At 36.0% G+C, this 56357-nt stretch overlaps 1 protein-coding gene across 1 annotated transcript; it reads left to right on the forward strand.

The window, feature by feature from the left end:
* The first annotated feature begins 20850 nt into the window (after positions 1-20850).
* LOC128655306 (C-C motif chemokine 20-like) lies at positions 20851-30158 on the forward strand. The gene is made up of 4 exons (XM_053708956.1): positions 20851-20926; positions 21848-21962; positions 25354-25452; positions 29794-30158. Exons 1-4 carry the CDS (start codon positions 20851-20853, stop codon positions 29909-29911), a joined length of 408 nt encoding a protein of 135 aa, XP_053564931.1. The 3' UTR covers positions 29912-30158.
* The last annotated feature ends 26199 nt before the right edge of the window (positions 30159-56357 follow it).

Consider the following 56357-nt stretch of genomic DNA (forward strand, 5'->3'; position numbering starts at 1 on the left):
CTTATATATGCCAGTGAAATGTAAGGATGTGTTATTTGAATGAACTCTGTACCGTACATAGATTCTGTCCTCTGGTGCTGCTAGTGCTGCAGGCTGCGTGGCTACAGGAAGTCCTGAGTCTGAGTTTGAGATCACTGTGTCACTCTGCAGAGTGACGTAACACACTCCAACGTGTTAGAGATGCAGTACTGTGTGAGAAAAAAACTTGCAGTTGGTGGTGAGAGAAAATCAAAAATAACACGTTACCAAATAGTGCTGGCAGAATGGTGAACCGCTGAGGGGATTAGAGGATCCCAGGAACAATTAATGAGGATTCAGAGTTCAGTCTGTGCTGATCCAAAGTGAGGCTAGAGTGAAGATTCTCAGTAGTATCAAATTACCTAGCAATGATTGATGGACACAGGTAAGCTTAAATAGGATGTGCTGATCACATGATGTAGAAAGTTAAAGTGACAGTATGTCAATTAGGTGGTTCCTGACAAAGGTCCATTCAAACATCCCAATCTAGTTTCTCTGCAGCTGACTGCTTGGAAATTGAACGCTTGATTTTATCCAAGCGTGGGTTTTCAAATTCTGTGATTGATACTCTGGTCCAAGCCAGAAAACCTGTGACTAGAAGGATTTACCATAAAATATGGAAAAAATATATCTGTTGGTATGAATCCAAAGGATTCTCCTGGAGTAAGATTAAAATTCCAAAGATTCTCTCCTTTCTCCAAGAAGGTTTGGATAAAGGATTGTCAGCTAGTTCTCTAAAAGGACAGATTTCTGCATTATCCGTCTTGTTGCACAAACGACTGGCAGCTTTGCCAGATGTACAAGCTTTTGTTCAGGCTTTGGTTAGAATCAAGCCTGTTTACAGACCCATGACTCCTCCTTGGAGTCTAAATTTAGTTCTTTCAGTTCTTCAAGGGGTTCCGTTTGAACCTTTACATTCCGTAGATATTAAGTTACTATCTTGGAAAGTTCTGTTTTTGGTTGCTATTTCTTCTGCTGGAAGAGTTTCTGAATTATCTGCTTTGCAGTGTGATCCACCCTATCTGGTGTTCCATTCAGATAAGGTTGTTTTGCGTACTAAGCCTGGTTTTCTTCCAAAAGTTGTTTCCAACGAGAACATCAACCAGGAAATAGTTGTTCCTTCTTTGTGTCCGAATCCAGTTTCAAAGAAGGAACGTTTATTACACAATTTAGATGTTGTTCGTGCTTTAAAGTTCTATTTAGAAGCGACAAAAGATTTTAGACAAACCTCATCCTTGTTTGTCGTTTACTCTGGTAAGAGGAGAGGTCAAAAAGCTACTGCTACCTCTCTCTCTTTCTGGCTGAAAAGCATTATCCGCTTGGCTTATGAGACTGCCGGACGGCAGCCTCCTGACCGTATCACAGCTCACTCTACTAGGGCTGTGGCTTCCACATGGGCCTATAAGAACGAGGCTTCTGTTGACCAGATATGTAGGGCAGCGACTTGGTCTTCTCTGCACACTTTTGCCAAATTCTACAAATTTGATATTTTTGCTTCTTCGGAGGCTGTTTTTGGGAGAAAGGTTTTGCAAGCCGTGGTGCCTTCTGTTTAGGTAACCTGATTTGCTCCCTCCCTTCATCCGTGTCCTAAAGCTTTGGTATTGATTCCCACAAGTAATGGATGACGCTGTGGACCGGACACACCAATGTTGGAGAAAACAGAATTTATGCTTACCTGATAAATTTCTTTCTCCAACGGTGTGTCCGGTCCACGGCCCGCCCTGGTTTTTTTTAATCAGGTTGAAAAATTTTTTCTTTATACACTACAGTCACCACGGCACCCTATAGTTTCTCCTTTTTCTCCTAACCGTCGGTCGAATGACTGGGGGGCGGAGCCAGAGGGGGAGCTATATGGACAGCTCTTGCTGTGTTCTCTCCTTGCCTTTCCCTGTGGGGGAGAACATTTCCCACAAGTAATGGATGACGCCGTGGACCGGACACACCGTTGGAGAAAGTAATTTATCAGGTAAGCATAAATTCTGTTTTTATTACAAAATTTAAAAAAAAACGAATTAGAATTAAAAACACAAAAAGAATATGGACATACAGCTGTAATTCACTTGGTATTTGGACAATCAACATTTATATTACTCCAGGGTTGTGTTTTAGTAAGGCTATATAGTTAGATAAACCCACTGTTAGTGTACTAAATGAATTTATTTCAAATTCACCTATTATATTTTTTACAGTCTATGCTAGGCTATTAAACATTGGTCATGAAGTGGATTCCATTTAAGTTCATATATAATTCACTGGGTTGCAATTTTATAAACAAATACAAGTACCCTTAGTTACTTTGCTGGTTTATAAGCAGTTAATATTCGTACATTCAGGAGTTGCAATGTGTTATGAAATAGAATATTTCACCCTGTTAGAGTTACACATCTAATACAGGACGCACTGTCCCTTTAATTGGGTAGATATTGCAAAGAACTAAATACTATGCTAATTCAATTAAGTTCTGAATAAACCTAGCTGTCTCTTTTTAAAGTAATCAAGGTTGCAAGTATTATAAATATGTATATTGCACTATTAATAATGTCATTTTACTTTCTTGGTTTATTTTAAAAAAAGGGAATTATTTTTTTGTATTTGATGAGAGCTCAACAGTTTCTCTAGAGTTTTATAAGTGATCGTTTCATTACAAAAATGGCACTAAGATTTGTGTATATAATTATCAATCTCAGTATAATATATTTTCTTGTATTGGAACCCGTATGTTACTTTAAGTGTTGGTGATTACACATGTTTGTTTAGAGTCCTGGTGATCTTAGGGTGCTCAATGGCATAAGCTTGTAACTGAAGTTTCAGTTGAGCAAATTGTTATAAATACTCTATTTAGTCTATTGAATTGTTTGGAGGTTATAGGTAATAATAGTTTACTTTAAGTCAGCATGTAAAATCATCATATGCGATTTTTGTAACAATTTAAACAACACTGAAATTATTGATAAAGTAGTACTGATATCTGAAATGCCCCGGAATTAAATAGGGCTTCAGTTAGTAACATCCATTTCAAAATAAGCTAAAAGTATTAGTAAATTTCAAAATCATCCTGATATTGCTAGAGATTTTATAATAATTGGTCAGGGAATTTGTTAAAACAATCCTATGCGTCTATTGCTGCTTATTCCTGAATTTGTTAGTTTTTTTATGTTATTAGTTATTGGCGGAGTTTAGGATTTGAGTAATCGCGCCTTGTAAAAAATCGCATATGATGATTTTACATGCTGATTTAAAGTAAACTATTATTACCTATAACCTCCAAACAATTCAATAGACTATATGGAGTATTTATAACAATTTGCTCAACTGAATCTTCAGTTACAAGCTTAAAAAAAATACAAGCATTTGCTATATTACGATCATCTGAAACTTCTGTAAACTTCTGTAAAATGCCATACGGGTTCCAATACTAATACAATAATATTCAGTCAGGGAATTTATAAGATACAAGAAAATATATTATACTGAGATTGATAATTATATACACAAATCTTAGTGCCATTTTTGTAATGAAACGATCACTTATAAAACTCTAGAGAAACTGTTGAGCTCTCATCAAATACAAAAAAATAATGCCCTTTTTAAAAAACAAACCAAGACAGTAAAAGGACATTATTAATAGTGCAATATACATATTTATAATACTTGCAACCTTGATTACTTTAAAAAAGAGACAGCTAGGTTTATTCAGAACTTAACTTCTTCAATGTATAGTAGCATAGTATTTAGTTCTTTGCAATATCTACCCAATTAAAGGGACAGTACGTCCTGTATTAGATGTGTAACTCTAACAGGGTGAAATATAATCTTTTTCATAACACTGCAACTCCTGAATGTACGAATATTAACTGCTTATAAACCAGCAAAGTAACTAAGGGTACTTGTATTTGGTTATAAAATTGCAAACCAGTGAATTATATATGAACTTAAATGGAATCCACTTCATGACCAATGTTTAATAGCCTAGTATAGACTGTAAAAAATATAATAGGTGAATTTGAAATAAATTAATTTAGTACACTAACAGTGGGTTTATCTAACTATAGACCCTTACTAAAACACAACCCTGGAGTAATATAAATGTTGATTGCCCAAATACCAAGTGGCTGTATGTCCATAATCTGTTTGTGTTTTTAATTCTAATTAATTTTTTTTTAATTTTGTAATAAGTTACATTTTAACATTATCTCCTAATTCTCATCCCATGAGAACTTGATGCTCTAAAAATTACTTGGGGAGAGGAAAGTGCTATTTAAATGCATTCTGTCTGTGGTCAAAACCCTTTTGACTCAAATGTTCTAAAAGTTCACTTATGTATGAGCACTCCAGCCAATAAAAAGGTTTATGAATAGAAGTAACCAGATAAGGCATCCTCCGACCTATTTGTGTAGTGCTGTTGCACCTTTTTGTTTTGAACATATTTGTAAATGAATTAACTGTTAAATCTTCTGATAGTAGTTGTCGTATATATCTCAACCCTTTGTTTTTCCATCAATTGAATACTAAATGTGTATGACCAGGTTGAAATTCCGGGTTGCCACTGATCCCAACCCCAAGTAGTTCTGTACAAAAGGGGCTGACATCCACTCTGAGACACAGCAACTGCCAAACCTTTATTATATCTTTAAATATTATCATATTCAAAATTTTCTTTGGGAGTCTGTTTATCGGGCAGTGTAGAAGCGTTACTAAGTTAAATGGGGCAATTAATCTAATTTCAATATCATGAAATGTTACAGGTTCTTGGATTGTTATCCAGTCTAATGCGTATTTTGCTAAAGTCGCTAAATTGTAGGCTTCTATTTCTCGAAAAGCTAATCCAGCGGTTTTTTTATCATGCTGTAATTTATTCAGAGCAATTCTTGCTCTTCTACCAGTCCATATAAATTTGGAACAGAATTTCTTAAAACATATAATGTCAATTTTATGTAATAAGAGCGGTATATTTTGAAGTAAATATAATATTTTGGGGAAAAGAATAGATTTGAGCAGCATTATTTGCACCGTCAAAGAGATGGGTAGATTAAACCAGTTTAATAATTTCCTTTACATTCAGCAAATATTTTAGGGTAATTTAATTTGTAACTTTCATTCAAATCTTTAGACAATGTAATTCCTAAATATTTAATTATATCTGTTTCTTTAAAATTGAGCTGGCCATTAAATTTCGAAGGTTTCTTTAGCCAGAGCAGTTCTGATTTCCCATAATTGATGGTATAGCCTGATATAGCACCAAATAACTGTATTTCATCTAATAATAATGGTAATGTTTTATCTATATCACTTATGTATATCAATACATCATCAGCGTATAATGAAAGCACCATTTTTTGCCCCCCAATACGGATTCCAGGCAAACAATCTTGTAAAAGAATTGCAAAAGGTTCTATTGATAAATTGAAAAGTATTGGAGATAAGGGACATCTCTGCCGCAGCAAATTAATTAATCAGTCATTTATTTCACAAGTTTTAGTGTAAATGATGTTGCTTAATAAATAATAAAATAATAATTGGCTTTCAAACTTTTTTTTATCACAGATTCATTACCAGTAAATTTAGAATTTGTGGGAATCCAGAAGATCCATGGGTTATTAAAGATGTTAAGGACTTAAGGTAGAAAATATAATAATTTTTTTATGGCAGACACAGAGCATAGTAATAAGCATACTAAAATATTATTCACAATATTAATATATTTTATTAGGCAATAAAATATTATATATATATAGGGGAGGAGACCGGGATCGACTGCTGCAGAAGAGGGAGATGTATTGGATTTTTAAACTTCAGACCCGAGTACCCTCGGGTGTGAGCTCCGAATTTGATTTAATCAACTTCTGGAAATAAATTTGAATTTGTGCATCCCCCTTTTTTGCAGCAGTGATCAGGTATTAGGTATTAGATATCAGATATTAGATATAAGATATCTTGGTGTATATTTTTTGTATTTGCACACACCATGTTTATACTCCTTCTATCATTACATTTAATGTGTAATATAATTTAATACATCTTTCAGCTTAGTCAGTATCACTAACTTTGTTTTCAGCACTGTCATTTGAAATTAGAAAAACAGTAACAATGTTTTAATTCCTTGCCCTCCTTATTTTGAATATCACACATATGATTTTTGTGTCAATTTGTAAAGGTCTAAAAAGACTTATATATAACTGTTATTAAACTTAACAAGTTTAGTGTACCTAATATATGAGGAATAGGAATTGTTATTAGTATTATTTTTTGCTTAATCAGGGGCCACAATTTTCTTTATGTTCACTGAAGACTAAGAATTAAATGCATTTCTATATGTGGCGTAAATATCGCCTATTTTTGTATATATGTACTTCAATTATTAACTTTTAAAGGGATTGAAGTGTTTTTGCATATAATTCAATTCAAAAATGTTGTAGATAATAAGTCCCTTAGTACAATAAACAGGGCTTGAATCCTTAAAGGTTTAAATGTTTTCGGTGAACATAGGGTTAAATATTTCTAGCCAGCATGCCTTGTTAATCAAGTTTTAACCAATTGGGTTTTCCCAGCTGCCTTAAATAGGTATGCTGGGATTTTATCTGTAGCTATGATTACGCAGTGAGTGGCGAAACATGTCAGCAGCAGTTTTCCTACAAGCCTATGCTGGATTTGTGTGATTAATCCTTGATCATGTACTACATGGATGATTTTATCTTGCAATAAATCAAGTATTGGAATTTGGAACAAAGATGTCTGCATCCCATTTTTTCTATTTGCTATATATATATATATATATATATATATATATATATATATATATAGCAATGAAGAATCCCCGGGGGGAAAAGAAAGGAGGCTGATCCGAAACCAAAAAGCCTGGTTCAAAAGGATAGTTTATTCAACAGAGTATCAAGTGCACAGGTGAGTAGGCAAACTTAACACCTAACGCGTTTCGCGCTTCATCAGAGGTGATGAGTTCTAGGTGACTTGTTATTTTTATAGGCGACTAGTAGTTCATTTTTTGACATTAATTTATTTTTTATTATTTTTTATCCATACGCTGTCTGTAAAGATGAATATTGTTCTATTTTACTTTAAGAATCTTTGTGTTTCTTTTTTAGTCATTTAACTCTTCTGTATATTATATATGTTCTGTATATTACAATTTGTTGTATGCATTAAATATGAATTAGGTATCTAGTCCAGTGTGTGATATAGCAGCCCCTAATCATACCCCTTTTAAGGCGTATTCCCTGATAAGTCAATCTGGGTTACTTATTGGCTGCTTTACCACATATAGGCCTATACTCACCTAGAACTCATCACCTCTGATGAAGCGCATGTGCGCATGCGCGAAACGCGTCAGGTGTTAAGTTTGCCTACTCACCTGTGCACTTGCAACTTTGTTGAATAAACTATCTTTTTGAGCCAGGCTTTTTGGTTTCGGATCAGCCTTCTTTCTTTTCCCCCCAGTGATTCTTCATTGCTACATAGAGCGGAAGGGATACCGATATTGGCTGTCTGAAGTTCCGAGCCCTGCCTCTGCAACTAGGAGCTGTATACTTTCACTTCACTTTGGGATCCTGTGGACCTTCTGTGCGACGGTGCACAGACCTCTGAGGTCAGAGTGAACTCTCTACTGAGGACGGCGTGTGGGGTCGACACGGCCATTCCCTGCTGACGGGACTGGCGGGCTATCTACCTGCCCAGGATCATCAGCGGAAGTTGTCCGTAACTGAAACAGACACAAAGCGGTCCAGCTTGTAGCCCAAAGTTGCTTTTGCTTTTACGTACGTTCAACACTTGGCTGTTTTAGGCTCCTTCTCCATGCAGCGGGGACTAGATAAGTATTGGCTACACTTATTGTTTTTCCAGTGACTTATCCTGGACTTCCCTTTCTAATACAGGTTTATATGCTGCATCATTATACATTGCTCAGCATAATTGCGGGACTCTTTGCAGCTACTCAGCTTGAATCACCATCCTGCAAATGAACATTCATTAGTATTTTGGAACTGTCCACTAAGTGACTATAGCTGATCCTGCTTGTCTTGTTCATTTGCTAACAGTTCTATTTCTTATGTTTGTTATAAATATATATATATATATATATATATATATATATATATATATGTTACAGTTAAAGTGCAGAAATCAGTTAATGTGCACATTACTTAGATAATCTGCAGATTAACTAGGGTGATCAGTTAAAGTGCAGAAAAATTGTTTCATTTCTCACATTACCTAGGTAATCTGCACATTACCTAGGTAATCTGCACATTACCTACTAGGCACTAGTTAAAGTGCAAAAAAAAAGCATTTTAGCTTTTTAGAAAAGTTTTTTTCTCTCATGTAAACTATTTATTGAAAAAGAAGCAGATGAATGTAATAAATAAGAGAATGTTCCGATTTCGGCCGAGAGCAGATACGCTCCAGACACAATTTGTGACTGCAAATTCATTTCCTAGCTCTAATATTTTAAACCGTTTGATTGTTTGTATTATATTTTTTTAATTGTTATAGTTGTTTAACGAAATAAATAAAGAACATGATGTTAAATAATAACATTATGTTAATTTAATTAATTGTTATAGTTGAGTTTAACAAAATAAATAAAGAGCATGATGTTAAATAATATTTGAGTTTAACGAAATAAATTAAGAACAAAATGTTCCGATTTCGGCCGAGGGCAGATACGCTCCAGAGTGCTCTGTTCTAATCAGAGCCTCGGGCGCCGCAACTGCCTCTGGGAACCTTACCATGGGTCGCAGCCCGCACGTCTTGAAATTCTCTGTCTGGGAAATTATCTATCTATCGAATCTAGAATAAATAGATTCTAAAGATGGATAATTTCCCAGACAGAGAATTTCAAGACGTGCGGGCTGTGACCCATGTTAAGGTTCCCAGAGGCAGTTGCGGCGCCCAAGGCTCTGATTAGAACAGAGCACTCTGGAGCATATCTGCCCTCGGCCGAAATCGGAACATTCTGTTCTTTATTTATTTTGTTAAACTCAACTATAACAATTAATGAAATTAACATAATATTATTTAACATCATGTTCTTTATTTATTTCGTTAAACTCAACTATAACAATTAAAAAAATATAATACAAACAATCAAACGGTTTAAAATATTAGATCTAGGAAATTAATTTGCAGTCACAAATTATTTTATTGCAGTTTTTAGATTTGATATAGGAAATTAATTTGCAATTGCTTACTTATTTGTGCAGTCTAAAAATTGGTGACACTTTGAATTACATAGATAGATTCGATAGATAATTTCCCAGACAGAGAATTTCAAAACGTGCGGGCTGAGACCCATGGTAAGGATCCCAGAGGCAGTTGTGGCGCCCGAGGCTCTGATTAGAACAGAGCACTCTGGAGCGTATCTGCCCTCGGCCGAAATTGGAACATTCTTCTGCTTCTTTTTCAATAAACAGTTTACATGAGAGAAACAAACTTTTCTCACTTTAACTACACGGAAGCAGTTAATGTGCACATTACCTAGGTAAAGTGCAGATTCTGCACTTTAACTGAGCAAATCAGTTAATCTGCAGATTAACTAGGTAATGTGCACATTAACTGATTCTGCACTTTAACTGTAACATATATATGTGTATATATATATATATATATATATATATATATATATATATATAAATAAAATTCAAGCTAATATATTTATTAACTATTTCTCATTGTTTTTATTTATTCCAGTTTAAGAAGAAGAACCTATGTTGAAAAATATCTAACAGATTAAAACAACATCACAAAAAACTAAGCTTTGTAAATTTACTTTTTAGAAGCAATATATGTCTGGTTTGTGCAGAAATAAATATATGGTTTTTTGATCATACAGGGAGTGCAGAATTATTAGGCAAATGAGTATTTTGACCACATCATCCTCTTTATGCATGTTGTCTTACTCCAAGCTGTATAGGCTCGAAAGCCTACTACCAATTAAGCATATTAGGTGATGTGCATCTCTGTAATGAGAAGGGGTGTGGTCTAATGACATCAACACCCTATATCAGGTGTGCATAATTATTAGGCAACTTCCTTTCCTTTGGCAAAATGGGTCAAAAGAAGGACTTGACAGGCTCAGAAAAGTAAAAAATAGTGAGATATCTTAAAGAGGGATGCAGCACTCTTAAAATTGCAAAGCTTCTGAAGCGTGATCATCGAACAATCAAGCGTTTCATTCAAAATAGTCAACAGGGTCGCAAGAAGCGTGTGGAAAAACCAAGGCGCAAAATAACTGCCCATGAACTGAGAAAAGTCAAGCGTGCAGCTGCCAAGATGCCACTTGCCACCAGTTTGGCCATATTTCAGAGCTGCAACATCACTGGAGTGCCCAAAAGCACAAGGTGTGCAATACTCAGAGACATGGCCAAGGTAAGAAAGGCTGAAAGACGACCACCACTGAACAAGACACACAAGCTGAAACGTCAAGACTGGGCCAAGAAATATCTCAAGACTGATTTTTCTAAGGTTTTATGGACTGATGAAATGAGAGTGAGTCTTGATGGGCCAGATGGATGGGCCCGTGGCTGGATTGGTAAAGGGCAGAGAGCTCCAGTCCGACTCAGACGCCAGCAAGGTGGAGGTGGAGTACTGGTTTGGGCTGGTATCATCAAAGATGAGCTTGTGGGGCCTTTTCGGGTTGAGGATGGAGTCAAGCTCAACTCCCAGTCCTACTGCCAGTTTCTGGAAGACACCTTCTTCAAGCAGTGGTACAGGAAGAAGTCTGCATCCTTCAAGAAAAACATGATTTTCATGCAGGACAATGCTCCATCACACGCGTCCATGTACTCCACAGCGTGGCTGGCAAGAAAGGGTATAAAAGAAGAAAATCTAATGACATGGCCTCCTTGTTCACCTGATCTGAACCCCATTGAGAACCTGTGGTCTATCATCAAATGTGAGACTTACAAGGAGGGAAAACAGTACACCTCTCTGAACAGTGTCTGGGAGGCTGAGGCTGTGGTTGCTGCTGCACGCAATGTTGATGGTGAACAGATCAAAACACTGACAGAATCCATGGATGGCAGGCTTTTGAGTGTCCTTGCAAAGAAAGGTGGCTATATTGGTCACTGATTTGTTTTTGTTTTGTTTTTGAATGTCAGAAATGTATATTTGTGAATGTTGAGATGTTATATTGGTTTCACTGGTAAAAATAAATAATTGAAATGGGTATATATTTGTTTTTTGTTAAGTTGCCTAATAATTATGCACAGTAATAGTCACCTGCACACACAGATATCCCCCTAAAATAGCTATAACTAAAAACAAACTAAAAACTACTTCCAAAACTATTCAGCTTTGATATTAATGAGTTTTTTGGGTTCATTGAGAACAGTGTTGTTGTTCAATAATAAAATTAATCCTCGAAAATACAACTTGCCTAATAATTCTGCACTCCCTGTATTGTGTCACTTCTACATTTGCTTGATAGAGCAGGCATATTTTCTACATTTTGTCTTTTGTATTATATATTTTGCTCTATAATATATTTGCATACGAATTTCTGTTTCTCCTCATTTTATATTAATAAATTGATATCCGAAATAAAATACTCTGTAAATAATCAAACATGCATCTGTATTACTAAATAATCAGAACTAAGATATTCTTGTAATTTCCTTTATCTCTTTGATTTTATTTTTAAGAAATAAGCTTTGTTAGTTTTAAGTTTATTAAAACTGTTTTTAAATTGTAGTAGCAATATCACTGGTATATGGTGACAGTACAATTTTACAATTTGTTTTTATATAAATATATTTTAGTTTTAACCAAACACTAGCATATGGTGCATCACCATATGAATGATATATATCTCAGTAATATTAACTTGGAAAAAATATTGTTGATATTTATTAATGACAAGGGTCCCCTTACGGAGGCTTATGTAATACTTTCCTTCCCATGCCCAAAAAAATTGCCTTGTGTACAGAGAGTCAGGTGATCACTGTTCCTAATTTGCATTCTGGGTGGGGCAAGATACTTCACGTTGCAACCTGTCCCTTTACAGCTCCTGTTTATCCAAACCCCAGCTAAGCATCACCTGATGCCCATCACATGGATCATAGAAGGTTTTGCTACCCATCATTTGAAAGATCAGGCTCTCCTCTTCCAAATAAGCATCTGAGTGGGGTGGAAGTCAAGATTAATTGAATAAAATGTTTCTCCAGAGCACAACCAATGAGAAAGTGCTTCCTAGACACTACCCCATTGTATACAGGGTCATCATATGCATTATGACAACCAGAGATGCATAAAAATGACAATGGTCCTCGGAGTGTAAAAGATAACTGAGCAATATCCTCATTGAGGAAATAAAGTAGTGTAGGTGATGCCTATTTGATCTTCTTTGTATGGAAGCAGCAATTGGATGAGTGTACAGTATATGTTTCATTGGAGTATGTTATTTTCACCCATTGATTCAGGAGATAAAGGACCTTATAAGGCTTATCATGGCCTAATAATGCTGCAGAGTTTTGAGGTTCCCAAGTCCCTATACAGTGAAGGGATTGCTGGTGACAATTAGTGTTTGCTCCTGTTCATACTTGTGCCGCCTGTGAAGCTATACATTAGGGTTGGCATGATAACTTGCTGGACTGGTATGGGATAGTTATTCATGACTCTGATACTAATGTAGGGGATCATCATGGGACTGCTAGTTTAGGATTTGTCAGCATGCATATTAGATTTCAGTAATTTGTATTTACTACTCTGGCTAATTGTTTATTTAACCATGTGCCTTTCGTTCTTGGTTTTATTTTATATTGCTTGAGCGGTGTCTGTATGGTGTCTGTATTTTTGAAGATGTAAACTCTGATTTTTAAACAGGTTCCCATGTCCTCTCAAGCCTCCTAAAGTAGCTATTCCTAAGAAGATTACTGCCATTATATGCCTGCAAAGTAGTATCTGTGGCTAAGTTAAAGTGGTCTATAATAAAGCCATTTAAAGGGACATGAAACACCTCAAAGTATTAATATAAATTGTTTAATGACATTTTTAAAACTTCTTTGCAATATACTTTCATTAATTATTTGGTTCTCCTTTCCTGTAGTTTGATTCTGAATATGATGGGCTTTCCAGTTCATGTTAAACACGAAAGTGCAGACACAGCTATATTCCACACAGTGATTGGTTGCACACTCTAGTAAGCCATTTATAACCATTCCTTATTGGCCTCAGTGTAACCTAAGTTACAATATGGCGGCACCCACTGCTTTATGAACATTAACTGTACCCTTATTTTTCAATACTTAAACAACTAATATAATTTTTAAAAATAAAATACTAGTACAAATTATTCTCAGACTAATCTTTGCTCTTAATACATCATTCAATCAGTGATTTATTTAGTGTTTAATGTCCCTTTAAGTGCAGAGTTTTATCAATACTCTCCGATAAAGATTAGGTGTTGGCAGAGGACTTCTCTGAAAGAAGGAATTCTCTCTATTTGATGTAATTTTGAAGTCCATAGCTTTAATGTTTATTTATGACATTATATAGTAATGGTTTAGCCCTAACTTGGTTATAGTATATTTTACTGTGGTGTTTACTGCAATTAACATTTATTGCCCCTAGCACTAGAATGATGCTTTTATTTTATTGTGCAGCCCTACCATTATAGCAGTTTCTTTTACATCTATGTGGACGTAGAGTTAATTGTGTTTATTTTATCAACTCTAATTAATTAGCAAAAAAAAACAAAGCAGACATTGCCAGTGGCTGGTTATTGTTACCGCAAGCTTTTGTTAGCAAATAGCGCTCAGACCTCTGGTTAATTTAAAAATGTCCCACAATTGCCCCCAAAATACTGTACAGTGTAGTGTGTCTTTTTGAAAATAAAACATACGAGTATCTTTTTAAAAAAAAAAAAAAAAAAAAACCTGCACAAAGCAGTTTTTAGGGGTTAAAGTGAGCAGGTTTGGGGTGTTATAAAAAAAAAACGCTCTGAAAAGTGCCTTTACATTGCGGTCTATGGGTGTTCTCTATAAATATATTTGTATCTGCTTATTTACATATATATTTATGTGTTAATATGTGTATATATACATATAAACACATAAATATATATATATAAAACAAACAAAGACCAGCGAGCCTCCAAGCGCTTAAATGTAAGATTTATTAAGGAGACTAAAAGCATAAAAACATCCATCCGTGTCACAGCATAAGAAGTCTTACGCGTCTCTGCAGTCCTTTTCTTAAAGGGACACTGAACCCAAATGTATTCTTTTGTGATTCAGATAGAGCATGCGATTTTAAGCAACTTTCTAATTTACTCCTATTATCACATTTTCTTCTTTCTCTTGGTATCTTTATTTGAAAAGCAAGAATGTAAGTTTAGATGCCGGCCCGTTTTTGGTGAACAACCTGGGTTGTTCTTGCTGAATTGGTGGATAAATTTACCCACCAATAAACAAGTGCTATTCAGGGTTCTAAACCAAAGACAGTCTGTCTCCTTAGATGCCTACCTTTTCAAATAAAGATAGCAAGAGAATGAATAAAATTTGATAAAAGGAGTAAATTAGAAAGTTGCTTAAAATTGCATGCATCTGAATCGCGAAAGAAAAAAATTTGCCTTCAGTGTCCCTTTAATCATAGACATACTGACATAGCGGATAGCTATGTTTAAATAACAAAGAAATCAAACAATAATTACAACAAGCTGTGTCACTTAAAGATACATGCAAATCACTAAACCACTCTTGCTGAGAGAGCTACAAGCATGCTTTTAGATCAGATAAACATTTTTATTCATATACATATATATTTAACCTTTGCTGTCCATCGCTGCACAACCTACCCTCTTCACTGCACGGATCCGATTGGAGCAAATGGGAGCACGCTCTCGTGAGTGCAAAGCTTTCCAGCACTGCCAACGTGAGGTCTTGTGTGCATTGCACTCAACTCATAATACTAGCGCACATTTCCATGTGCTGGTATTACTGAGTGGAGCGCATTGCACTCAACTCGTGCATTGCACTCAACTCGTAATACTAGCGCATGGAAATGTGCGCTAGTATTACAAGTTGAGTGCAATGGATGAGTTGAGTGCAATGCGCTCCACTCAGTAATACCAGCACATGGAAATGTGCGCTAGTAGTACGAGTTGAGTGCAATGCACACAAGACCTCACGTTGGCAGTGCTGGAAAGCTTTGCGCTCACGAGAGCTTGCTTCCATTGGCTCCAATAGGAGCCGTGCAGTGAAGAGGGTAGGTTGTGCAGCGATCTGGCCCACAATTGGAAGATATACTATGATTGTTTATTACCCTTAGTGATTTTGTCTATGTACAAATGAAAACATCCAATTGTAATATTCCTGTAATTATTTATGTATTTACATCAATAAAAAAAAAATAAAAAAAAAGTTTATAAAACATACAGAGCTTTTGACTTTAAGTTCTTACTCAAAGTACAAAACATAAGAAAGTCCTAGGGTTGAAGTGATCACCTAATGTATATTCTGTAACAATACACAGTGCTCCCATGGATACAATGAATAAACTAACATTACACATCTTTAGACAGAAGCTTTTTACCTAGCAACAATTTGAAAACCAGGATTCAGAATGTTATAGTAGGCAGGTACAGATCTTGATTTCAGAATTCCCCTTCAGTGATCACTTTAACTTAGCTTTTTGCCTTTTGCACCCTTGAGTGAGAATTTATGGGTTTGCCATGTTTTCCCATTAACTATAGATATAGACATTATACTGACTGCATAAAAACAATGATCCTTCAGCACAAACTCCACAATTTATAAACATAGTGCCAGATTACAAGTGAAGCGCTAATTTATTGTGCGCGATAAATAACCAGCCATTGCAAGTGTGGTAGCAAAAAGCGCTCAGAAAATTAACCAGAGATCAGATCTCTGGTTATTTTTCTAAAAGTGCCACAAATTCCCCCAAAATAAAGGTTCTTTTAGTTTTTTTATGAAAATAAATGTAGCATTTTTTTATAATAAAAAACTACTGCACTTCTAGGCAGTTTTTAGGGGTTAAAAGTGTCAGGTGTGGGGTGTTAGAAAAAAAAGCGGCACTTAAAGTGCCTTTACATTATGGTCAATGGGAACTGTGTGTTGCCTGTAAATATAAATGTATATGCTTATATACATATATATTTATGTGTTAATATGTGTATATACACATATTAACACATAAATATACACTCACCAGCCACTTTATAAGGTACACCTTTTTAGTACCGGGTTGGACCTCTTTTTGCCTTCAGAACTGCCTTAATTCTTAGTGGCATAGATTCAACAAGGTGTTGGAAACATTTCTCAGAGATTTTGGTCCATATTGACATAATAGCATCATGCAGATTTGTCGGCTGCACATCCATGATGCAAATCTCACGTTCCACCACATCCCAAAGGCGCTCTATTGGATTGAGATCTGGTGACTGTGGAGGCAATTGGAGTACAGTGAACTCATTGTCATGTTCAAGAAACCAGTTTGAGCTTTGTGACATGGAGCATTATCCTGCTGGAAGTAGCCATTAGAAGATAGGTACACTGTAGTCATAAAGGGATGGACATGGTCAGCAACAATACTCAGGTAGGCCGTGGTGTTTAAACAATGTTCAATTGGTACTAAGGGGCCCAAAGTGTGCCAAGAAAATATCCCCCACACCATTACACCACCACCACCAGCCTTAACTGTTGATACAAGGCAGGATGGATCCATGCTTTCATGTAGTTTTTACGCCAAATTCTGACCGTACCATCTGAATATTGCAGCTGAAATCTAGACTCATCAGACCAGGCAACGTTTTTCCAATCTTCTATTGTCCAATTTTGATGATCGAAATAAATTTGGGAATGAATCCCCAAAATGACTAGTTGTGCCAATATAGGAGGTAATGTTATCAGCATAGTTTTTATTATATATATATCCTGTAAGCCTTCCGTTATCCTCTACTTACACTTTGGGGTATATCTGGAATCCCCTATCTTGCCGTGCTCTGCAAACCTGAGCAATACGATAGTGGTGTTGTTTGCTGTATTTCGTCAGCGGTGCTGTACTGTCCTTTTCAGAGGTGCCGAGAACAGTGGAGGGGTTGAGTCAGTCAGAGAGTGGTTAGCCGGACTGTGAGTTAGCTGAACAACTCTGAGAGTTCAGCCTGCCCCATTTGCACTACTGAGTGCAAGGTGTTTGTAAGTATTTTGTCTATACTCTAGTAATTTGTGGAAGATTACTGAGATATACTTCACCATTGGAGCGCCCTCTTTTATCTCTTTATAGATTTCTACAATTTTGATGAGCCTGTGTGAATTCTTGCCTCAGTTTCCTGTTCTTAGCTGACAGGAGTGGCACCCGATGGGGTCTTCTGCTGCTGTAGGCCATCTGCTTCAAGGTTCGATGTGTTGTGCATTAAGAAATGGTATACTGCAAACCTTGGTTGTAACGAGTGGTTATTTGAGTTACTATTTCCTTTCTATCATCTCAAACCAGTCTTCCCATTTTCCTCTGACCTCTCACATCAACAAGGCATTTCGTCCACACAACTGCCGCTCACTGGATATTTTCTCTTTTTCGGACCATTCTCTGTAAAGCCTAGAAATGGTTGTGTATGAAAATCCCAGTAGATTAGCAGTTTTTTAAATACTCAGACCATTTTTTTTGGCACCAGCAACCATACCACATTCAAAGTCACTTAAATCTCCTTTCTTCCCCATTCTGATGCTCGGTTTGAACTTCAGCAAGTCATCTTCACCACGTCTATATGCCTAAATGCATTGAGTTGCTGCCATGTTATTGGATGATTAGCAATTTGTGTTACCAAGCAATTTAACAGGTGTGCCTAATAAAGTGGCTGGTGAGTGTATATGTATACTAGCTGTTGGCCGTGGTTCGCTCATGTGGATTTTGTGATTTGTAAAAATGCCACCACTCGCAATGACCTGTGCCCTTTTTACCCCCCTTAAGTGTATTTTCGAGAAATGGTAAACGTGTTTGTTTATTTTTCAAGGAGAATGTAAATACCAATTTTCACTTCTGTAACATCTTCGGTTTTTGAGATATAGGTATCTTCATAAATCCCCTCCCTTTTCACCCCCCTTAAGTGTAGTTTTGGGAAATGGCAAAACATGTTTTTATTTTTAAAGGAGAATGTACATACCAATTTTCACTTCTGTAACATCTTCGGGTTTTGAGATATAGGTATCCTCAAAATCCCCCCCCCCCCTTTTCACCCCCTTTAAGTGGATTTCGGGAAATGGTAAAACAGGTGTTTCTTTATTTTTAAAGGAGAATCTAAATACCAATTTTCACTTCTGTAATATCTTCGGTTTTTGAGATATAAAAGATTTGTCTCCCTGGATAGCTGAATAAATTATTTATGAAAATAAGACAAAGGGCCAATTTCAATAAACCCTGTCTGACAAATGAGCTATTTATTTTAGGCAGGTCCTTGAGGTCAGAAAACAAATCTCATTGAAAAAACATGTACTTACTTGAGGTTATTCACTTTTTTGCAGGAGTTTAAGGTGAGTATAATCCTTTGAAAATATGCAAACCTTATTGTTTACAAAAAAATGAGTGTCCAGAAGTAGAGAAATGTAGTAATAAGAATAGCAGTGGGATACACAATACAAAAACCTGGTCACATTGATAAGTTGTGAGTTAGTTGATGGAAATGTAAAGTCCTAAGCAACAAGAGTGCAGACTCAGGTAAGGAGCAATCTGAAAAATTGTAACACCACAAAGCAAAAATTGTAATTCATAAGGCAGAAGTAAAGTCAGTGCAAGGCAAGTAGAGGAAGCAGAGCTCAGCTGCTACTATTGGTTGCCAGGAACGCTGACTAATGGGCAAGGAGACCAGGCTGCTTTCTAGATGACTACGACAACAGGAACTCAGCTACAAGGTCAGTGTACAATCCATATACAAGGTCAGTGTACAATCCATATACAAGGTCAGTGTACAATCCATATACAAGGCCAGTGTACAATCCATAATCTTCAGGACAACGGAAGATACAGCAGCTTGAAGACTATACTAACATAGGGCAAAATTGGCCATTGCGTGCGGAATTGAAGGTCTCCCGTATTAGAACTCGGGGCAGTACAGCTATACCGCAAAGTGTTTTAGCCTGTAATGCAACTCTCCATTCCGCACTCAAAAAATGGCTTTTGGGTGTGGAATTTTGAGGTCTCCCGTATTACAGGTTGTGCTGTCCGGCTATTATGCTAGCATTATAGCTTATACCGCCCTGATCTATTCCGCGATCAAAGAACAATAGTTCACAAAACTCTTAACAAAAATGTTACAAAGTACACCAACAGCCCTAAACTACCCTATTAACCCTTAAACCGCCGACCCCCACATCGCTAACACCTAAATAAACCTATTAACCCCAAACCGCTGACCCCCCACATCACTAACACCTGAATAAACCTATTAACCCCTAAACTGCCTACTCCCACATCGCTACTACTATAATAAACCTATTAACTCCTAAACCGCCGGGCCCCCACATCGCTACTACTATAATAAAACTATTAACCCCTAAACCGCCAAACACCCACATCGCGACACACTAAATTAAACTATTTACCCCTAAACCTAGCACACCCTAAATTTATATTAAATTTACAATATAATTACCTAAATCATTTAAAACTTACCTGTGAAATAAAACAAACTAAGCTTAAACCAACATTACTATATGCAAAAAATAAAATAAAAAACCTAAATTACAAAATAAAAAAATCCTAATACTACAAAAATTTAAAAAAAAAACACTAAAATAACGAAAATTAAAAATAATCTAACATTACAAAAAAAACACTAACATTACTATGAAAAACAAAAAAGATCAACGAAATTATCAAAAATAATAAAAATTAAACCTAATCTTATAGCCCTATAAAAACAAAAAAGCCACCCCAAAATAAAAACACCCCCTAATCTATCAATAAAGTACTAATAGCCCTTAAAAAGGCATTTTGTAGGGCATTGCCCTAAGTTAAACAGCTCTTTTACCTACAAAAATTACAAAGTACCCCCTAACAGTAAAACCCCCCACTCAACCAAACCCCAAAATAAAAAAAAACAAAAGTCTAAAAAAACTTAAGGTACCCATTGCAATCAGCTCTTTTGCACCTATTAAAAAAATAAAAAATCACTAATCAAAAAAAAAATACAAAAAAAACTAACACTAACCCCAGAAAATGTTCTCACCGTTCCGGAAGTCCGTACATCCATCTTCATTCTTCAATGAGTGCTGACACTCATTAAGCTCCAGAACTCAAGAAAGCAGCAACACAGAGCTCAAGGTTCAATATAACAGTCAAGCACCAATTTGGTTCTCTTAGCTGATCCTTTTATAGTGCCAAAGCCAGGGACCTAAGGGTGCAACTAGAACCGTAGCTGCTCAGTGCCTGAAATTATAAATTTAAGTTATTATATATCTGAACTTTGTCTGTTTTTTATTAATATACTGAGCAATGTTATATCAGTGTAATATAAAGCCCTGCATATTATCACCTGGCTTTGTGTATAATTCTATTTCAGTATAGTATTATATAATAGTCCTTTATATTATATCATTGCTTTACCAAGTGTTTTATGGATTTACAAATGTTTAAAAAATGTTATGCTTCTCCAAAATATATTTTATCTTTACAAATCCTACTCTGCAGTAGCAACGCAGGGAATGAGTTAATCTTTTTGTCAAGCCTTGGAAAACCCGTCTGTATGTGACCTTAAAAATATTTATGACCAATCCTAGAAAGGGAATTTCCATGTTGTGGGAGGATCAGATCACCTGTATGCTATAATAGGAAGGAATAGCATTAACAGAAACACAAGGCTCCGGCAGTAATATGAATCTCAGCAGTGACCTAGCTGCAATATTAGTCCTGCTCACAGGGCTTAGCTGGATTATTACAGAGGTGCAAGGTAAATGAATGATTTTATATATATATGGTTGTACTTTGTGTTTGTTGTCATTAACATAATCACAATACCAGATAATTCTTGCATCTATAAAATTAACATAAAAACCAAAAAGTTTTCTTTTATGATTCAGATAGAGAATACAATTTTAAACTACTTTCCGATTTACTTATATTTTCAAATTTGCTTCATTCACTTGGTATCTTTTGTTGAAGAAGCAGCAATGCATTACTGGAAGCTAGCTGAACACAAAGTGTGAGACAAAAACATAAGGCATAGATATACAGCCACCAATCAGCAGCTCCTGATAACAAGGATAAACAAGAAAACAAAACAAATTAAATAGACATAAATTGAATCATAAAAGAAAATAGGCTGGGTTTCATGTCCCTTTAACTGTGTGTATATGCACGTATGCCAAAATGACAGAAGAGAAAAATGTGTCTCCTGCCAGTCTTTAACAAGGAACTTAAAAATTGTTGTGCAAGCAAAGGTTGCTTCAAAGCTAAATATCAAGGCTACTTATATCTCCTTTTTTTGTTTAAATCACCCTTTGTTCCCATTTACCACTCACATTGTCTACTAGAGCAAAAGTAATGTAAAAAAAATAAATTGATTTGACTATATGGCAACTGATACCTATTACAATTGGGGGTATAAGAACAATGATAAGCACTCCCTACAGCCCCCTCCCATAAAGCCGCCACTGAATAGATGGATGAACAAATAAATATAGGTATGAAGCATTCATCTGATGAATACAAATAGTATTTACTAAATTACACTATTTTGACCACTGTTTCTGTGCAAAGAAAAAAATGGTTGTACGTCTCTATTCTTGTTTGCAGTAGTTGGTTAAAGTGTTAACACTGATAATCTATCTGTATGCAAATATAAACTCTGACCTAGTGTGCTCTGTTTCAGCATATTCTGCCTTTGATTGCTGTTACAACTATACTAATAAGAAACCGCGTCTGAACAACATTAGAAGTGTCTCCATTCAGAAATCCAGTGAGGTGTGCGATATTGATGCTGTTGTGTAAGTAATTCAAATGTATTACAATTAAAAATGACATAAATGCACTATTTAGATATTAAAGGTCTTTTGTATGATACTTTTATTTATCAAATATGTAAAACTTTAAATACCATTGAATTGCTCAAACTTTTTTCAGTTTTATTATATAAGCTTATTTTTCTACTAAGTTTGCAAAGGAATATACAATACTGCTGTAGAGATCCTGATTGGATAGATACAATGTAAATTGCATTCTGCTCTAGGATTATAATGACAAGGGATCTTTTGTCCCCAAGACAACTGCATCAATATTTTTCACATTTCTTTAATGTTAGCTTTTAAAATGATTTAACCAGCAGTCAGGTATATATGGATACCCATTAAAGGATTACTTTCTGTTATAATTTTTAAGCTAAACAACTAACATATTAAAGTTAAAAAACATTAATTAAAACCTACTGACCTATATTTTCTCCAAAACGAAGTTTCATAACGTTCTAAAAGTTATATCTTTTATTCGCCGATGATGTCACGTTATCCTGCCCACTATTTTCAGCACTGCATGTTCAAAATACTTAAATCAATAACTTTGTGTTTAAAGCGCCATGTTGAAACCTAGGTATTGTAAACGGATTGGTACAGAGCAAAGGATACCCACAGAGTGGGTTTGGAAAACAATTAAATTTGCAGACAAGATTTCTGATATACGGTAGAGATATGTTAATGAAATGCTATTGATAAAAAGCGTATTTGGGGTAGTTAGTTAGAAACAGGCATAGAAAATATTTACTTACAGTGGCCCTTTAAGGCTATGAAAAATACCTTATATGAAGCTACACCCACTGAGCTGTTTCCTTAAAATATATGAGCTTGTTTCTATCTGTCATCTCACTACAGAAGTCCTATTTAAAAGGACTTTATACTGCAAAAAGTATATGATCTTATACATTACAGCTTGTCATTTTAGCAATAGTGACTCTGTAATGTTTTGAGTTTAACCCACACAAAAGGGTTAACATAGTTAAAGTACTGCTCAGGGCCAGTAGAGAACTGCTAGTTTTCAGTAGCTACAGCTACTTAATCAGCAACAAGTGCTTCAACCCCCCCACAAAAGGGTTACACATGTAGATAAGGTACTAGTTGCTGATTGGCACAGCAGCTGTGTTTTCTACTGGTCCTAAAGAGTACTTTATCTGTGGGTTTAACCCATTTGCTGGTGTTAAACATGTAGTATTGTAGAGTCACTAATGCATGGATAGTATAATGCAATAATTACATATTCTAATTTAATTTCCAACCTGAGTGATTAACAGCTGTGTAACTAGTGCTGCTGATTGGAACAGTGGCAGTTTCCACTACGGACCAGCAGTGCTCTTCTGGTCCTGAGCTTTACTTCTACTATGTGTTTAACCCTTTTGTGGGGCTTAAACACATAGTAATGCAAGTCAATGGTCTAAAAATGACATTCCCTAATAAGTTAGAGCATTTCATTTTCAATTATGTCCCTTTAAAGCTAAATTACCCCCAACATATTTGTTTATACTTTTAAGTATATTCCTGGGCATTTAAAATTAAATAAGTTCAGCTTGTAAGCTGGATACTATACAGCAATGTGACTTATTGCAGAATGATTGGAAACTAAATAGCAAATGTGTCAGCGGAAAAGAAAATTCAATATTCACAAAAATATACTTTTAATTTCATTTTGTTGTATACTTGATTAGTGAAGATAAGATATAAAAAAAACACTCTGATATGAGGTAAAAAATAGGAGGAATTCAAGTGACTAATTATATAAATGAATCTGGTTTTGTGCTAGTTTTTATATACAGGTGGCCCTCGTTTTACAACGGTTCAATTTGCACCGTTTCAGAATAACAACCTTTTTTTCCAGTCATGTGACTGCTATTGAAAAGCATTGAGAAGCAGTGCATTTATTAAAATAGCCAGTAGGTGGAGCTGTCCGCTTGTGTTGCAACAAAGCCAAGCAAGCTGAAATTAATCAGTTGAACCAGACCTGAGCTATCGAGCAGATTTCAAAGGAACAAGAACTTCCTGTCTATAAATCAGTCCAGATTGGAATGCATAGAAAGAACTGTTTGCAGAAAAATGCAAGTGAAGTCTGTGTGATTATTTTATTAGGTTTAGAATGCTGTTTAGCAAATGTTTTTGTTCATTTAACTTAGTTCAATTATATATTCTGTGTTGTGTGATTATTTCATTAGGTTTATAATGCTGTTTAGAATTTAAAGTCTTCATTTCAAAGCTTTAAAAATAATGTATTAGGTGTTACTTATAACAATTTTGAGAGGGGCCTCTAACCTAACTCCTTCACTTCCCATTGACTTACATTATAAACTGGGTTTTAATTTACAATGGTTTCGATTTACAACCATTCCTTCTGGAACCTAATCCTGGCGTAAACTGAGGGCTACATATATATATATATATATATATATATATATATCATTGTAACAAATATTAGTCTTTTAAATCATTAAATAGTAGCAGATAAATGTAATAAATTTTATTTAAAAAAAATATATTTTTATGGAATAAGATTAATATGCATGTATAAATGTATATGTGTAAAGATAGATAGATAGATCCATGGTCAGATGATAGATAGATAGATAGATAGATAGACCCATGGTCAGATGATAGATAGATAGATAGATAGATAGATAGACCCATGGTCAGATGATAGATAGATAGACCCATGGTCAGATGATAGATAGATAAATAGATAGACCCATGGTCAGATGATTGGTAGGTAGATAGATAGATAGACCCATGGTCAGATGATTGATAGATAGATAGATAGATAGATAGACCCATGGTCAGATGATAGATAAATAGATAGACCCATGGTCAGATGATTGGTAGGTAGATAGACAGATAGACCCATGGTCAGATGATTGGTAGGTAGATAGACAGATAGACCCATGGTCAGATGATTGGTAGGTAGATAGACAGATAGACCCATGGTCAGATGATTGGTAGGTAGATAGACAGATAGACCCATGGTCAGATGATTGGTAGGTAGATAGACAGATAGACCCATGGTCAGATGATTGGTAGGTAGATAGACAGATAGACCCATGGTCAGATGATTGATAGATAGAAAGTCACATGGTCAGATGATTGATAGATAGATAGACCCATGGCCAGATGATTGATAGATAGATAGATAGATAGATAGATAGATAGGTAGATAGATAGACCCATGGTCAGATGAGAGATAGATACTATAGATAGATAGATAGATAGATAGATAGATAGATAGATAGATACACCCATGGTCAGATGATAGATAGATGATAGACAGAGAGATAAATAGTTTAACGTTGGATGTGCCTGGAGCATAGTGTGTTGTTTGACATCTAATCTTTGTTGTTTTTCTTTCTTATAGTTTTAAAGTTGAACATAAAAATAAAAAGGGAAGCAGAGTTGTTAGCATCTGTGCAAATCCCCAAGAAGAATGGGTTTTACAACTTAAAGAAGATGCAATGTAAGTATCTATAATATCTTAATTATAATACAAATTTTTTAAATGGGTGAAATTAAAAATGCCTTTCCGATCTACTTACATTATGAAGTTTGTTCTGTTAGTATTTTTGTTGAACAGCACACATAGGCAGCCTCAGAGTGTGCAACATATGGCAGCTGTGTTTACAACAATGTTATATAACAATATTATAAATCTACTGAGCATATCTAGATCTACTGTGCAAATATTAGTGAAATCATATTAATTATGCATCACATTTGACAGCCTCATCACACCTCACACAGTAAGAGAAGAAGACGTTTATTGAATAGCAGGGATCTGACAAAAGCATTTGTCTGTAACTGAGCTATTGCAAAAACAATTGTAAATGAAAACTGCTCATTTGTGTAGGAGTGTGCACAGTATTTTTATGTGCACTGTTTCTGAGTCACCAGCTCATACTGAGCATGTGCAAGAATTCACAGCTTATGTACATCTATAAGTCTGTGACTGGCTGATGGTTGTCACATAATACAGGGGACAGGGAAATTGAGGGAAATTCAAAGTAAGTGTTATTGCATTGTGTTGTTGTTATGCATGTGTTGATTATGCAGTCATTCTGTATTTAATGAACTTTTAAATAATAAAGCAGATTTGATTTGATAAAAGAACAATGACCGGTATGGTGTTAAAGGGATAGGGAAGTCAAAATTAAACTTGCATGATTCAATGGAGAATGTAATTTTAAGACCCTTTTAAATTCACTTCTATTTTCAAATGTGCTTTGTTCTTTTAGTATCCCTTGTTAAAAAATGAATACGCACATATCATACACTAGTGGGAGCTGCTGCTAATTGGTGCATTCACACATTTGTCTCTTGTGATTGGCTAAATAGATATTTTCAGCTTCCTGTCAGTAGTGCAATGCTGCCCCTTTAGCAATGGATAACAAGAGAATGAAGACAATTTGATAATAGAATTCAATTGGAAAGTTGTTTAAAATTGTATGTTCTATCTGAATCATTTTTTTTGGTCGATTTACTATCCCTTTAATGCTTTAATAACTTGTCTTATCAGTGTTGAAATTGCACCACTAATGCAAATGTAACTATTAAATATACCAAAGAAGTCAAAAGACATTTTTCAATAACCTACCCAAAATTAATAGATGTTATGGTTATTATTTAATTAGAGAAAGCAGACACAAAGATTCCAGTCCAGAGCAACAGATCTGCTTGCTAACATTATTGTAACAAACTACTAAAATACTTCATGACTTACAGAGACAATATACTGTAAAATTGTTTTACTCTTAAAATGTATCCAATAGCTTGTTGTACCAGCTACAGAGTATAACATGTATCAGAAAGTTTTTCTTAGGGTTATTTTTGTATATGAAATAGCTTGTTGTGTTCTTTTTAAACTACAATCCATTAAAATGTGTTGAGCTTGCAAGGAGATCAGATCTTCTTATTGTTTCACTTTCTGCACACACACATGATTATTATACATACCGTAAAAAATATAGATTTATTCTATGGATTATTTAGAATATTTTACAGAATGTATAATGTTTTTAATATTTTATAGTTAGTATTTCAATAACACGCATTGAAGTTAGCAGTTCTTCATGTGCTCTAACTCTACCGCGTTAGTCCTAAATTGTGAGCCCTGATACGCGTTATGCATATTTTACATTCTTATGTTCATCACATAGAAAATAATGTACTTTTTATTATCAAATATATATTTCTATAAATATCTGATACTGCTCATGTAAAATATATATCTATAGGAATATATAGATATACTGTGTGTGTGTATATATATATATATATATATATATATATGTGTGTGTATTTAAAATAAAAAAGACATTATTCTGTATGTGAAGAACATTGAAATGTGACATTTTCACAACTGTTGAGTTAGCACGCGAGTATAGGTGTTTTTTTAGTTTGGGCTTTTCATTGAATTCTATGGGGAGAAGACGTTAACGTGGTCACGATAATTTGTTAGTGAGTGTTGGTGTTCTATCGTGCGCAAACACTTTACTTTCACCTTGTAATATGTGTGCTACCTTACATGCACATAAAGCCTCCGTCTGGTGAAGTTTAGACTCGGGCTGGAGCGCTAAATTGCGCTCCACTCGTAATCTATCCCTGTATGTGTTAAAAATCACTATAGATTCAATTGAATACTCACTCTAGACAGAGCTCTGGTGATGAGCTCTATTAAGCACGCAATCCTGTGCTTAACCCTGACAGGCTTAGGTGTCCCGTGTATCTCCAGGAAAACAGTATAGGCGTTGTTTAGTCTAATACATATTTATCAAAACTTTACGTAAGAAATTATTAACAGCTTAAAAATAATTACTTTAAAAACAGGTTACTCTGGTCAAAGGTCTATTTGTTACTACTGACATTAAAATTCTAAGATACCTGCAGGTGGCATCAGATGATTACCGCTATGTAGTCAAAGATGTGTCTTTCTCCTAAACAAAAATGGAAATGTCCCTCCTTGGGACGTAATAGCGCTCCCAGCGTATATATATTGTTCTTTATCTGGTTAGAGTATAACTGTTAGATATAGAAAAAGGGTTTATCCATATTTTCTATAGCCCTGGAAAAAAAGATAAAATCATAGTTAAAGTACTACTCAGGAGCCGTAGAACACTGCTGGTCCTGAACAAAAATGGCCGCTGATCCAACCAGCAGCAACATTCCTTTAACAAGATTATAATATATTTGTTATTAGCCAGTAAATAGCGAATGGCTAACTAATTTCACTTTACATAGAAACAAGGTTCATTGCATCATGAATAGTGAAATGAGAAGAAGAATCTGTCAATAGTGCCAACTGTATTGTAATGCAAATAAACAATCTTAGCAATACCTTTACTGAGGTTAAATATTTTCCAACTTCCTTATCTGTGTGTTACAAAGGTCTCAATATTACATAACATCTCATCTAACACAGATTATATTTATATTAGCAAACATCTCTTGTTTTAAACTATTTACCTATTTCACAACCAGAAGTTTTTCTGGATGTATTTACATTCTTATGGTCTGTGATCTAGCCTCTCCCAGCCTCTCATGGCCTCTCACGGCCTTGCACACAGCCTTTTCTCTGCTTATTAAGAAAAGAGGCTAAACCTCAAACTCCCTGTAACCTATAAGCTTCCGATTGGGACCTACAAGGTATAGCATGGCATCTGCAAACACAGCTAAAACCTCTCAGTTTAAAATAAAAGCAGATTCAAAACATTTTCATTTACTTTGGTTTTTAGTTTCATAATACATGATTATTTTTTTACACATCTTAAAGGAACAGTAAACACCAGAATTTTTGATTTTTAAAAACGTAGATAATCCCTTCATTACCAATTCCCCAATTTTGCATAACCAACAGTTATAATAATATACTTTTTACCTTTGTTATTACCTTGTATCTATGGCTCTGCAAACTTCCCCCTTATTTCAGTTCTTTTGACAGACTCGCATTTTTAGCCAATCAGTGCTTGCTCCTAGGAGCTTCACATGCCTGAGCTCAATGTTATCTATATGAAACACATGAACTAACGCCATCTAGTGGTGAAAAACTGTCAAAATGCTTTCAGATTAGAGGTGGCCTTCAAGGTCTAAGAAATTAGCATATATACCTCCTAAATTTAGCTTTCAACTAAGAATACCAAGAGAACAAAGTAAAATTGGTAATAAAAGTAAATTGGAAAGTTGTTTAAAATTACATGCCCTATTTAAATCATGAAAGTTTTTTTTTTACTTGACTGTCGCTTTAAGGCAAGCTTCCATGTACAGTCATGCATGCAAATTTTAATGAAAGGATTTTTTTTTCTCCCATTTTCCGGCACCCTGTATCATGTGACAGACATCAGCCAATCACAGACTAGTATACATATACCCTGTGAGCTTGTGCACATGCTCAGTAGGATCTTGTTACACAGAAAGTGTGTATATAAAAATAAAATCATTTGCAAAATTTCATTATGGAAGTAAATTGGAAAATTTCTTAAAACTGCATGTTCTATCTGAAACCATAAAAGTTTAGGCTTGTGACTACCACTTTAGTTCAAACTACCCTCCATGTAGTGGACTAGTGGATGTAATTACAGAATTATATTGTTTACCTACCTATATCTAAATGTAGCTGGGAAAGTCCTAACACATTTTGGGAAAAAAACTTTTGATAACCAACACTACATTTTAAATACTTGAGACAGGTTTCATATCGGCTTTGATAATAACTTGCATAGAGTTTGTATTGTTTTATATTAGTTATACCAAATTATTATTTATATTTTTTTCAACTTGGCCATGTTTTTTTTTTTTTGTTTTTTAGGAAAAAACTTGCCTTGCCCAAACATCAGCAGAAAAGAAAGAAAATGGGAAAAAAGAAAATGAAGGGCAAGAGGAAATACAAACGATCCTGGAAAAATAAAATGCAGAGGAAAAAATGAGGGACCCAGAACATGAGTCAAAATCAGAAACACTCTGTAGCAGTGAAGTCTGCAAAAAGAACATTAAATTATTTGTGACTAAGTCACCATTACTGGTTTCTTCTGAAACTGTAAATATCCGTCCTTGGTTGATTCATATTGCATCATTTATATAGCTTGTTAAAGCTTCCTTTTTAGATCACATTTTATTTGTGATCTTTTTCTATAACTTTTCTATGTATTAATAAATATAATGTTTCAAAGTCAATACTTGAGCATCTAAATCATATTAGCAAAGTGTACAACGATGAAATAGAAGTCTTGTGGTATATTTATCATAGTGCGAGCGGACATGGTAGGATGCAGTGTGTCATGTCCGCTGCACATCAATAAATGCCGACAGCATACGCTGTCATTTATCATTGCACCAGCATTTCCTGTGAACTGCTGGTGCAATGCCGCCCAGTGCAGATTTGCGGCCAATCGGCCGCTAGAAGGGGGCATCAATCAACCTGATAGTATTTGATCGGGTTGATTTCTGTCCGCAGACTCAGAGCAGACGGACAAGTTATGGAGCAGCGGTCTTTAGACCGCTGTTTCATATCCTCTGTTTCCTGAAGGCTCACCAGAAACAAGGGGCATCAAGCTCCATAAATCTGCCTGTGTGTTTATTGAGTGTACAATTTTTATAGGTCAGTGAAATTGATCTTATATGAAAGTTTAAAGAGACAGTAAAGTCAAAATAAGTTTAATTTGACTGGATAGAGTGTGAATTTTTTTTAAACAACTTTCCATTTTACTTCTATTATAAGATTTGTTTAGTTATCCTTTGTTAAATAGTAGTTCCAGGGGTGCTCAGGAGCGTGCACGTGTCTAACGCCATTTGGCAGCAGTGCTTGCAACATTATTTATTGCAATGTTATAAAATGTTGCAAATACTGCTGCAATAGACTGCTCCTAAGTTCCTATCAGCCTATCTAGGTTTATGCTTTATCAGAGTCACAAATGTTTATTTTTTTTCTTTACTGTCCCTTTAAAGTAAAAAAAAATAATAATAATAAAACTTTTCTATATATTACTGCCTAGTATACTTGTCTGCAGTTGAGCCAGTGTATAACACAGAGGTAGAATGAAATAGACTGAGCCACAGACACAGTTTACTTACTAGCAATAATGACTGATGTGGGTACTGGCATCTGAAAAAGACCCACTTCCAAGCAGAAAAATTTAATTAGGTCCAATATCTAAAAACTTAAATCTAATTACCGTAATCAGTCCTTATATTATACAGCACAGATCACCAAAAGGTGATATTCACACTACCCATATGAACCTTATTAGATTGTTTGGCTCAAACTGATGCTGTCAATGTTATCCCCAGACAACATTTCCTTATTGAACAGCTTCCAGCACTACTCAGGGGCTATGAGTTCCCTTGAAATCTTCTTCTGTGAAATTGTCTCTGCCATAAGGTATTCAGCAGTTCTAGATAGTTTTAATCCACACATTTGTTCTCACAATACAAGTCAGAACTAAATCAATCTTTATTAACATTATCCAGGACAAATTCAATTTGAGATTCTATACTTAGCTTTTTTCTCATTGCCAACCTATATGTGAGAATAAACATTAAGGGCCAGATTATGAGTGGTAGAGCTAACTGTTCCGCTCAAGTGCAATTGAATTTAAAGCTTGTCTGGATATCACAACCTCAGAGCTCTGGAGTGGTTAACTGTTATGCTTGAGTAAAAAGTGTCACAAAAACGTAAAAAATACCTTTAAAAGTACAGTTACACTCATAACAACAATATCTGATAAAAAAATATTCAAAAAAATATAAGATATGAGGTCTCAGGTGTTAGGGAAAAATGGCTGCAAAGGGATTTAACATAGAAATACATACACATGTCTAAATATGTGTGTGTATGTATATATATATATATATATATATATATATATATATATATATATATATATACATACTGTGTGTATGTATGTGTGTGTATATATATATATATATACATATACTGTGTGTATGTATGTGTGTGTATATATATATATATACATATACTGTGTGTGTATGTATATATATATATATATATATATATATATATACACACATACACACTATATATATATATATATATATATATATATATATATATATATATATATATATACATACATATACTGTGTGTGTATGTGTGTGTGTGTGTATATATATATATATATATATATATATATATATATATATATATATATATATATATATATATATATAATGTGTGCACAACAACAAGCAGACAAACAAACACCTAGAACATTTAATATTGATGTCTTGAACTGATAGTTGCACTTCATTTGTTATTTCTCAGTTTACAAGTAACAAATTAATTCAAAATAACTAATTGCTTTATAGCCAAATTCAGGAGATCATCTGTTAAAGCTGAAATAAAAACAATCCCGTCTTTACAGAGTCCACAAGCAATTTAAGATATTTTTTAAAAACAATTCAGACGATTTTAGAGAAAAACAATTACTACGTCATTCTAACAGAACAATATATACAATAACTCCTGAACTTTAGCCCCATATGTAAATTTTTCTAACTATCTCCATTAAACCATTTTTGAACAGTTTGTACTCATTTAGGGGTAATTACTTGTCAGTATATAAAATCTGCACAATATAATTATTTTATTGCATTTCATTTTAGTCATGTTTTAATCATTTCAGCATTGTATAGTTGTAGAGCAACATTTATATTCACAGCTTTTGAGGTTTTGGGGTGCAGTGTTGCATTAGCGAACTTGCAACCACAAATTTAAGAACCAAAAACTGCTTCTTTAGCCTCTTTGCCACCACGAAGTGGCGAGGTCACTTGTTCAGGGTTATTGATATGCCGTGCTCTCACGCAATAGGTTATATGACAGCAGGATCAGCACTGCAAAAGAGAGATCTTGTGCAATGCTACATTTCGCCACGTTATGCTGCATTGTAAGTGCGAAAGCAGGCGTCTCCTACAGCTTCTCTGCTTGAGAACTTGTCTGCCTGCAATTTTAATACATTTTCCTTTTAGTCTAGGTTTAGTCAAGTCAATTGTAAGTATAATTAAACATTTAAAGGAACAGTAAACTTTGGTTTTATAAGAACATTTTAAACATATATATATATATATATATATATAATAAATGTATTAAAATTGATTATAATTTAATATAAAAATGTAAAACCATGAATAGCTAAATTAATAAAATGCTGTCTGTTGTGTTTTGTTGCACTCCAGACCAGGAGCCCTCGTGATGGGTAAAGATGACTAATTCTTATCATGGAGGGCATAGAAAACATTCAATATTCACTAACGTTTTGCAATAAAAGTAAAAAAAATGGGTAATAGATGTAAATTAATTAATTAATATATGTAATAAGTTATTTTTATTAAACGGACATGAAACCCATTTTTTTTTCATGATTCAGAGAGAGCAATTTTAAATAACTTTCCAATTTATTACTATAATTTTTAGGTGGTTTCAGGAACTGCTGATTGGTGGCTGCACACATACGCCTCATGTTATTGGCTCACTCATGTGTATTGCTGTTTCTTCAACAAAGGATACCAAGAGAATGAAGCAAATTAGATCATAGAAATAAATTGTATTATCTACCTTAAGGATGAAAGAAAAATATTGGGTTTCATGTCCCTGTAATGATTAGAAAATATTGTGGTTTACTGTCCCTTTAATATATAATTAGGGCACTTAGATATAATAGTTCCTTAATTCAATACAAAAATCTATCTTCACTCCTCCATAGTCCAGTCATTTTGTAGCATTTTTGTTTGGTTTATATCCATTAGTGCATTGCTGATCTTTCTATGGGGTGTCTTTTTCAATAGCACTATTTTAGCAAGCCTTCAGGAGGGAGGGAGGGTCTGATATTGTGATTATACCCAGACAATCCCTTAATGACCAGCGATGTACAGGGTACGTCATGGTCACTAAGGGGTTAACAGAAATGTAAACAGTTTTTGTCATTATTAGTGGATTATTATTTTGTTTTGGTCTCATTTTTTTTGTAACAGAAAAAAAGTTTTTGACTTTTATACAAATGTATTCAACTTTTCAAAGTAATGTGATTTGATAATAAAAGGTGTGCCTTTCTGAGAAAGAGAAAAAAAAGATGAAAGTGTGTGTGTGCATGTTGAAGGGTGAGATATTACTCAGAAGGAATAAAGTTAACTTGAGATCATAAGGCAAGCACATTTCTAAGCTCAGGTAGACTAGAGGGGGTCGATCCGATAAAAATCGTCGCCCGCAAAAGCCGGCGACACCAATATTTGCGCGGGTTTGGTATCCTATATACGGCGTAACCTAGAAGTTACGCGCGTATATTTCTGCCGTCGCCCGTAGTTTTTTGGGCCATAGGCAGGTATACCAAACCCGCGCAGTTTGGTATCCAATATGCAGCGTAAGGACTTACGTGGCGAAAATGGAGAAAACTTACTCCATTTTCACCTCGCCACAAAAAGCAGCCGTAAGAAGCCTTACGCTGACTATTGGAGACCCGTAACTTCCTAAACTGGCTGCTAAAATAAACCTAACACCTAACGCATGCGCAATGTCTATCTCCCTGTCAACCGCGATCTGCTAAAATAAACCTAACACCTAACGCATGCGCAATGTCTATCTCCCTGTCAACCGCGATCTGCTAAAATAAACCTAACACCTAACGCATGCGCAATGTCTATCTACCTGTCAACCGCGACCCCCCCCCCCCCGAAATCCCTAATAAAGTTATTAACCCCTAAACCGCCGCTCCCGGACCCCGCCGCCATCTACATAAACTAACCCCCTACTGTGAGCCCCTAAAACCGCCGCCATCTACCTTATCTATCCCCTAATCTGACCCCTTACACCGCCGCCACCTATATAAAAATTATTAACCCCTAATCTAATCCCCCTATACCGCCGCCAGCTATATTAATATTATTAACCCCTAATGTAAGCCCCTTACACCGCCGCCATCTCTATTAAAATGATTAACCCCTAATTTAATCTACCTACCCCGCCGCCAGCTATATTATCTATATTAACCCTAAGTATATTATAGTTAATATAGGTATTACATTATATATATTAACTATATTAACCCTAATTATATTAGGGTTAATATAGTTACTATAGTATTTATATTAACTATATTAACTCTATCTAACCCTAACACCCCTAACTAAATTTATATTAAATTAATCTAATTCATTTATAAACTAAAATATTCCTATTTAAATCTAAATACTTACCTATAAAATAAACCCTAAGATAGCTACAATATAATTAATAATTACATTGTAGCTATGTTAGGGTTAATATTTATTTTACAGGTAAATTGTTAATTATTTTAACTAGGTATAATAGATATTAAATAGTTATTAACTATTTAATATCTACCTAGTTAAAATAATTACCCAATTACCTGTAAAATAAATCCTAACCTAAGTTACAAATACACCTACACTATCAATAAATTTAATAAACTACAAACATCTATCTAAAAATACAATTAAATTAACTAAACTAAATCACAAAAAAAAACAAACACTAAATTACAAAAAATAAAAAAAAGATTACAAGATTTTTAAGCTAATTACACCTATTCTAAGCCCCCTAATAAAATAATAAACCCCCAAAATAAAAAAATTTCCCTGCCCTATTCTAAATTAAACAAATTTCAAAGCTCTTTACCTTACCAGCCCTTAAAAGGGCCTTTTGTGGGGCATGCCCCAAAGAATTCAGCTCTTTTGCATACAACAAATACAATCCCCCCCCCCATTACAACCCACCACCCACATACCCCTATTCTAAAACCACCCAAACCCCCCTTAAAAAAGCCTAACACTACCCCCCTGAAGATCTCCCTACCTTGTCTTCACCACACCGGGCCGAACTCCTGATCCGATCCGGGCGATGTCTTCCTCGAAGCGGCAAAGAAGAATTCTTCCTCCGGCGATGTCTTCCTCCAAGCGGCAAAGAAGAATTCTTCCTCCGGCGACGTCTTCCTCCAAGCGGCAGCAAAGTCTTCATTCTTCCAGCGGCATCTTCAATCTTCTTTCTTCGCTCCGCCGCCGCGGAGCATCCATCCCGGCCGACTGCTGTACTACGAATGAGGTACCTTTAAATGACGTCATCCAAGATGAACTTGAATCTGATTGGCTGATTCAATCAGCCAATCAGATTTTTCTAACTTAATTCCGATTGGCTGATAGAATCCTATCAGCCAATCGGAATTCGGCGGACGCCATCTTGGATGACGTCATTTAAAGGTACCTCATTCGTAGTACAGCAGTCGGCCGGGATGGATGCTCCGCGGCGGCGGAGCGAAGAAAGAAGATTGAAGATGCCGCCGGAAGAATGAAGACTTTGCTGCCGCTTGGAGGAAGACGTCGCCGGAGGAAGAATTCTTCTTTGCCGCTTGGAGGAAGACATCGCCGGAGGAAGAATTCTTCTTTGCCGCTTCGAGGAAGACATCGCCCGGATCGGATCAGGAGTTCGGCCCGGTGTGGTGAAGACAAGGTAGGGAGATCTTCAGGGGGGTAGTGTTAGGCTTTTTTAAGGGGGGTTTGGGTGGTTTTAGAATAGGGGTATGTGGGTGGTGGGTTGTAATGGGGGGGGGGGATTGTATTTGTTGTATGCAAAAGAGCTGAATTCTTTGGGGCATGCCCCACAAAAGGCCCTTTTAAGGGCTGGTAAGGTAAAGAGCTTTGAAATTTGTTTAATTTAGAATAGGGCAGGGAATTTTTTTTATTTTGGGGGTTTATTATTTTATTAGGGGGCTTAGAATAGGTGTAATTAGCTTAAAAATCTTGTAATCTTTTTTTTATTTTTTGTAATTTAGTGTTTTTTTTTTTGTGATTTAGTTTAGTTAATTTAATTGTATTTTTAGATAGATGTTTGTAGTTTATTAAATTTATTGATAGTGTAGGTGTATTTGTAACTTAGGTTAGGATTTATTTTACAGGTAATTGGGTAATTATTTTAACTAGGTAGATATTAAATAGTTAATAACTATTTAATATCTATTATACCTAGTTAAAATAATTAACAATTTACCTGTAAAATAAATATTAACCCTAACATAGCTACAATGTAATTATTAATTATATTGTAGCTATCTTAGGGTTTATTTTATAGGTAAGTATTTAGATTTAAATAGGAATATTTTAGTTTATAAATGAATTAGATTAATTTAATATAAATTTAGTTAGGGGTGTTAGGGTTAGATAGAGTTAATATAGTTAATATAAATACTATAGTAACTATATTAACCCTAATATAATTAGGGTTAATATAGTTAATATATATAATGTAATACCTATATTAACTATAATATACTTAGGGTTAATATAGATAATATAGCTGGCGGCGGGGTAGGTAGATTAAATTAGGGGTTAATCATTTTAATAGAGATGGCGGCGGTGTAAGGGGCTTACATTAGGGGTTAATAATTTTAATATAGATGGCGGCGGTGTTAGGGGTTAATAACTTTATTAGGTTGCGGCGGGGTACGGGAGCGGCGGTTTAGGGGTTAATAGCTTTTTTATTGTTAGGATAGTGAGGGGGGATAGCGGATAGAGGGTTAGACGTGTCGGGCTATGTTAGGGAGGCGTGTTAGTCAGTGCGGGCTATGTTAGGGAGGCGTGTTAGACAGTGCGGGTGTTTTAGACTTTAGTCAGGTTTTAGAGGCGCCGGCAGTTTCTAACGTGCCGTAAGTCACTGGCGACGCCAGAAATTTGTACTTGCGCAGATTTCTGGACATCGCTGGTTTATCCGACTTACGGCACGTTAGCATCTGACGGCGACTTATATGGGATAGCTCGAGTTGCGAGCTGAAACTGCGGGCGACGCCGGTTCCCTCGCTTGCTCCGCAAACTGCGATCTATATCGGATCGCGCCCGAGATCCTTAAATATGAAACACAAGAAAAGAAGGGTCAGTAGCATAAGAAGAAGATTAAATGTCAGAGGATCCAGAGAGCTTGACACAAGCAATGGGAGGGAAGATGAAAGACAACCATAGCTAGCAAACTCAGAAGTATTTTGTCCTTCATTATAATGTCTTACAACATAACAGTGTTTTCTTTGCTACTGGATATCACAAAAACATGAATAGAGATTACCAAGCACAGAATGTTGTAGTTGTTGTGGGTAACGTTAAAAAAATATCTATCTATCTGAATGTCTTTGTAGATGATAAATCAATTAATTAAAATCATTGGAAAGTTAGTGTTTCCCTGTGTGACTGTTAATGACCATTTATTATCCTCTTCTTCAACCTAAGCCACCTTTTTGTATCCTGTTGAGAAGGCAACAGCAATCATTTTTTAGTTTAACTTCTTTTTTAGATTATATGATAGATCACCTGAGAAAAAGGCAGCTATATTTTGTGAAACAGAAGGAGCCAATCTCAAGTAGATAGACAGACAGAAACTAATTTATTATAGGTTCACAAAGAATATTCATTGTACTGAGGAACATAGAAAAAATGCCCAAATAGCCCAATGTCCATTTTAAATTCCCACTGGAATCTAATTAAAACATAGAAACAAATATAAAGTCTCTAGAACTGAAATTCAATAAACACTTTAAATTGTGTACAGGAACATTGCAGAAAACAGATTTGTAAATTAAAGTGATGCATGTAAATTAAAGTGATGCTGCATAACTGTAAAAAGCTGATACTCTCTATGTAAAAAAGGAAGATATTTTACCTCACAATTTCCTCAGCTCACCAGAGTAAGTATAAAGATTTAGCTTTCAATTACTGCCCAGCTGCAGGTTTAAAAAAAAAAAACTTACTGTGATCTCATGAGATTTCACTTAACTCTCATGAGATTTCATAATATACTTCCTTAAACTGAATAGGGAAATAATATGAGTGTGCATGAGGCACGCTCCCTTGCAGGTCCCAGGACAGGCATACCGGGTGTGAATACTAAGGACATTTTAAGGTAAAATATCTTACTTTTTCTACATAGAGATGTTCAGGTGATATTTTCTAGTCAGCTTTTTAAAGCTATGCTGCATCACTTTCAAGTGTTTCAACATTTGGGTATCATGGCCCTTTAATTAATCTGAGAACGTATACTAAATATCTGCTGCAATCTAGGGACAGGCAGTCTTTGTATAGACTTTGCTTGGGAACTTGGAAGCAGTGACAGAGGCTAAAGATGCTTAGTTTAAAGGGACATGAAGCCCATTTTTTTCTTCTTTCATGATTCAGGTAGACCATACAAGTTTTAACAACTATCTATCTGAACCATGAAAGAAACATTTTGGGTCTCCTGTTCCTCAAGATACACTTAGCAGCAAATTAAGTCTCTGCACAAAGTTTGTTCTGCAAGTCTGAAGCCCAGGTAAAACACTTGATTTGGCAGAACTTTGATGAGGAAATATTAAACAGAAAGTAACTGTGCAAACTTTGCTTTGCAGATTAGAAGCAGGTAGCACTGTAAATACATGAGTTGGCAGTCATCAAGATATTTGATGGACAAATAATATGGAGATATGCAACAATCAGAGCATGAACAGGATGAAGGAGCCCAAGAGAGCAACAGGTGTCCAGCAGAGTCCAGAATTGCCACACACAGTAAAGACTGAAGTGAATATACTGGAAAAAAAATAAACTGGCAGTTGTTTCAGGAGCATATAACACACTGGTACAGCAAATATGAAACACAAAGGCCTAGATTTAGAGTTCGGCGGTAGCCGTCAAAACCAGCGTTAGAGGCTCCTAACGCTGGTTTTGGGCGCCCGCTGGTATTTGGAGTCAGTGATTAAAGGGTCTAACGCTCACTTTTCAGCCGCGACTTTTCCATACCGCAGATCCCCCTACGCCATTTGCGTAGCCTATCTTTTCAATGGGATCTTTCTAACGCTGGTATTTAGAGTCGTTTCTGCAGTGAGCGTTAGAGCTCTAACGACAAGATTCCAGCCGCCTGAAAATAGCAGGAGTTAAGAGCTTTCTGGCTAACGCCGGTTTCTAAAGCTCTTAACTACTGTACCCTAAAGTACACTAACACCCATAAACTACCTATGTACCCCTAAACCGAGGTCCCCCCACATCGCCGCCACTCGATTAAAATTTTTAACCCCTAATCTGCCGACCGCCACCTACGTTATACTTATGTACCCCTAATCTGCTGCCCCTAACACCGCCGACCCCTATGTTATATTTATTAACCCCTAATCTGCCCCCCACAACGTCGCCGACACCTACCTACACTTATTAACCCCTAATCTGCCGAGCGGACCTGAGCGCTACTATAATAAAGTTATTAACCCCTAATCCGCCTCACTAACCCTATCATAAATAGTATTAACCCCTAATCTGCCCCCCCTAACATCGCCGACACCTACCTTCAATTATTAACCCCTAATCTGCCGACCGGAGCTCACCGCTATTCTAATAAATGTATTAACCCCTAAAGCTAAGTCTAACCCTAACACTAACACCCCCCTAAGTTAAATATAATTTTTATCTAACGAAATAAATTAACTCTTATTAAATAAATAATTCCTATTTAAAGCTAAATACTTACCTGTAAAATAAATCCTAATATAGCTACAATATAAATTATAATTATATTATAGCTATTTTAGGATTAATATTTATTTTACAGGCAACTTTGTAATTATTTTAACCAGGTACAATAGCTATTAAATAGTTAAGAACTATTTAATAGTTACCTAGTTAAAATAATTACAAATTTACCTGTAAAATAAATCCTAACCTAAGATATAATTAAACCTAACACTACCCTATCAATAAAATAATTAAATAAACTACCTACAATTACCTACAATTAACCTAACACTACACTATCAATAAATTTATTAAACACAATTGCTACAAATAAATAAAATTAAATAAACTATCTAAAGTACAAAAAATAAAAAAGAACTAAGTTACAGAAAATAATAAAATATTTACAAACATAAGAAAAATATTACAACAATTTTAAACTAATTACACCTACTCTAAGCCCCCTAATAAAATAACAAAGCCCCCCAAAATAAAAAATTCCCTACCCTATTCTAAAATACAAATATTACAAGCTCTTTTACCTTACCAGCCCTGAACAGGGCCCTTTGCGGGGCATGCCCCAAGAATTTCAGCTCTTTTGCCTGTAAAAAAAAACATACAATACCCCCCCCCCAACATTACAACCCACCACCCACATACCCCTAATCTAACCCAAACCCCCCTTAAATAAACCTAACACTACCCCCCTGATGATCTTCCTACCTTGTCTTCACCATGCCAGGTTCACCGATCCGTCCTGGCTCCAAGATCTTCATCCACCCCAAGCGGGGGCTAGACATCCACTGAAGAAGTCCAGAAGAGGGTCCAAAGTCTTCCTCCTATCCGGCAAGAAGAGGACATCCGGACCGGCAAACATCTTCTCCAAGCGGCATCTTCTATCTTCTTCCATCCGATGACGACCGGCTCCATCTTGAAGACCTCCAGCGCGGATCCATCCTCTTCTTCCGACGACTAGACGACGAATGACGGTTCCTTTAAGGGACGTCATCCAAGATGGCGTCCCTCGAATTCCGATTGGCTGATAGGATTCTATCAGCCAATCGGAATTAAGGTAGGAATTTTCTGATTGGCTGATGGAATCAGCCAATCAGAATATAGTTCAATCCGATTGGCTGATCCAATCAGCCAATCAGATTGAGCTCGCATTCTATTGGCTGTTCCGATCAGCCAATAGAATGCGAGCTCAATCTGATTGGCTGATTGGATCAGCCAATCGGATTGAACTATATTCTGATTGGCTGATTCCATCAGCCAATCAGAAAATTCCTACCTTAATTCCGATTGGCTGATAGAATCCTATCAGCCAATCGGAATTCGAGGGACGCCATCTTGGATGACGTCCCTTAAAGGAACCGTCATTCGTCGTCTAGTCGTCGGAAGAAGAGGATGGATCCGCGCTGGAGGTCTTCAAGATGGAGCCGGTCGTCATCGGATGGAAGAAGATAGAAGATGCCGCTTGGAGAAGATGTTTGCCGGTCCGGATGTCCTCTTCTTGCCGGATAGGAGGAAGACTTTGGACCCTCTTCTGGACTTCTTCAGTGGATGTCTAGCCCCCGCTTGGGGTGGATGAAGATCTTGGAGCCAGGACGGATCGGTGAACCTGGCATGGTGAAGACAAGGTAGGAAGATCATCAGGGGGGTAGTGTTAGGTTTATTTAAGGGGGGTTTGGGTTAGATTAGGGGTATGTGGGTGGTGGGTTGTAATGTTGGGGGGGGGTATTGTATGTTTTTTTTTACAGGCAAAAGAGCTGAAATTCTTGGGGCATGCCCCGCAAAGGGCCCTGTTCAGGGCTGGTAAGGTAAAAGAGCTTGTAATATTTGTATTTTAGAATAGGGTAGGGAATTTTTTATTTTGGGGGGCTTTGTTATTTTATTAGGGGGCTTAGAGTAGGTGTAATTAGTTTAAAATTGTTGTAATATTTTTCTTATGTTTGTAAATATTTTATTATTTTCTGTAACTTAGTTCTTTTTTATTTTTTGTACTTTAGATAGTTTATTTAATTTTATTTATTTGTAGCAATTGTGTTTAATTAATTTATTGATAGTGTAGTGTTAGGTTAATTGTAGGTAATTGTAGGTAGTTTATTTAATTATTTTATTGATAGGGTAGTGTTAGGTTTAATTATATCTTAGGTTAGGATTTATTTTACAGGTAAATTTGTAATTATTTTAACTAGGTAACTATTAAATAGTTCTTAACTATTTAATAGCTATTGTACCTGGTTAAAATAATTACAAAGTTGCCTGTAAAATAAATATTAATCCTAAAATAGCTATAATATAATTATAATTTATATTGTAGCTATATTAGGATGTATTTTACAGGTAAGTATTTAGCTTTAAATAGGAATTATTTATTTAATAAGAGTTAATTTATTTCGTTAGATAAAAATTATATTTAACTTAGGGGGGTGTTAGTGTTAGGGTTAGACTTAGCTTTAGGGGTTAATACATTTATTAGAATAGCGGTGAGCTCCGGTCGGCAGATTAGGGGTTAATAATTGAAGGTAGGTGTCGGCGATGTTAGGGAGGGCAGATTAGGGGTTAATACTATTTATGATAGGGTTAGTGAGGCGGATTAGGGGTTAATAACTTTATTATAGTAGCGCTCAGGTCCGCTCGGCAGATTAGGGGTTAATAAGTGTAGGTAGGTGTCGGCGACGTTGTGGGGGGCAGATTAGGGGTTAATAAATATAACATAGGGGTCGGCGATGTTAGGGCAGCAGATTAGGGGTACATAGGGATAACGTAGGTGGCGGCGGTTTACGGAGCGGCAGATTAGGGGTTAAAAGTGTAATGCAGGGGTCAGCGATAGCGGGGGCGGCAGATTAGGGGTTAATAAGTGTAAGGTTAGGGGTGTTTAGACTCGGGGTACATGTTAGGGTGTTAGGTGCAGACGTAGGAAGTGTTTCCCCATAGGAAACAATGGGGCTGCGTTAGGAGCTGAACGCTGCTTTTTTGCAGGTGTTAGGTTTTTTTTCAGCTCAAACAGCCCCATTGTTTCCTATGGGAGAATCGTGCACGAGCACGTTTTTGATGCCGGCCGCGTCCGTAAGCAACTCTGGTATCGAGAGTTGCATTTGCGGTAAAAATGCTCTACGCTCCTTTTTTGGAGCCTAACGCAGCATTTGTTTGAACTCTCGATACCAGAGTTAAATTTATGGTGCGGCCAGAAAAAAACCTGCGGAGCGTTAACAGCCCTTTTACCGCCGAACTCTAAATCTAGGCCAAAGTCTCTGTACAAATAACACACTAAATAACTGGTATTATTCTCCAATAACAATAAGCCATACATGGGATGTAATTCTTAAGTTATTGACAACCTGGGTTAGTAACAAATTCCAACATCCATAAAGATCATCATGTTACAATAATAGTTATTTATTTTATAGTGATTTTTTTTTTTATCTACAAAATAAAGATTTACATAGTAGATATCCACGTGGAATATATATATTTTTATTTTTCCCCCCCAAATTGTTATTGAGTGATAATCATTACAACAGAGTGTATATAACAGATTTCTTGACATTTGCATAATGAAGTTTACATGTTTATTGTACAGAAGAAGAAAACAAGGGGAAGGGGGCAATTGGGAAAATAAGTGTACATTCATGTGTGATCTCTAGAAACAGAATAAAAAATTTTCAACTTCACAGAGCTTAACATGGCTACTAAAATATTCTTTTAATAGTGTTTTATGAGAGTATATGCGTTTCTTACAGCTTATTAACTTTGCTAGTTCAAGGTAATGTTCTTATATGAGGTGCTACTAATGTTTATACAACAAAATATATTCTTCCCATATAAAGGAAATGGATAAGCAATCATCAAGTCTTTTGGAGATGACAAAGTGGTACTTTTCTAATAGTATTGTGGTGGAAACTAGGTCTCTCCATTTCTCAATTGTAGGTGGACTAATCTGTTTCCAATTTTAGGGTATTAATCTTTTTGCACTGTTGGTCATAACATATAATAACTGGGAGTCTAAGTTTACAATGAACCCTTGGGAATTTGTTAAATATGATTGTTCCTTGATCAAATGGTAATGTGATCCCGATTGCTTTTTTTATTTCCTCTATAATGCTAGACCAAAAGGTGGTTATGAGGGGACATTGCCACCATATACTGTATGTATGAAAGTGCCCGGGTTCCAACATTCCCTCCAACACTCTGATGATGTATTTTTAATTTTGGTAGCTAGTCCAAATGGTGTAAAGTACCATCTGCATTGAAGTTTAATATTCATCTCCTGTATTTGCACAGAGGAGGTGTATCTATTCATATTTTGAAATATCAGCAACCAATCCATTTGTGTAGGTGGGTTTTGGATTTCCGTTTCCCATTTGTTTGTGTAGGCCGGCAACTTCCTAGAGTGGTATGTTAAGAGTAGCTTGTAGGTTAAGGATAATGTGCAATTTTTTAGAGGAATTCATGTGGTCTAAGGATATTTAACTTCTCTGCGTAGTTACAAATATAATGTGTGACTTGTTTGTATCAGAACCAATGATAAAATACCCCCCCATGGTACTGTTGAAGATCTGTTCTTGGTTTTATTTTATTATTTTGCAAAATATTGTAGCATGAGGATGTATTAAATACGATATTGGTGGGGGTCGGGATAGAGATGGGTGGTACTGGTAAGCTTGGGTCATTAAATAATGAGGTCAGTGGTAAAATGTTCGAGGAGATAGTGGGTATCTTTGTGAGATGTTTATCCCATGCTTTATATGTCTCCAAGGTCAATTTGGAAGTCTTGTGGCTAAACTGTTGATGCTGAGGGAGGAGCCAACAACAGTCTCCCAGCTGTAAAACTCCAGCAAGGGTGTGTTCCAAAGTGACCCGCTCTTTGTTTGGGGAATTTGTACACCAATCAATGATCTGTGTGAGAAAACCTGCCCACCTATAGTATTGTAAGTGCGGGACACCCAGGCCCCCCCTTATCTTTTGTACATGGTAGATTTAGCTATTCTTTGTCTTTTATTTTGCCAGGTGAATGTATTGATTAGCTTTTGTTGTGTGAGCATCTGGGGGTCTGGGATGTTTATAGAAATTGTTTGAAAGATATATAATATCTTTGGTAGTATGGACATCTTGACCATGTTGATCCTACCTATACAGGATAGGGTTTTATTTTGCCAGGAATGTAATTCCTGTTGTATATTTTTGATAAGTGTGGAATAGTTAAGTGAAATTAGAAGATGTGGAGTTGTAGATATGTAGACCCCTAGGTATTTTGTAGATGTTTTTTGATATTTGAATTCATAGACCATCTCTATGTTTTGAATGTCTGCTTGGGGGAGACCTATACTTAGGAATTCTGATTTGCTTGCATTTACTTTGAAATTGGAGTGTTTACCATATAATGTTAGTTCTTCCATAAGAAATTGGATGGAGCGGGTTGGGGTGGATAACGTTAGGAATATGTCGTCAGCATAAAGGTTAATTTTGTATTCTTGAGAGCCAGTTTGAATACCACTGATTTTGTCATTCTGTCTAATTCTAGTAGCTAGAACTTCCATTGCTAACATAGACAACAGTGGTGAGAGCGGGCATCCCTGTTTAGTGCCGTTCAATATTGGAGTGAAGGGGAAAAGTCATTATTTAATATAATTTTAGCACTGGGTTGACTGTAAAGGGCAAATATTTTTTCAATAAAGATATTTGGGAATGAAAATTTTATGAGTGTCTGTCTAAGGAATGTCCAATGTACCCTATTGAAGGCTTTTTATGTGTCCATTGATGCAAATATAGAGGGGATTTAATATGAGGATGCATATTCTAGTAAAGTGATTATTTTAGTGGTATTATCTAGGGCTTCTCGGCCCGGAGTAAATCCAGCTTGATTTATGTTAATTAAGGATGGTAGAATTTTGTTCAGGCGATGTGCCAGAATTTTTGCATAGACCTTTACATCCACATTTAACAGTGAGATGGGTCTAAAATTGGATGGGCAATCTGGGGATTTTCCTGGTTTAGGAAGGACAGTTATGTGGGCTTCCAACATAGATGCTGGAAAAGTGGTAGTGTGAGATGTGAGATTAAACATGTGAAGCATATGAGGAAGTAGAATTGGTAGTAAAGCATGAAAATATCTGACCGATTGGCCATCAGGACCTGGGCATTTCCCCACATTTAGTTGTTTTATAGCTGAGGTAATTTCTGAAGGAGTTATTGGTGAGCTCAGATCTTTTATTTGTTCATCTGTAATTTGAGGAAGTTTACAGGTGTGTAAATAATCTAGGAGGCTAAAGTCTTTTTTACTTATGTGTTTATGTGGATTAATGTTATATAGTGTCGAGTAATACTCATGAAATTGCTGGAGAATCTCAGGGGTAGTTTTAGTCTAAGGTCGTGAATATATGATTTCAGTTTTTTCCATTTTAGAGCACAGGCCAAGAGTTTGCTTGTTGTTTCCTTTCGTAAAAATAGAGTTGTTTAGTTCTTATGTGCGATTTTTGGTATTCAACTGATAAAAAGTAATTGAGTTGTTTACGAAGGTCTTTTATTTATGCTAGGGTCTGGGTATTGGAAGGCTCTTGTTTATGTTTATATTCAGCTTGGGCCAGTTTAGAAGTGAAGGTGTTGTAAAGTTTAAACTTGATGAATTTCCCTCTTATAGTGCATATGTGAGTTTCCCAAAGTGTATAAGGGTCAGTAACTGAATTTGTGTTTATCTCAAAATATTTAGTCAGTGATTTAGTTAGTTTCTCTAGATTTATAGAGTTACTTAAAAGGGAGTCATCAAGTCTCCAAGTGTGGGGAGTTCGCAGAGGGTCTGGCCATCTAAATATCACCTCTACAGAAGAATGGTTGGACCAATATGTCGGTGAAAAGGTAGAGGTAGTTATCAAGGAGAGACCTTTTTGGTTTGTCAGTATATAATCTATCCTGCTGTAGGATATCTGGGTATATAAATCTCCATGCATCGTACAGATTATTGTCTTTGAGGGCTTTCCACAGAAAGTTAGCGTTTTTTTCTAGAGGTCATTTTGGCTCTAATGGAAAATTAAAATCTCTCCCTAAGAACACTGTTCCTTTCAATAAATCTAAGTATTTATGGAATAAGGATTTGAAATATGGTATGTGATGTTTATTTGGTGAGTACGCATTCAAAAATGTTACCTGTTTACCGAATAATAGTCCTGATATCCCCAGATATCTACCATCTGTGTCTCTGTCAAGTTTTTGAGGTGTAAATTGTATTGTGTTATGTATGAGTATACTAACTCTTCTTTTCTTGACCCCAGCTGAACTATGGTAGTGGTGAGTATATTGGGTCCCAAAATATGTGGGTTCTCTGTGATTTTTGAAATGAGTCTCCTGAAAATAGAGGAAGTCTTCCCCCCGTTTAGCTAAGTCGGATAGTGCTTTATGTCGTTTGCTAGGTGAGTTAAAACCCTTAACATTTTGGGTAATTAAAGTTAGTTTATGAGCATTTGAAGTCATAATGTATGTTTAAATAAATATTTCTCTGTGATTTCTGTGTGTGTGGAGTAGGGAGATAGCAATGAATTTAACAGAACATAACAATAAACCGTAATATAAAGAAAACAATCAAACAAATAAGAACCAGGCAGCTTCCACCCACCTCGCCACTATTCTGAGGTAAATTAGGGGGTGATTGATGGCAACTCATGTAATCTCAATAAAGTTATATTGTGGACCATCTTTCAAACTTTTCTTAAGTTGCTAAAGGCAAGGAGAAACAAGTCATACAGTATTTTTCAAACAATGAACTTTATATAAATTCAACTTTAGTTAAGTATGTCAAACATTTCAACCAAAAAACCAACTACACAATCATTGTCCTTTGGAGAGGAAGTCAGTTTACATAGGTCCTTGCCCTATATCCATAAAGTCTCTTAGAAAGTCTTCCCTCACTAAAGTAAAAAACTTTAACACGTTATACTTCTAATCTGTACTTAGATAGCTAGTTCCACCATACCATGTTAAGAAGTGTGCGCAGGATCTTGAGCAAGTTAAACACCTACCTTTCCCTTTACACAGACCAGGTCGGTGTCATGGCTCAGAAGTGGAAAAAAAGACTGAGTATTTTTCTGATGACTAGCATCCATTTTTTGATCTCAGAGATCTATGTTGCATTATCCTTTGTGTCTTAGGTTCTTGAGCTTGTTGTGGGGAGAGATTCCTCTTCTGTTGGATTCTGAGGATCCTTGATCTTGTGAAGATGTTGTTTCTGTCTCCTGCTGGTACATCTGGGCTGCCTCTATATTTAAGGCTCTGCAAAAGGCTCCAATCTCTGAAATCTGAAAATCTTTACAAATTTGTCTCTTGTCTTCGTGAATTACAAGGAGTTGAGTTGGAAAACCCCCAATGATAGGGGATCCTTTTGAGGTGAAGGAATTGTGTCAGAGGGCTAAAGTCCCTTCTTTGCTGGAGAGTCCTCTGAGAGAGGTCTCTGTAAAATTGCAGGACTGTATCTCTAAATCTTATCGGCTGGTTCTTTCTAGAGAGGCCTAATATTTCTTACTTGTCACAGAATTTTTTAAATTTGATAATGATGTCCTTTGGAGGGGCTGAGCCCGGTGGTTTGAGCGTAACGCCCTGTGGCCCCTATCCCAAGGGACAGTTTCTGATGAGTTGGTTCCTTTCAGGTGAGTAAATAGGGCTGGTAGATAGGTAGGAATGTCTTTATGCAGGACAGACTCTGGGACCCGCATATGCATAGGTTTTTCCTGCTGTTCCTGTTTTCCAGGTCATCTACCTTATCATATAACATTTGTTGGGTGTCGTAGCGCAGTTGTAGTTGGTTAAATTCTTCTCTCATGGAGTCATTGCCATCCTTCAACGCTTCTACCCTAAAGCCCAATGCGTGGACATCCAGGTCCTCCCTCACACATGCACGGACAATATCTGCAATATCTTGCTTATATGGGAGTGAAGAAAGCACATCTTCTGGGACTTGTATTGTCTTGTGTGTCATGGTCTACCTTCCAAGGATGTATTTGTTTGCGTGGAAACAACCACCGGTGTTGCATTGTCACTGTGTGTTGTCTGCTGTGTAGTATTAAAGTAAGATGTAACTGAGTGGTTCTTACTTGTTTGGAGTCTATTGTATTTGTCTTGTCTAGGCCTCTGTTTTGACGCCATTAAAGAAATAGGATGTATATCTTGAATCTAAATCAGGAGGATTATTAAGTTGCAGCGACTCTTATGTGTGTTTTTGCCTTTTTAGGTTACTGTCAATGATCCTATGGGAGTATAACTTATCCACTTGCAGGGATTATAGCAATGTTCATTTATTGCGCCAATTGTAATATGTTATAGTGTCCAAGGTTCTCAGACCTGACCATTATACTGGCTTAAATTTGAATGAGCTGTGTTGTATTGGTTCTCCACAGCGTGGGGCGCATATGCCTATTTACTGTTTAAATGGTATCCCAGTTTTATAATTATGACCGTTTGTTATGGAATATATAATGTCCTTTACATGTCAGCAGTTTTTAAATCCGATTTTTTTTCCTCCCCTACTGTGTCACTTTCTTATTGCTGGCATATATTGGAGCAATTATTGCTTAAAGTGCTCCACTCTATCCCCTGCAGCTTTCTGTAATGTCTGCTTGTGGGCCACGGGTCGGCCATGTAGCCAGGTGTGTTATAGATTGCAGGTTGGGAGGTTTAAGGATCCATTCAGTGCCACTCACCAGTATTAATGTGGGTCTTGAGATCTTTAGTACAGATTTCAGGGCGCAGTATGCCTTGTGCTTTGGAGTCGACTATGCAGCTGGTTTTGCACTCAACTAGGCCTCATGGGGAAACTGCAGCAATTGAGGTTCCGGCTGAAATCGGCTTCGGTTTTACTCACAGATCTCAGGGATGTCCGCAGACATCTTGGTGAGTTGACTGTCCCCTCCTGTGTGGGTTAGCTCTATTTGGTCCCCTTAATTTTAATATGTAATACTGTGCTATCGACGAAGCTCAGAATTACACCGCCATCTTGGTTGCGCCCGGCTCCGCCCCCCGTGGAATATATTTTTATCATAAAACTTCCATGTTCCCGGTCCTTCTCACACACACTCTTTCACCCCCCATCTCCCACACTATCTCTCACATGAACACACCCATACACACGCATGCACACACACGCACTCACACATCCACACACATATACACTGTTTAACCTCTTCCATCCCCACCCTCCTCAATACAATAGGTATTATTGATAGCTTTGTTGGTTCTTCAGGCTACATACCAATACACTCACATGTGCAGGAGCACATTGTTATAATCTTTCTGCCTGGTCACCAAAGAAGTAGATGACCTAGACCTTATTCATTAAACTACACTTAGTAAGAGAGTTCCAAAAAATCTGTAATGTTAGCTGACTCCATAACTAAATTTAACTCCCTTCATATCAAGTGTTTGGACAACATTACCAAAAGACCAAAGTGACTAATACAACTGGAATACCACCTAATAATACCCTAACACAGGACATTGTATAATTGATCGTTGTGATATTTACATGCATTGCAGACACTGGGTCTGTTAATAATATAACATTGGGTTTTGGATCCTCTCTTTTAAGGGTTTTCATATCAATCAAGCAGATGTTTACTGGCATGTTTTCCTGGTCTAAAAATCATTGAATGAGTGGTAAAAATGAAGATAATCATAGTGAAACTGATCATGATGATTCTGAATTTTAAAACTGTTTATCTGTCTTTAAAAACCTACACAGGGGCCGATTTATCAAGCTCCGTATGGAGTTTGATGCCCCTTGTTTCCGGCGAGCCTTCAGGCTCGCCAGAAACAGAAGTTATGAAGCAGCGGTCTAAAGATCGTTGCTCCATAACTTGTCAGCCTGCTTTGAGGCCGCGGACAGAAATCAACCCGATCGAAAACGACCGGGTTGATAGACACCCCCTGCTAGCGGCCGATTGGCTGCAAATCTGCAAGGGGCGGCATTTCACCAGCAGTTCACAAGAAGCTACATCGTATCATGTCCGCTCGCACATTAATAAATATACCCCTTAATGTGATTGTCAATATTAGTTCCTCAATATTGTTAAATGTTAATGCAGTGGGGTTTCTCTATGAACTTCAATGTCCAGTGCACATATAGACAAATAATTCCTTCCTTAAAGGGACAGTCTAAGTCAAAATTGTTATTGTTTAAAAAGATAGATAATGCCTTTACTACTCATTCACTTTGTGCAACCAACATTGTTACATTAATATATTTTATAACATTTAAACATCTAAATTTCTGCCTGTTTCTATGGCACTACATACAGCTTCTTATCACATGTTTTTTTATTAGCTTTTCACAACAAGAGACTCCTGTGGAGTTGTGCAGGACACAGCCATATGATATAAGGGGGCTGTCAGAAGAAGCTTAGATACAAGGTAATCACAGAGGTTAAAAGTATAATAATATAACCATGTTGGCTGTGCAAAAATAGAGGATGGGTAATAAAGGGATTATCTATCTTTTGCAACAATAGAAATTTTGTAGTAGACTTTCCCTTTAATTCTATAATTTTACTAACCTTTTGTATGTATACTGTACAGCTTGAGATTCAACTTCCACACTCCATTAGCTCTGATGGACATAGAAGATCTACATGATCAAACCTTTTGTCTCCTTCAGACTGGTGCTGACAAGTACTTGGCCAACAAATGCAGAAAACTAATAACTTGGAACATATTCCAGAGTCACATGAATATGTCAGTTTTGCTGTGATGATAACTGATTCAGGAGGAATGGCATGTTAAGAAATATTTCCAGAGTTCAAGAGTTATATATTTTGGCCACTGTCCTGGGCATCATATTCCATTTAAAATATGATCCCTTCATTTTTTCCCAAATGTTCATCTATACCTTTAAAAGAACATCTTTAAATGTTAAGATTCCTTACAATTTGCATTTAAAGTAATGTTTCCAAATATAGCAAGACAGTATCGTCCTAAGGTGTAGTTGGAAAAACATTGCACAGAATACATGATAGGGTACCCTAGTTTTTAATCCAATTATTGGTTCTGTTTATGAGCCTTAGTTTAGCTACAAACACATTTGTAAACATGGGTCTGGAATATGCAGCACATCAAATCTCAATAGTGGCTTAAAAATCTGTTACAATTTGCCACTTTATTAATTAAATGCAGAAATGTATATAACTTTCAATGCCAGAAATACAAAGGAAAAACATAGATACACATGGTAACATATGGATAGATTATTTGCATAACATAGCAGCCACTATGGAAACAAATTTAGAGACAGCAGATTTTTCTTACTGTCCCCAATTTGGGAACTTGATCAAAGTTGATATTATTTAGTGACAGCATGCTATATTTAACTCACTAAATAATAGCTACTCATTATGTTTCGTCACCAGCAGCCAGGTAGCTAATAACCACAGTGACAATAACACTGGAACCTATACTACAACAGTATCAGTATTATAGCTGTTTAACCCTTACCACAACCTTGTTCCACTATAATTGAGTTTAATTGCAACCTGCCCACATGCAGTTTACCATACTTCTGATGTTCTGGCCCCAAACCACAATTAATCTTAATTGTTGCAAAGCCCCAATGCTGGCCTGGTCCCCACTGCAGTTAACTCTAAGCATGATTACGTCCCAGTGCTATTAAACCTAACCATGAGCCTGCTATTTCCCCTGTGTGAAACCTGGTGCTTCACACAATAAACCCCTTCAACCCATCAGACCCTCCAATTCACCCTCCCACAGCAGATTCAACCTCTACATAATTCTCCTTCTGCATGAACTCCTTCCCCATTATAAATATTGCCTGTTGAAGAAAACCCATTTTTTGGCTCATATCACTAACCCCACATATACAACAGACTACTCTATATCCTAAATACCTTAATGCCTAAAACTCCTCCTATTACCTACCTAATCTCTTCTGGTCTTATTCTTAAAATGTTTTAACATTCTGGTCCATCTTAATTTTCGGCGTACACATCCAAAAGTAGTAGCGCACTAAGTACCCGGAGACTTGAAGTATAAAAGTAAAATGTTTTATTCCACAAATGTTAAAAACATAACGTTCAGCCCATCAAAAAAAGCACAGGTTGAAAGACTGGGTCACACGCAGACACGTTTTGTGTGCATGCGCACTTGATCACTCAGCCTTTGCACCTGCACCTTGGGAGAGTTTTCTCCCTGCCCACGCTCAATTGTGCCGAACTCAGAAGAAAAAGTGGATTGAAAGATGTCATGTGAGCGCCCCTTTACACAGTACTACTGTGTTTTTGTACCAATTCATCTTAATTTCCCCTTCTTAAAATGACATTAAACACTTGGTAATATAAAATTATAAATCATATATATATATATATATATATATTTTTTTTTTAATCTGCAATATACTTTCATTATTTATTTTTCTCCTTTTTCAATAATTCCATTCTGAAACTGTGAGCATTCCAGTTCCTGCTAGAAATGGAAGTGCAGAACACTGTTATATCCCACACAGCCATTGGCTGCACACTGAAGTATAAAAGTAAAATGTTTTATTCCACAAATGTTAAAAACATAACGTTCAGCCCATCAAAAAAAGCACAGGTTGAAAGACTGGGTCACACGCAGACACGTTTTGTGTGCATGCGCACTTGATCACTCAGCCTTTGCACCTGCACCTTGGGAGAGTTTTCTCCCTGCCCACGCTCAATTGTGCCGAACTCAGAAGAAAAAGTGGATTGAAAGATGTCATGTGAGCGCTCCTTTACACAGTACTACTGTGTTTTTGTACCAATTCATCTTAATTTCCCCTTCTTAAAATGACATTAAACACTTGGTAATATAAAATTATAAATCATATATATATATATATATATATTTTAATCTGCAATATACTTTCATTATTTATTTTTCTCCTTTTTCAATAATTCCATTCTGAAACTGTGAGCATTCCAGTTCCTGCTAGAAATGGAAGTGCAGAACACTGTTATATCCCACACAGCCATTGGCTGCACACTCTAGTGATCTATTTATAACTGTCTCTAATTGGCCACAGCAGAGAATGTAACCTAAGTTACAACATGGCAGCTCCCATTAGTTTACAGACACTAAAACTTTACACTTATTTTGTCAATATTTAAACAGCTAATGAAACTTTAAAAAAAACATAAATGTTATTCTCAGATTAATATTTTCTTTGAATGCATCATTCTATATAGCATGCATTTAGTGTTTAATGTCCTTTTAAGGTCACAGTTAGGGTTAACAGTGCTATAACTTGGTAGTGGTTATAGTTAGTTGTGGTAAGGGGTCAGGTCAGTTAGTTAGAGTATTGTGGTTATGGTTATGTGGACATATACAGTACTTTATGACACCACTAATAATTACTAAGTTCAGGTGTTAGTTTGTGAAATGTTGTGCCATTTTTGTGAAATGGAAGCATCTAGGAGCAACAACAGCACAGCCACTAAGTGGTAGATCATGCAAACTCACAAAGCAGTGCTGCCAAAGGCTAAAGAATGTAGCGCATAAAAATCGCCTATTATCTGTTGCATGACTGGCTACAGAGACCCAAACTGCCTCTGGAAGCAACATCAGCACAAGAAATGTCCATCGTAAAGCAGCTGTACACAAGCCTCACATCAACATGTGCAATGCGAAGCATCAGCTGGAGTGGTGTAAAACCACCACTAGACTCAGGAGCAGTGGAATCGTCATATTTGGAGTGATAAATCGTGCTTCACCATCTGGCAATCTGATGGAGGAATCTGAGTGTGGTAGATGTCAGGAACACTACACAGAATACATATTGTAAAGATTGGTGGAGGAGAGAAAATCACCAGTGGTGCTTTTCTTCAGGTTAGGGCTAGGCAGCTTAATTCCAATGAAGAGTCATCTACAGGATACAAGGACATTTTAAAAATGTAGGTGCTTCAAACTTTGTGATAACAGTCTGGGGGTGGGCCTGTTCCAGCATGACTGTGCCCCAGCACACAAAACAAGGTCCATGAAGAAATGGCTTGACACGTTTGGTGTAGAGGAACTTGAGTGGCCTGCACAGAGCTCTTTTTGGTGCCTAATGTATTTGTCTCAAAATCCAATACACTATTCAAAGGAAAGACACATAGGAAAAAATGCACATCCCTAATTTTTATATCACACATGCACATATATACACACACTTATATACACGTATACACACATATATACACATATATACACACACTTATATACACATATACACATATACACACTTATATACACACACTTATATACACATATACACATATACACACATATATACACATATATACACACACTTATATACACATATGCACACACATATACACACATATATACACATATATACACACACTTATATACACATATACACACACATATATACACACATATATACACATATATACACATATATACACACACTTTTATACACATATACACACATATATACACATATATACACACACTTATATACAAATATACACACACATATATACACACATATATACACACACACATATACACACACATACAGGGAGTGCAGAATTATTAGGCAAGTTGTATTTTTGAGGATTAATTTTATTATTGAACAACAACCATGTTCTCAATGAACCCAAAATACTCATTAATATCAAAGCTGAATAGTTTTGGAAGTAGTTTTTAGTTTGTTTTTAGTTATAGCTATTTTAGGGGGATATCTGTGTATGCAGGTGACTATTACTGTGCATAATTATTAGGCAACTTAACAAAAAACAAATATATACCCATTTCAATTATTTATTTTTACCAGTGAAACCAATATAACATCTCAACATTCACAAATATACATTTCTGACATTCAAAAACAAAACAAAAACAAATCAGTGACCAATATAGCCACCTTTCTTTGCA

Source organism: Bombina bombina, chromosome 4, assembly GCF_027579735.1.
Source record: "Bombina bombina isolate aBomBom1 chromosome 4, aBomBom1.pri, whole genome shotgun sequence".
NCBI lineage: Eukaryota > Metazoa > Chordata > Amphibia > Anura > Bombinatoridae > Bombina > Bombina bombina.

Bases quoted from the DNA above. Each gene is read 5' to 3' on its own strand.
- LOC128655306 (XM_053708956.1), top strand. From the start codon at position 20,851: ATGAATCTCAGCAGTGACCTAGCTGCAATATTAGTCCTGCTCACAGGG. The intron at 21,963-25,353 runs GTAAGTAATTCA...TCTTTCTTATAG, and splicing joins TGCGATATTGATGCTGTTGT to TTTTAAAGTTGAACATAAAA. The intron at 25,453-29,793 runs GTAAGTATCTAT...TTTGTTTTTTAG, and splicing joins CAACTTAAAGAAGATGCAAT to GAAAAAACTTGCCTTGCCCA.